Genomic DNA, 72089 nt, shown 5'->3' with positions numbered 1-72089 from the left:
CTTAGTATTATTATTATTATTATCAACATTAATTTTGTTGTTGTGGTGGTGGTGGTGGTGGTGTCCTGGCAGTAATCTGGCGCAGTTTAACATTAAATGTTATTTCACTTGCGTCTAATTAGTGTCTGGACTATATTCTCAGTATATTAAACTAACAATTGGGTCGATTAAGGGTGGGGCTGAACACGTGTCGTGCAATTTCTTGGTACCTTGTGTGTGTGTGTGTGTTTGTGTGTGTGTGCGTGTGTATTGTGTATGTCTGCGCATACGCTTGTATGCATGTGTGGTGGATGCTTGTGTGTGTGTGTGCTTGGGTGTATGAGTGTGTGTGAGTAAATTTTTTACAGTCGTCATCATCATCATCATCTTCATCATCATTTAACATCTGCTTTCCAAGCTGGCATGGGTTGGACGGTTTGACTGGGGTCTGGTGAACCAGATAGCTGCACCGGGTTCCAGTCTGATTCGACATAGTTTCCACGACTGGATGCTCTTCCTAACACCAACCATTTCAAGAGTGTAATGGGGGCTTTTTTACATGACACCAGCCACGGCCACGACGACGATTTCATGGGTGCCACTTTCATGACACTGGTATGATGCCATTCCCATGCCACTAGCAACAGCCATGACAACCATTTCAGTTCGCTTGACAATTCTTCTTAGCACAGCACCACAAAAAGTCTTGGTCACTTGTTATCGTATCCATGAAGTTCAACATTCGAAAGATCATGCTTCCAGCAACGGCCACCACTACGATTTCCCTTGGCTTGACAGGGTTTTCTCAAGCCCTGCATATCGCCAAAGCTCTCAGTCACTTGCCATCGTCTCCGTGAAACCCAACAATCAAAGATCATGTTTCACCACCTTTTACAACACTTCTCTTCATTAACCGTTTCATTTTGGTTTAACAATCCATGACACATGATACCCTTCATATCCTTTCAAACGCAAAGCATAACTTTTTTCCCGTGTAATTCTGGTTAAGGAATGTCTTCTCTTCTTCCATTGGATGCTAACCATTTTTGTTTCCTTCTATATGATTATAAGGAACCCACTTTTCATCAGTTGTGATGATTCTTACTCAAGAAAGATTCAGTAACAAGTCCACAAAAGGTAACCCTTTGTTTAAGATGAGAAGCCATCAGATGATGAGGAACTCACTGAATGAGTTCTTTTTTTTAATCCTGGCTTCTTAAGCACCTAGGCCACTCTGTTAACTTTGTTAGTTCTATTTGAAAACCAGGACAGTGGTACATGAGAAATCACATTTTTTCTTCCAAATAGAACTAACCACGTGCCCTGAGCCAGAAGATTGTTTGAAGACACAAGGTACATCATATAACTCTGCCTAATTCCAGTGTCTCAATGGCCTGAATTTATTAGTAGCCCTTATTTTAAATACTGTGAACATTAAATAATATTTATCTCTCACCAGATGAAGTAATTTTGTTCTTGTTCCTACATAAACGAAACAATAAACTTACTGTATGTGTGTGCGCGCGTGTATGTATGCACGCATCGTCAGTTGTTCATGTATCTGAAAAGAACCACACTCTAAAGGATTAGAGCAGTAATATATTTTTTAGGGAGTTTGAAGTTATGGTCTATCATAGAATGACCATTGACTTTGCAATATAAAGCGCTTAGCAGTATAGGCGACATTTCACACTCAAATGGCCGGAGCCACATAACCTCTCTACCACTGAAGGAAGAAATACTTAACAGTCAGTTGGCTGACTAAACAAAACCCTGCACCCCCCCCCCCATTTAAGTAACATCTGAACAACCACGTCCTCTTTTAGAATACTAGAAAGGTGCAATATTGCATCTCTGGTCAGCCACATATGGCACATAAAAGAGGTGGGAACCCCATGCATAATTAAATAGAAGTTCCTTGAACAACCGGTGTGGGGCTTATATAAACTGGAGCAAACGAAGTAAACTTTGATTGGTAGAGAAGGCAAGAATCCTAAAAAAATCTCGATTGACTCGAGGACTTTTTTAAGCTCCAGGAAAGAAGTATTCAGTCAATGCTTGCATCTAAAATGTTTCCTACATCATACTTGGAATTCTTCATTCGTTGAATTGTCTAGTCCTGTTGCAGCTCCTTCTGATATCATCAGAGCTGGATCGGTTCTAAGGAGAGTAACCCCATCCTGCCTGCAGCAAAGACAATTATTTTTGTTGACAAAATCGTCCTCCAGTTGTAGAGAGGTTACTTGAGTCTGATGAGTCGACTATACTTTTTTTTTTCTTTTACTTGTTTCAGTCATTTGACTGCGGCCATGCTGGAGCACCGCCTTTAGTCAAGCGAATCGACCCCGGGACTTATTCTTTGTAAGCCCAGTACTTATTCTATCGGTCTCTTTTTGCCGAACTGCTAAGTGACGGGGACGTAAACACACCAGCATCGGTTGTCAGGCAATGCTAGGGGGACAAACACAGACACACAAACACACACACACATATATATACATACATATACATATATACGACAGGCTTCTTTCAGTTTCCGTCTACCAAATCCACTCACAAGGCATTGGTCAGCCCGGGGCTATAGCAGAAGACACTTGCCCAAGATGCCACGCAGTGGGACTGAACCCGGAACCATGTGGTTGGTAAGCAAGCTACTTACCACACAGCCACTCCTGCTAAGCACTTTATTGGTGCTAAACCAACGGTCACTCTATGACTGGTCATAAGCTGGAGAGCTGCACCAGGCTCCAGTCTGATTTGGGTTTGGTTTCTACCCCTGGATGTCCTTCCTAATGCCAACCACTTCAACCTTCTAATATTGTTGCACCTCTTATGTGTTCGTAACTTGCACCAGGTACACCCTACGGAGTTCCTATCTTCACCCTTTCTACATATTAAGCAGCGCCACCTACCTGAGGTTTCTTTCAATTCACATTAACCACGTCCACTCACAAGGCTTTGATCGGCCTGAAGCTATAGTAGAAGGCACTTGAAAAGGTACCACGCAGCAGGATTGAACCCGGAGCTATGTGGTCAGGAAAGAAAATTTCTTACCACACAGCTACGCCTATGAAAGCTAGACATGTGCACACATACAAATGTGTGTGTGTGTGTGTGTGTGTTTGCATGTGTGTGTATGTGCGTGTGTGTATGTGTGTGTATGGCTGTGTATGTATGTGTGTGTGTGAATGAATATATGTGAGTGTGTGAATGTGTGTGTGCATATATGTTTGTATGTATGTGTATGTGCGTGTACATGTGTGTATGCACGTGTGTGTATGTGTGTGTGTGAATATATGTGTGAGAATGTGTCTGTGTGAATGTGCATGTGTGTGTGTGCATGTGTGTGTGTCTGTGTATGTATGTATGTAGTAATGTATGTATGTGTTTGTGTGTGACTGTGTCTGTGTATGTATGTGTGTGTGTGTGTGTGAATATATGTGAGAGAATGTGTCTGTGTGTGAATGTGTGTGTGTGTGTGTCTGAGTATGTATGTATGTGTGTGTGAGAATGTGTGTGTGTGAGTGTGTTGTTTTTACAAGGAAAGAAGGGTCAGCAGTACTTTGCAAATGTTGGCTTTGTAATTGTGTTTATGGATGTGGAACAACGACGCTTATTATGATGATGATGATGATGATGATGCTACTGATGATGATGATAACGTTGGTGACAGTAACGGGGGCGGCGGCGGTGTTGGTGTGTGTGTGGTGGTGTTGGTGGTGGGAGGCTGGGGATGAGAGGAAGGCAACACAATGCCGTTGACATTCAAAACTTCGACAGCAACAACCTTTGGGAACTAATTGGTGCAACAACAGCAGCAGAAGTAGTAGTAGCAGCAGCAGCAGCAGCAATTGTAGTAGTAGTAGTAGCAGCAGTAGTAATACTCTGACTACTGTCACCACTGTTTTCCAGTGTCATGTTATTTAGACTGGGTGTGTTCATGTGTGTGTGTGTGTGCTTATAAATTTGTGTGTGTCTATATATATATATATAGATACATATGCATATATATATATATATATATATATATATATATATATATATATATATGCATACACACACACATATAGATATACACATTATATATATATATATCCATATCTATGTATATATAAATATACTATGTGTGTGTGTGTGTATATATATATATATATGTATATGTATGTATGTATGTATATGTATGTATATATTTATATATGTATATATAATATATGTGTGTGTTCAGAGGGGGTGAGAGTAATTGATGTATATACAGGCATACATACATACATATATGCTTATGTACAACACACACAAACACACATAAATGTAAGCGCATGGCAGTGTGTGTGTGTGCATGCATACGTGTGTGTGTGTGTGTGTCAGAGAGAGAGAATGCGTTGAGTAGGATAATGAAGATTCTACAGTTGCTTTTAAATACCAATCTACTAACGAGCTGAAACAGAAGCCAGTTTGGCGACGCATAGACACCAAAATACACGCACACACACACACAAACACACATATACACACAGACAGACAGACAAACAGGCAGCAACACATAACCGGTGACTGTCCAATCAGACAAAAGATTGTCTCGGCCTGTTTTCATTTCCACCCCCACCCCCCATAAAGCTCCCCCCCCTCACTTATATAATACCCCCATTTTGAACGAGTGTTCCACAACCCGAGCGTGAGCATCCACTCTCTCTCTCTCATAGCAACAGTGTCCACTCACTCTGTCCGCATCAGACTGAAGGCCCTCTCTGTGTGGCGCAACCGTCAACCGCGTATAAGGCCCTACACCTGGAAAGTCGGCTGTTTTAAACATTTGCCTCTGTCCCCTGGCTCAAAGTCCACTGTTCCATCCTTGCTGTGACTCTGCTTGACCAATTCTGGCTATCGTCCAATTCTGACTGACCACTGTGACACAGAGAGACGATGGCTACCTGTAGAGTTGGGGTCCTGCTCCTGTTTCTCGTAATACTTGGTGAGTTAAACGTACAATTTCTTGGTGTAAGTGTGTGTCTGTATGTACATGCATCTGTGTGTGTGTGTGTGTGAGTGTGTGTGTGTGTGTGTGTGTGTGTGTGTGTGTGTGTGTGTGTGTGTGTGTGCGTGAGTGTGTGTGTCCATCATCGCTTGACAACCGATGCTGGTGTGTTTACATCCCTGTAACTTAGCGGTTCTACAAAAGAGACTGATAGAATAAGTACTAGGCTCACAAAGAATAAGTCCTGGGAGTCGATTTGCTCGACTAAAGGCAGTGCTCCAGCATGGCCACAGTCAAATGACTGAAACAGATAAAAGACTAAAAGAAAAAAATGTTAGCAAAATTTCAGGAAGTATGGAAGACCTGAAGGATGTTCGTTTCCTGACAGCGAACAACTGATGCAGGCAGTTGAGTCCATGCTTCATCGATTCTGAAACTGTAAAAATATGTTTCTGAAAGTCATGGGTATATTTATAGCCATGTGGATGTGGATGTGCATATGTGTGCCTCTCTCTCTCTCTCACTCTGTATTTATATAAATATGTGTGTATTATAGATATAATATATATATATATATAATATATATATATATATATATTATATATATATATATATATATATATATATATATATATGTAAATTAGAAAAAAAAACACCTTTTATCAATTCAATAATGAAAAATTACATCTTATAGAAAGATTAAATATAAGATAAAACATATAACGATGATAAAGTAAAGTGCAAAATTCCCTGTAAGTTTGGAATTAGATTCCCTCATATTATTATTATTATTATTATATATATATATATATAAATGGCGGTGCCCCAGCATGGCCACAGCTCATGAGCTGAAACTAGAATCAATCAATCAATCAATCATATGTATGTATATTCATCAAGTTGCCAGCTTGCAAAACCAATTAAGGGGGAAATTAATACAAAAGCTTATAATTTTTTCCTTATGTATAACATACATTCAAATATATATTATCATATATATATGTATATATATATGTGTATATATATGTATATATATGTATATATATATATATATATGATAAATATGTATAATGATATATTTAAAAATGTTAATTAGACAATTTTCATATTTATATATTAGATAATAATATAATAGATATTTAGAAATATTTCTTTTTAAATTTAAATAGCTGTCTCACATATATACAGACAAAAGGAGATAGAGAGAAAATTAGACAGGCAGACAGACGAGCAGTCAGGCAAGAGAGAGAGAGAGAGAGAGAGAGAGAGAGGAGAGAGAGAGAGACAGACAGACAGACAGACAGATAGATAGATAGATAGATAGACAGATAGACAGACAGACAGACAGACAGATAGATAGATAGATAGATAGATAGATAGATAGACAGATAGACAGACAGACAGACAGATAGATAGATAGACAGACAGACAGACAGACAGACAGACAGATAGACAGACAGACAGACAGACAGATAGATAGATAGACAGACAGACAGATAGATAGATAGATAGAGAGATAGATAGACAGATAGATAGATAGTAGATAGATAGATAGATAGATAGATAGATAGATAGATAGATAGATAGATAGATAGACAGACAGACAGATATATATAGATAGATAGAGTGATGGACAGAGATGGATGGACAGACAGACAGAGAGACAGACAGACAGACATATAGATAGATAGATAGATAGATAGACAGACAGACAGACAGACAGACAGATAGATAGATAGATAGATAGATAGACAGACAGACAGACAGATAGAAGATAGATAGATAGATAGAGAGAGAGAGAGAGAGAGAGATAGATAGACAGACAGACAGAGAGATAGATAGACAGATAGACAGATAGAAAGATAGATAGATAGACAGACAGACAGATAGATATAGATAGATAGAGTGATGGACAGAGATGGATGGACAGACAGACAGAGGTGGAGAGAGAGAGAGAGAGAGAGAGATAAATAAATAGATGGATGGATGAATAAAAACAGACAGACAGACAGACGGGTAGACAGACAGAGAATGAAAAGTGAAAGAAAAAGTAAAGTGGATTGTTTTATGTGACACATGTATATTCTGATCTGATAGAATTTAACAAAGCAAAACATTGAGAGAGAAAGAGAGAGAGAGAGAGAGTGTGTGTGTGTGTCAGTCTCCGGTCTAATACTTGAAAGGTTATTTAGTTGAGTTTCTCCATAATAAACCCAGCTCCTATTAGAATTCGTTATTAGTAATTATTCCAAGGCTGTCGTTAGCTGGCAGATTCATTACTGTGCCCCTGTAAAAATGCTAAGTGGTATTTCAGCTCTCTTTACATTCTGAGTTCAAAATCCCCCAAAGTCGACTTTTCCTTTCATCCCCTTCGGGGTCAATAAAATCAAACCTGGGTGCCAAACCCCTAATTAATGAAGTTAACATTTTTGTTAACAATTTCAATTTTAAGTTAACATTGGAAATCATTATTGGACTAATTAAATTCCATTAACACAAATCTACTTGAGTTAACTTCATTTGAATTGAAGTTAAAGGATTTTATAGTTTTGGCCCTTTTTAAAGGTGTTTTTAGGTGATTCTAGAGCAAAAACTGGTTTGGGGGGGAGGGTTTCTATAATTAAAATAAACATTAACGGTTTATCGATAACTTCTCTTACATTTTTAAAGAATTAACAAATTGATGTTTATCAAAGTTTACTTTTTGGTTAACAGATTAACGGTTAACAAAGTTAACATTTTGATTAACAGTACCCACCTTTAAACAAAATATGAACCAGCTGTTCTGGGGTTGATGTAATTGATTTATCTCCCGCCACAGAAATTGCTGGTCTTGTGCCAAAATTTGAAACCCACAATTATTGCATTTCTGCCTCTTCTGTCTTATTGAACAAAGCATTTTTCTTAATGAGGAAAAGTTGCACACCTCACATCTTTAGATATTGATCTTCTACTGGTGATTATAAAAACCCTTATAGCTTTCAATATCCAAAGACCCGTGACCTAATGGTGGAGGTGTTGCTCTCACAGTCTAGTGATTTGGGGTCAGAGAAATTGAAGGGGAAAATAAGACCAACACCTGGACGTGGCTAAATGGTCTGAAAGGATGCCCTGATGCCCTGATTTGTAGCATCCAGGAACAAGCTCTGAGAACTAATTGTACCAAGTTCTGCATAGATAAGAGCAGTGAATCACCCCTTTGCAGCGAAAATGGAACAATCTCATATGGTGAGAGTGAATCTAGCAAACTGGCCCAAAACCACAATAGAAGGGGGCATGATAATGTGGCTAAGTTTGTTGACTGTAGACTGTGTAAGGAATACGGTTTTGGAAGAATATTGAAATGGAATGAATGAACACCAGATTTCAAGTGATGTTGGGGGAGACAAACACATAAATATATACATATATATACACAACAGGCTTCTTTCAGTTTCCATCTAACAAATCCCCTCATAAGGCTTTGGTTGGCCCGAGGCTATAGTAAAAGACACTTGACAAAGGCGCCATGCAGTGGGATTGAACCCAGAACCATGTGGTTAGGAAGCAAGCTATGATAGACCAGTCCAAGCTGTATACCACCCCTGGGGTGCTGTACTCATGCTGTCCTTCAGTTTAGACCTGACCCCACAGGATCTTACCAGAATGATGATCCTGGATCCTGATGTCAACTATGTCCATCATTTACTACAAATGCTCCTTTGTCCCCTATACTCCAGGTAAGAGAGGTGGGGGGAAGTCATATTTTTCTGGGGTACATCACATTTCTGCTTAAATGTTAAGGGATTGCTGGAACAATTCTTTGGCATTATTAAAGCAAAGTTCCCTCCACAGCATAAATATCACCAGATGTTTAACTTGTTTACGACAAAACTCTTTTATTCTACCACACCTAATAAAGGTCCTGCCATTGTCACTTCAAACGAATATAAATTCGGTCATAACAACACACGTAATTCTTATCAAAGCAGTCGTGGCTATAATAACTCTGTAACAACTGTTTTAATAGTAGGGAGAATTAGTTCAGTTAATAGTAGTTTAATTAACGAGGATAATGAAGATGATAATAATAATAATAATAATAATAATAATAATAATATAATAAATAAATACGCCCTTTTAAAGCCTAGCCAGGCTCATGGGCCTGGTTTCCCAGTTTCAATGGTCTATGTGTTCTCCATCTGGACGGGACGACAGTCCATCGCAGTGTTACTCATTTTTGCCAGCTGAGTGGACTGGAGCAATGTGAAATGAAGTGTTTTGCTCAAGAACACAGCACGTCGCCCGGTCCAGGAATCGAAACCACAATCTTACAATCATGGTGCTGGCACCCTAACCACTAAACCACATGCCTCCACAATGATAATAATAATAATATAATAATAATAATATAATAATAATAATAAGGACGAAAGGCAAAGTCACCCTCAGTGGAATTTGAACTCAGAACCTAGTGACAGGCAAAATACTGCAAAGCTTTATGCCTGATGTGCTAACGATTCTGCCAGCTCACTGCCATAACATTAATAATAATAATAATAATAATAATGATGATAATAAGAGCAACAAGTTATAATAATGATAATAACTGGATAATGTCTTTTCCCATATCAAAAGATAACTAAAGCCCTTCACCTCTCCTCACACCCACCCCTTTTCTCTCTCTTCAGCATTTTATCACATAAATTCTAATTAATAATTATGATGATTGTGGTAATAAGAGAATTAGCACATACCTTAGTAATAGTAATAATATTAGTATTGATATTATTATTATTGTTGTTATTATTATTAGGAGTGGCTGTGTGGTAAGTGGCTTGCTTACCAACCACTTGGTTCTGGGTTCAGTCCAACTGTGTGACACCTTGGGCAAGTGTCTTCTACTATAGCCTTGTGAGTGGATTTGGTAGATGGAAACTAAAAGAAGCCTGCCATATATATGTATGTATGTATATATATATATATGTGTGTGTGTGTGTGAATATGTTTGTGTATCTGTGTTTGTCTCCCCATTATCACTTGACAGCTGACGCTGGTGTGTTTACGTTCCCGTAACTTAGCAGTTTGGCAAAAGAGACCGATAGAATAAGTAATAGGCTTACAAAGAATAAGTCCTGGGGTCGATTTCTTCGACTAAAGGCAGTGCTCCAGCATGGCCACAGTCACATGACTGAAACAAGTAAAAGAGAGTTACGTCCATCAAAACCTCAAAGCCACAAGATAATGCATGATTAATAAAAGACTTGTGAATAAAAAAACCATTCCTTTCGACAGAAAACTGCTGCTGCCGAAGGGTTAAAGATCTTTTTCTCATAATATTCTCTTCAAATATTATTATTATTTTTTTCTTCTTTAAGGCGATGAGCTGACAGAATCATTAGTGCAATGGACAAAATACTTAACAGTATTTCGCCCATCAAAGACAGCAAGCTGGCAGAAACGCTATTGCACCGGGCGAAATTCTGATCGATATTTCGTCTGCCGTTACGTTCTGAGTTCAAATTCCGCCGAGGTCGACTTTGCCTTTCATCCTTTCGTGGTCGATAAATTAAGTACCAGTTACGCACTGGGGAGGTCGATGTAATCGACTTAATACCTATGTCTGTCCATGTTTGTCCTCTCTGTATTTAGCCCCTTGTGGGTAGTAAAGAAATAGGTATTTCGTCTGCCGCTACATTCTGAGTTCAAATTCCGCCGAGGTTGACTTTGCCTTTCATCCTTTCAGAGTCGATAAATTAAGTACCAGTTACACACTGGGGTCGATGTAATCGACTTAATGCATTTGTCTGTCCTCGTGTTTGTCCCCTTGTGGGTAGTAAAGAAATAGGTATTTTGTCTGCCGTTATGTTCTGAGTTCAAATTCCGCCAAGGTTGACTTTACCTTTCATCCTTTCGGGGTCGATAAATTAAGTACCAGTTACGCACTGAGGTCGATGTAATCGACTTAATCCCTTTGTCTGTCCTTGTTTGTCCTCTCTGTGTTTAGCCCCTTGTGGGTAGTAAAGAAATAGGTATTTTGTCTGCTGTTATGTTCTGAGTTCAAATTCCGCCATGGTCGACTTTACCTTTTATGCTTTCGGGGTCGATAGAATAAGTATCAGTTAAAGACTGGGGTCTATGTAACTGACTCGCCCCCTCCCCTAAAGTTGCTGCCCTTGTGGCAAAATTTGAAACCATTATTATCTTCCTCTTTCTCTCTCTCTCTCTAGCGTTCCTGGGGAGCCATTGTGTGACGTCAGCGAAATGGCGACAGGCTCGGGACGTGTTCCTGTCCAACGTGGAGACGCTGAGTGAGATGGTGAAGCGACAGCCGAGTCACATGATCACCACACGTGACCTGTTTGGTCTAACCAAAGACGAGGATGTCGAATTAACAGATTCAGCACCAAGCGTACAAGGAACAGACATCAAAAAGTACCACGAGACCTACAGAGGGCTTCCCGTGTTTGATGCCACCCTCACCGTGGAGACAGATGCCAAAACCCATGTGTACACTGGCCAGGTGACAGGTAAACTAGTTCAAAACCTTGATGATGACATCAACTCTACAATACCAAATGTCACTGAACAGGAAGCTGTGCAATTAGCTCTGATGTATGGCAAATTCCCTATGGAAGGGGCCCGCATAGACAGCGACAAACCTCAGTTGATGATCTATGTGAAGGACAGTATCGGAATTCTGGTTTACCGAGTTCAATACTTTGCTGTGTCTGATGGGGAAAATTATCGATTTTGCATGATGATCAATGCGAAGACTGGAAGGCTTGTAGACAAATGGAACACACTAGAAACTGCGAGAGAGAAATATCAGATGAAAGGCATAGGAGGGAACAAATTGATAGGGAAGAAAACATACGGGGAACTGCTCCCTTATTTGCAGGTGAGGCGGACGGGAGAAGATTGCTATTTCCGCAACAGCTTCGTGATTGTTGTGAACCTGAATGGGAAGGAGTTTCTCTCCGATGAGGATGAAAAAACTTATCATACCAACTGCAAGAATGGTGCAAAGGATGAAATAAATGGAGCTTATTCCCCGGTAAATGATGCTCTTTTCTACGGTACCATTATCCACAATATGTACATGGAATGGGTGAAAGTGCCCCCGAAGAAACAATTGCCTATGATCTTTCGGGTGCACTACGGACACAACACGGCCGTGGCTAACTACAACGGCCGAAACTTCACGTTTGGTGATGGTGATGACACCTTCCTGCCTCTTGTCGGTCTCGACATAGTTGCTCATGAAGTGACACACTGCTTCACAGAAGAACATTCAAACCTGGTGTACAAGGGTCAGTCGGGGGGCATCGACGAATCCTTCAGTGACCTGGCCGGAGAGGCAGCCGAATATTTTGAAAAAGGAAGCAACGACTGGGAAGCTGGAGGCGGCGTCACCAAAAATTCGATACGCAAACTTTGTAAACAATCGGAGGATGGTAAATCAATCACAGATGCTGGAAACATCTCCGATGATATGGATGTGCACTACCTCAGCGGAGTGTTCAACCGGTTCTACTGTCTGTTAGCCAATTACAAAGACTGGAGTGTTAAGAAAGTATTCCAGATAACGGCACACAGCAACCGTTTCTACTGGCATCCAAAAACCAACTTCACAGAGGCTGCTTGTGACATCATGAAGTCCACTTATGATCTTGGCTATGATACAGCTTCTGTACAAGAATCTTTTGCAAAAGTAGGCATCAAAGTCTGCGATATATCTATGTACATCCGTAACATTCATGAGAACTCAGTAGTTGAGGGTCTGAGTTCAGTTCCTGGAGAGAAAATCTTGTTTAAACTCAATGTGAAGACGGTATCATTAAAGAAAGTGAAAGTTATTACTTTTGCTGGAACCGGAGAAGTAGATGTTTATGCTTGCTACAAAAGAAGTCGGTGCTCTGAACGTTTGACAAAATGGCGATCAAGTCAGCCCGGAACGGACCAATTCCTTTCGATTAGACATCCAAAAGTGGGAAAATACTTCGTAACGCTAAAACCAAAAACAAGGTCATATTTTGCAAATGTAACAATCAAAGTGAATTATGAAAAAGATTAAAATATTTCTTTTAAATAAAAAAAGTCTTCTTTTATTTTCTTTTGTGTTCTAAAAACCATGCAAGAAAAGAGATTTTGTAAGATCAAATTTAGTTCATTTTATATTAAATTTAGTAATTGTCTTAACAAAATCTAATTAAATTGATAAATACAAAACCAAAACCTGTGACCCAATCAGAACTAATCGAAGCTGTTATTAATTACATCAGTTTAAACACACACACACACACATATATACATCTACATACACCAGCATCATCAGTTTTAACCTCCACTTTCCATGCTTGCATGGACTAGATAAAATTTACATATCTATCTATCTATCTATCTATCTATCTATATATATATATATATACACACACACACATATACTTCATTAAAAAACAGCAAAAATATCACAAAAACTGTATATGGATACACAATATGTGTTTCTATCAAGGTAATTGTATTTCTGCATATAACTTTATCTTGCTCCATTCTTAACAAAACTGTGCATTCTTGGAGTGGTTGGCATTAGGAAGGGCATCTAGCTGTAGAAACCATATCAAATCAGACAAGAGTCTGGTGCAGGCCCTCAGTTTATCAGCCCTGGTCACACCATCCAACCCATGCCAGCATGGACAACGGATGTTAAATGATGATGATGATGTTTTATATTTCAGTATTGATGCAATTACATTTCTGCATGAAGAGATACATGCGTAGTTAAGTGACTTTTTTGAGAGAATGATTTACCACAGACATCACAGTGATATGGCTTCTCCCCTGTATGGACACGTTTGTGTGTTGTCAGTTCACCACTCTGAGAAAAGGATGAACCACAGATATCACAGTGGTATGGTTTCTCTCCCGTATGAACACGTATGTGTCTGGTTAATTCACCACTCTGCGAGAACGGCTTACCACAGATATCGCAATGGTATGGGTTCTCTCCCGTATGAATACGTCTGTGTTTAGTCAAGACACTGTTTTCAGAGAATGATTTACCACAGATATCGCAGTTGTAAGGCCTCTCTCCTGTGTGAATTCGTATGTGTCTTGTTAAATCGCTCCCCCTTGAGAATGATTTACCACAGATATCACACTGGTATATTTTCTCTTCTGCATGAAAATACTTATGTATGGTTAATTCGCTGCTTCCATAGAATGATTTACCACAGATATCACAATGAAATGGCTTCTCTCCTGTATGAACACGTTTGTGTTTTGTTAACTCACCACTCTGAGAGAACGACTTGTCACAGACATCACATTGATATGGCTTCTCCCCTGTGTGAATGCGCTTGTGAGTAATCAGGTTGCTACTGCCCGAGCAGGACTTACCACAGATATCACAGTGATATGGTTTCTCTCCTGTATGAATACGCTTATGAGTGGTTAGGTTACCTTTACGAGAGAACGATTTACCACAGATGTCGCAACGATAGGGTTTTTCTCCTGTGTGAATACGGTTGTGAATAGTCAGTTCACCACTCTGAGAGAATGATTTACCACAGATGTCACAGCAATAGGGTCTCTCCCCTGTATGAATCCGTTTATGAGTGGTGAGGTTACCTTTTTGAGAGAAAGACACACCACACACATCGCAGTGAAACGGCTTCTCTCCTGTATGAATACGTTTGTGTTTAGTTAAATCACCATTTTCAGTGAATGATTTGCCACAGATATCACACTGATGGGACTTCTCTCCGGCAGGAATGCGCTTGAGTTTTGTTAAGTCACTACTTCCAGAGAACGGCTTACCATGGACATCACCATAGGATGACTTTCCAATCACTTTTGGCATATCTTCAGGATAAAACCCAATTAAGTTTCTCATATAATCCAAAGGGGATATTTTCCCTATTTTCGTTTTATTGTATATTCCTGACAAATATTTCTACTGCTGTATTTCCAGTAACCATAATCTTTGTCGATATTTGAAGATGCTGTAAAATTCTTTGCGAAATCATCCAAGTTTAATTAAAAAGGAAAACAAATTTGAAGAAGAGAATTGACGTCATTCCACTTATTTCAACATAATTCTTCGGAATTATCAAATCCGTTCTGCATCACATTTTCTTTTAGTCTTTCGAAGATGATAAATATTGACGACGCATCTGATGAAGAATGAATCAATGCCAAGGTCATCCAATATTCTGAAACAAGATAAAGAAACAATAATGTAAGATATGAAGGAGACAGATTTGAAATGCAAAGATATAAAAACAAAGAATATTTTTTTTCAGGGAATTTCTTCGGAGAATCTGTTGATATAAAAAACACCATCCGAGCGTGGCCGTTTGCCAGCCTCATCTGGCACCTGTGTCGGTGGCACATAAAAAACACCATCCGAGCGTGGCCGTTCGCCAGCCTCGCCTGGCACCTGTGCGGGTGGCACGTAAAAAGCACCCACTACACTCACAGAGTGGTTGGCGTTAGGAAGGGCATCCAGCTGTAGAAACTCTGCCAGATCTGACTGGAGCCTGGTGCAGCCTTCGGGCTTCCCATACTTCAGTTGAACCGTCCAACCCATGCTAGCATGGAAAGCGGACGTTAAACGATGAGGATGATTAACCAAGAACAGCTGAACATTTTATAACCTAAATGTATTTAAGTTCATATTGTGTTGAATCAAAAGTTTTGTAATATTTTGGTAACGTATTTTAGTTACAACAAAAACAGCCAAACATTCAAAGTAGAAGCCACCGTGTTGTACCATCTGAAGCCAGCTTTCAGCCATACAAGTTCTCGTCCTTCAAGATGAAGGGTTCCTCTTGGTTGATGAAGCACTGCAAGCACAGGAAGGGAGTCAGGGACCAGAACAAGGAATAATCTTACGGAGATATTTTCCCAAAATTCCAACATGCATAATAAACTCCAAGGTAAGATCCAGTAGGCTCAAAAGAAGCCACACACACAGTGAATAATAAAAGTAAGAATCGAAATGGGGAAAGGAAAAATCAAATTGATAATTTACAATTGCATTGTGTGAGATATCGTCTGAGTAACGAAACAAGTGTAATGTCAATCTGATTTCTCCTTTGTACATTTAAATTTAGTAAAACAGGAGACTGGAAAAATTTTCAGGTATTATATAGTCACCATTACATGTGTTTCATTTCCTAATAGGAGTTACCAAATTGGACATGCAGGAGAAAACATAAAGGTATTTCCTATAAGAAATTCATCAGGTAGAGAATCAAGTAATACAGTGTCTTCAGCATGGCAGTGTTCCAGAGGGAGTCTTTTATGTTTGAGACAAGCACTTCAGGCATGAAAGTGCCAACAGCCAAACTTTCCCGAGATGCTTGCATGGAAACGAAACTGTCCAGCATACAATCATTTAGTGCCCATGCCATTAGAGAGTTGTGAGATTGTGTGGGGCAGCTGTTGTTGCATGCAAAACGAATTAAAAAAATTATGAGAAGGTACTTAAAGCAAAATTCCTCTAAAAATCCCACACATGAAGGCGATCTGTTACAGACCTTCCCCTGGATTTCTTTTGTTTTTTGGTAAATTTAGCGAAGGACCACTGCGAAATTTCCAAGATGCATGAGGCCGGGAAATACCGAAACGAAATGAAAAAAGAAAAAGCAAATTTATTAGAAAAGTAAAAAAGAAATATTTTGGTGACTCTAAAGTATTTAATTAAAACAGCATTAATTATTAGATGTAATGATATCTAAAAGTCCACAGAAATTAAACCACAGCAATACCTGTAGTAAACGCAGGTATTTTATTTCGTTTCAGTAATTCAAGTCAAGATTTTATAAATTCCCCAATTTCTTAAAAAATTACGTCTTAATTATTTTCTCCAAAACAGAAATGTTTTTAAAAGCATTTCATGGACATAAACGTCATCAAAACCTTCGGAAATGTTTCCCACAAAATTTCATCAAGGAACATGAGCAGTCTGCGTTGCAAGACGCTTACTTCCCAACCACATGATTCCGGGTTCAATTCCATTGCGTGACACCTTCGGATGTCTCCCACTGTAACCCTTAGCTGACCAAAACCTTGTGAGTGGATCTTGTAATTGGAAACTGAAAGAACCCCATCGTATATATATATATAAGAGTGAGTGCGCGCGCGCTTCTATTTATCCCACTACTTGATAAACGGTATTGGTTTATTTACGTCTGTGAGGTAGCAGTTTGGCGAAAAGACCGACAAAACGAGTACCAGATTCAAAACCCTTCAAGGCGGTGATCCCAGTATGGCCGTAGTCCAATGATTAAAACAAATAAACAATAAACAACTAAGAAAAGTACGAAGACGCAAAGTCACTGGGGCCCTAAAGTGTAGTTATACTCAAAGAACGTTAATGTTAATGGTTACCTTGTAATTATTGTTTAAGCACCGCTGTAGCTTTCTTGGACGGAGTCACGGGTGGAAGGACGGGAGATACGGAATTGGTATTTTGGTCGAGAGGGGAGGAGGGGGATCAGTGCAGCAAAAGTCTGTGAAGGACGAAAGATGAGAGGAAGATGGATGGAATCCGCTGGAAACGGTGGAAAGGACATCAGGACATCGCAGAAGAGATATCCAGAAATACGGATAGGCATTCGGCAGAGAATGGATTGCTGCGTTCTCATTGGTTAATTTTGGTCAGGTGATGATGAAGACCGTTCTTCTGTTCTGCAAGGGGGAATGGGAAGGGGGGAAAGTCCGAGGGTTACCACTGCTACTACTACTACTACTACTACTACTACAAATACCATTGCTGCTACTACTACTACTACAAATACCACTGCTGCTACTACTACTACTACTACAAATACCACTGCTGCTACTACTACTACTACTACAAATACCACTGCTGCTGCTACTACTACTACTACTACTACTACACAATTTCGTCTGGTATTCTGAAAACAATATTTTTCCTCGAGGTCATCAATGTAGTAGCAGCAGCAATAGTAATAGTAGTAGTAGCAGCAGTAGCAGTAGTAGTAGTAGTAGTAGTAGTAGTAGTAGTAGTAGTAGTAGTAGTAGTAGTAGTAGTGGTAGTAGTAGTAAGTCCCCTGGAGATTATTGTCTCAAGTCCTGGGCCACGCAGGGTCAGTTATTAACCCTACATGGTTTATCCGTGACTGAGATCCTAATATTTTCTCTGAAAGAGACGTCAGTCGGTCAGTCGGTCAGTCGGTCTCAGGGTTGTGACCCATTTACAGCTAAGCAGACTGGAACAATGAGAAATGAAGTGTCTTGCTCAAGAACACCACAAGTCGCCCAGTCCAGGAATCGAAACCACAATCTTGAGACCACAAGTGAAACACCCTCTGCACGTATCTTCACTCATGCCAGTGTCTCTACGCATTAAAGCTTCTATTTGCCATGGGGGTGGCTGTGTGGTAAGAAGCTTGCTTCCCAACCACATGATTCCGGGTTCAGTCCCACTGCAGGGCACCTTGAGCAAGTGTCTTTTACTATAGCCCCGGGCTGACCAAAGCCTTGTGAAAGGTAGGCGGAAACTGAAAGAAGCTCATTGTATATATGTGGGTGGGGGTCAGTCTTTATTTATTTAATCGACCCCGGAAGAATGAAAGGTAAAGTCGACCTCGGCGGAATTTGAACTCAGAACGTAACGACAGACGAAATACGGCTACGCATTTCGCCCGGCGTGCTACCGTTTCTGCCAGCTCGCCCATTTACTAGTATTTATTTTATCGACCTCGAAAGGATGAAAAGCAGCGTCGGAATTTGAACTCAGAACTTAAAGACGGACGGAACGGCGCCAAGCGTTGGATCTTTTCGGTTTGAACGGCAGTTTTTTCTCGCAGTGTCATATGAAATTGTCACCCATAATTATGACCCTAGTATCGATCTATTGCATTTCAATCTGTTTTAGGGTTAGGGTTAGTTAGGGTTACGGGTGGGGGGAAGGGTATCTGTTTTTCTTCACAAATGTAAATAAACCCAACCTGTTTCTTAAACGAGGGATATATTCATACGGCACAGAATGTTTTTTTACCTCAATAGACGTCATTGATTGGTTGAAATTGTAGAAATTGAAGAAAAAAAAACAACAAACATCTTACAAACTATAGAATTTTCTCAATAAAACCAAGAGAAAAAGATGTTTTATAAACACATTCTTCCAGTATACGAAGTTTAAAGTTTTTTAGTTACCTAGAAATTATGTTAAAAACTGCCGTTCAAATCTAAGAGATCTCTCAGGACGTAAAGACGGACGGAACGGCGCAAAGCGTTTTATCCGGCGTCCTAACCGGATTCTGTCCCTCTCGCTTTCATTTACGCAATGGAAACTTTTACAAGCGGGGACATGAACTTCCGAACACCGCCCACAAGCCATTATCTATTGGTTTCCTATACCACTTCCTGTTGTTAGACCACCACTACTACTGCTAATAGTACATCAGCCTGTGCTAGTGTAGCAGACTAGTTTCTGTAACCACATGTGAAGGTATAAACAGAATGAACACCCATTATTTATATCTAGAGAAAGACTGCACCATTTAATATAAGGTGATGTCAAAAGGAAGGCGGCTTTGTTTTCTCTTCCCCTAGAGTGACCTCCCTTGCCTGCCACGGGCACTGACTCCTTGACTGCAGCGGAACAAAGGAGTGTGGGCTTTGTCTTTCAACTAAATCACATCCTACAGAAATATTTCCCCCTAATACTCCGATAAATCGATTAATTCTATAAGATCATAAATTATTTATTATCTGTTTAATGTAACGAATCGTTTAAGCGTTCTAAATTCCTTTTATATTATATGCAAAATTAAATTAACCATTGACAGCTCCGTTCTTCCTTCCAAAGTGCTCGACCTTTCAGTTTTTTCCGCAATCGTCTTCATTGTTCTTGCTTAAATAACATCAGTGATGCGTATAATTAATTTAAATTAATTATAGCCGCTTCCGAAGTTCTTCATTTACATCTATGAATTAACACCATTCGGACCGGGTATTATCTGGTAAGTAATTTTAATACATTTAAAACAAGGGTTTTAAATGGTGGTGGTGATGGCAGAGAGGTTGGCATTTTTTTTTTTATTATTCTCCATTTTCCGGTCAATTTTTTGCATGGTATTTCCTTTCTTTTTTCTTTCTTTCTTTTTTTTTTTTTTGTTATTGAATTATCATAGGCGTCCCAGTCATGACCGCCCCGCTCTTGTGTGTATTTATAACCTGGACTTCGACAAAAATGTGTCGTTCGGGATGTGATTTGATGGGTATTTAATAGTTCTTTCGGTTTATTCTCTTCGGATAGAATCGGTAATTATCTAGTGTAACCCCAAACCACAATTTCTTCTAACTGTGTGTTTTAAACATCGTAGCTTACGCATCTAAAAAAGAGGGAGGGGAATCATTCCCACCCACCCCCGGGCTCCTTTTCGGCTTACCTTCAGCTTTGAGGGGTTTTTCGTAATTTTTTTCTTCTTATGTTAAACGTAACTTTGAAGAATATTTATTGAGCGCAGATGTTTAATATATAAATGCGACAAAAAGGTTATGTTTTCAAAAGAGAAATCAAATCTGGAAAATTACGTTAAAGGAGAGGTTGAGGGCAAAAAATTCTCCCCCTGTATGTATACGCGTGTGCATATATATATATATTATATATATATATATATATATATATATATATATATGTATGTATATTATATATATATAAGGCCAACGAGGGTACGGACGCCGCTATATATAAATATGTAGAAAAATACAAACTGGGACAATAATATATATATTATATATAAATCGCATTCTCAGATACTTAGAATGCAAATCCGAAGAAATTAGTTTTTGCCATTCTGGGTTATTTCCGATGTGATTCTGTTAGAATGCCCCCGTTAGTGTTTATGAAAGTGTATTAAATTATATTTTAGGGATTTTAATTTCTATCATCTGCATGAGACGTGAGGAATATTATCGATGGCACCACCCATTTAGTACGTTTCTAATTAGTCAAGCTAATTTTATTAATATCTTGTGCAGTAATTATCTCGTTTTAAGGTGAACTAAGGGAGGGTGACCTCCGTGTGTTCAGGGTCGAAGTTCCGTTGTTTTATCACAAGATTAACATCGTCAATTAATTTACAGGACAGGACGAGAAATGACTTTTGACCCCCAGCAAATAAACCAGTGAAGTTTTCTGACACTTTTTCATTTGATCAGCAAATCTTGACTGGGTACCTTTCATCGTTATTTGTTCAAGTTAAACATAACAGCTAATCTCTCTTAAATCATAGTCGACCTTTTCATAAAAGGAAGGACTCTGTCAACAATACAGTCCTTGATAGCAAAACAAAAGGTCAAGATAATCAGAGCTACAATGATTTTTATTTTACGTGTGTTTGACGAAGGCCATCATAGGGTTAACACGTGCAGTCTCTCTCTCTCTCTCTCTCTCTCTCTCTCTCTCTCTCTCTCTCTCTCTCTCTCTCTCTCTCTCTCTCTCTCTCTCTCTCCACACACATGTACAAGGGGTTGCTGAAAAGGTCCTGGCTTTAGGTAAAAGAAAATACAAGAGGTTAATTGTGATTTTGTTCAACATATTCCCCTCCCAAATTCACACATTTATTGCAACAGTCCTTCAATTTTCCTAAGCCCTGTAAAAGAACTGGGAAGATTGGGCCTGCCTGTATACATGGCTAACTTTCACCAAGTCATTCATCTCTCCCTAGTTTCCTCAGTGGCCATTATATGAAAGGGTGAAGGGCTCTGTCAAAGTTGACCTCGGCAGAATTTGAACTCAAAACACAAAAGACAGATGAAATGCTGCCAAGCATTTTGCCCAGAATTCTAATGATTCTGCCAGTTCACAGCCTTATATTGATCCCCAAAAACATGTTACTGATGAAATAAAGGGATCCTAACTTCCTGATTCATGTGTTCCTCTCATTTTTAACCCTTTCGTTACCAATTTCTGTTGAAATACACTCTCTTTGACTTAATTAATTTTAGAAAAATCAAGATCAAATTCGATGACTGATGTCCATGCTAGCAAGGTGCAAAGAGCACCATACGAGTGTGATCGTTGCCAGAGCGACTAACCGGCTTCCGTGCCAGTGGCACATAAAAGGGCATCATTCGAGTGTGATCGTTACCAGCATTGCCTTACTGGCACCTGTGCCCCATGCTAGTAGGGTGCTAAGAGCACCATCCGAGCGTGACCATTGACAGAGCGGCTAACCAGCTTCTGTGCCAGTGGCACTTAAAAGGCACCATTCGAGTGTGATCGTTACCAGCTTCGCCTTACTGGCACTTGTGCCCTGTGCTAGTAGGGTGCTAAGAGCACCATCCGAGTGTGATCGTTGCCAGAGTGGCTGGCTTCAGTGCCGGTGGCATGTAAGAGGCACCATTCGAGCATGATCGTTACCAACGTCGCTTCACTGGCACCCGTGCCGGTGGTATGTGTTAAAAGATTCGAGTGAGGTCATTGCCAGTACTGCCTGACTGGCCCCCGTGCTGGTGGCATGTAAAAGCACCCACTACACTCTCGGAGTTGTTGGCGTTAGGAAGGGCATCCAGCTGTAGAAACCTTGCCAGATCAGATTGGAGCCTGATGCAGCCATGTGGTTTACCAGTCCTCAGTCAAATCGTCCAACCCATGCTAGCATGGAAAGCAGAAGCTAAACGATGATGAAGAATTTAATAAAATGCCTGTCATTTTCAAAACTAACATGAATTTTGATGGAAGTTTTTAATTTGGATCACTTTAAAATTGAGAAATCGTATAATAAAACTAGGGGCCTTGTTTCAAAAGGGTTGTGCTTTTCATAATAACCTTACTACAATTATTTAGATTCCACCAAATCATGTAACAGAGAGTTTAAATGTTTTGGTCCACAGCTCGTGCACACACACACACACATATGTACATTTTCGTTCTGGCACCAGCGTTAAACCGTCATATTTTTGCTTTCTTTGCAGGTATGCCAGCCGATTGCTCCATTACAAGTCAGTGCAAACTTTTCTCCTGGTGAACAGAAAATAACATCTCCACTTCATATTTCTCACGCTTGTGAACAGACGTCTGTCATATCAAAGACAAGGAACTGAACTTTTATAGATTATATTCGCAAGACATTTCTTAGCTCTTAAGAAAGAATTCTTCAAGAATATTGATATGGAGGACCTTAGTCACTTCAACAATCCTGAGACACTTGTCTTTAATGATATAGAGACAGTTACACTGACAGACAGAGATGAGAAACCTTTATATAGCGAAACATTTACCAATCAAAGAACTTTGTACGACGATATTCCTCAATATTCTTGTGAGATTTGTAGGAAAACTTTCACTTCGCAATTAGATATCTTCGTGCACAAAGAAATGCACAGTAAGGAAAAAACATTCCGCTGTGAAATTTGTGGGAAATATTTTGTGTCCACCAGTGTGTTGACAAAGCATAAGTTGATCCACACAGGTGAAAAACCATTCCACTGCGACATCTGTGGAAAATCTTTCACTCAGAATTCTAACTTAGTCGTTCATCAAAGAATCCACACGGGGGAAAAACCGTATGAGTGCGACTTGTGTGGAAAATCTTTTGTGAACAAATCTCATCTCGTGACCCACATACGTAGCCATACTGGAGAGAAACCTTTCCACTGTGAAATCTGCGGCAAAGCCTTCAGCACTAATTTCCTCTTAAAGACGCACAGACAGATCCACACGGGACAGAAACTTTTCCACTGCGAAATCTGCGGAAACTCTTTCACTCAAAATTCCCACCTTGTTATCCACATCCGGAGTCACACGGGAGAAAAGCCGTATCATTGTGAAATCTGTGAGAAATCCTTTTTAACAAACAGTCATTTGAAGAGACACAAACGAATCCACAGCCGAGGGAAACCATTCAACAGCGAAACATGAGGGGTCCTTCTGCTGCGAATCTCAACTCGAAACCCCAACCTGTGTCGGTAGGGTGGTGGTTGTTTGTCGGAAATAATTGACTTTGAAGTTCCATCTCGTATATCTAGAAGTGTGTTCTCATTGAATGAAAATCTTTTCTCCAATACAATGATTCTTAACCATTTTTTTTTTTGTTTTTTTTTAGCACCAACCTTGCCCACCTCTTTTAAGTAGTTGTTATTCCCAGCCCTGCTCTCAGTGGCGAGTGAGATATTATGACTAAACTAACGTAAACCTTTAGGATTTAATCCAGTTATATCCAGCCCAAATATTTTCCTTATTTTACATTCGAATCAACCTAATCTGGCTTCTCACACCTACCCTACATTGTCATTCTAAAAATAAAGTATTATATCATCAAAATCTCGAAGCTACTAGATAAAGCATAATTAATTTAAAACAATTAATTGAAACAATGTGAATGAATAAGTCCTGCATCTGACAGAAAAACCTGAATAGTGATGGATGGTCACTTGTGGATTTTACTCAAAAAATGAATTACATAAGCTTTAAACAGTGAAATGACAAAAAAATTAATGAAGACAAAAGCTGTAAATTTACATTGCATGTTATATAACATTAAAAAATTAATTATTGCAAAAAACATAACATTAAAAATAAATTTTTCTTGTTCAAACGTGTCTTTATCCATGATATATATATATTTCTTTGTTGTTTTATTTTAATATTGTTTTTGCATTTGGTTTGCAAGATTCTTTGTGTGAATTAATGTATTGAAGCATATTTTGTTGTGTCTGGAGAGATTCATTCTGTGTTGATGCCTTATTAATGCCAAGCGTGGTCGTTGCCAGAGCGACTAACCGGCTTCCGTGCTAGTGGCACATAAAAGGCAGCATTCAAGTGTGACTGTTACCAGCTTTGCCTTACTGGCTCCTGTGCCCCGTGCTAGTAGGGTGCCAAGAGCACCATCCGAGTGTGATCATTGCCAGAGCGGCTGGCTTCAGTGCCGGTGGCACGTAAAAGGGCACCATTCGAGTGCGATCATTACCAGCGTCGCCTTACTGGCACCTGTGCCAGTGGCATGTGTAAAAAGATTCAAGTGAGGTCATTGCCAGTACTGCCTGACTAGCCCCGTGCCGGTGGCATGTAAAAAGCACCCACTACAATCTCGGAGTGGTTGGCATTAGGAAGGGCATCCAACTGTAGAAACACTGCTAGATCAAGACTGGAGCCTGGTGCAGCCATCTGGTTCGCCAGCCCTCAGTCAAATCGTTCAACCCATGCAAGCATGGAAAGCGGACGTTAAACAATGATGATGACTCTCACTGGTTTGATTTCCATTCGTTTACTAATTTTATTTAATTTTTTTTTTTTACAAATTATCATTGCTTCTTGTGACCTCTTCAATAGTTGTTGTATATATAAGTTCAGTAAAATTTAGATTCAGATGAATATGGTGCTTAAGTTAAAGGCACCATAATTTGGTATGGTATTATCTATATAATATAGGCGCAGGAGTGGCTGTGTGGTAAGTAGCTTGTTTACCAGCCACATGGTTCCGGGTTCAGTCCCACCGTGTGGCACCTTGGGCAAGTGTCTTCTACTATAGTCTTGGGCCGACCAAAGCCTTGTGAGTGGATTTGGTAGACGGAAACTGAAAGAAGCCCGTTGTATATATGTATATATATATATGCGTGTGTTTGTGTTTGTGTGTCTGTGTTTGTCCCCTAGCATTGCTTGACAACCGATGCTGGTGTGTTTATGTCCCCGTCACTTAGTGGTTCGGCAAAAGAGACCGATAGAATAAGTACTGGGCTTACAAAAAGAATAAGTCCCGGGGTCGAGTTGCTCGATTAAAGGCGGTGCTCCAGTATGGCCGCAGTCAAATGACTGAAACAAGTAAAAGAGTATAATTCAAAATGGGGTGATTACAATCAAAATAAGCAACAAGGATATCCAGAGGTCATGCAGTACGATCGTTTCATGCGACTCCATTTAATTGAACAATGCAAGTATTACATTAAAACTGATGTAATGTCCAAAATGAAGCAGAACCATTTGATTTGAGCATGAAGATGATTTAGATCTCATATAGAAGCAGTTGTTGAAGCCGAAGGTGGCTTTATTGAATAAACTAAATAAATCAACTTTAAAAAAAATTTAATTTAGTCCGAATTTCTTGCTTAAATCCTAGCAAGGGACCAGCCTTGCGTGCATCACCATTCCATTAAATGTGTTTACGGGAAGATCAATACACATCAGTGACAAAGAAACATGGAAGATATCATGTGGTCGTGAAATGTGCTAAACATAACAGCTAAATCATCTTTAAATTACACATACGCTTTTCTTTCTTTCTTTTTTTTGCATAATCTTGTGAAATCCCGAGTGTAGAAGACAAATTAGAAAGGCAGAATTATTAGGACACTGGGCGAAATGCATAGCCGTATTTTGTCTACTGCTACGTTCTGAGTTCAAATTCCGCCGAGGTCGACTTTGCCTTTCATCCTTTCGGGGTCGATAAATTAAGTACCAGTTACGGACTGGGGTCGATGTAATTGACTTAATCCATTTGTCTGTCCTTGTTTGTCCTCCCTGTGTTTAGCCCCTTGTGGGTAGTAAAGAAATAGGTATTTTGTCTGCTGTTACGTTCTGAGTTCAAATTCCGCCGAAGTCGACTTTGCCTTTCATCCTTTCGGGGTCGATAAATTAAGTACCAGTTACGGACTGGGGTCGATGTAATTGACTTAATCCATTTGTCTGTCCTTATTTGTCCTCCCTGTGTTTAGCCCCTTGTGGGTAGTAAAGAAATAGGTATTTTGTCTGCTGTTATGTTCTGAGTTCAAATTCCGCCGAGGTCGACTTTGCCTTTCATCCTTTCGGGGTCAATAAATTAAGTACTAGCTGCGTACTGAGGTCGCTCTAATCGACTGGTCCCCTCCCCCCAAATTTCGGGCCTTGTGCCTAGAATGGAAAAGAAGACAAATTAGTAAAACGTTTCTAAAAAGAAAAAAATTATGAGGCGTTGTACGGAATGCTGAAACCAGAATTCCGCCCAAAAGTGTTGCTATTAAAGTAAAATTTTTCAATCAATAAACAACTTATTTAATGACTTTTATGCCTTTATATGAATAATCGTTCCAAGAAATGGGGATGTTTTGTTGTTTTTTGTTTTGTTTTTTTCAGTATTAGACCCGCAGATACATGCACCTAAAGCCAAAGATTGACGTTTAATTCTTTAAAACACTAAATCATTTTAACCCATAAAGTACTGGGATTTGCTCTTACATAGAATATATATGTATATATATATATGTGCATGTGTGTGTTTGTCCCCCTAGCATTGCTTGACAACCGATGCTGGTGTGTTTATGTCCCCGTCACTTAGCGGTTTGGCAAAAGGGACCGATAGAATAAGTACTGGGCTTACAAAAGAATAAGTCCCGGACTTCTGAGCACATTTTATGAAAATGAGACAACCATACACACATAAAAAGCAAAAAATAGTTCCGGGTTCAGTCCCACTGCGTGGAATCTTGGGCAAGTGTCTCCTGCTATAGCCTCAGGCTGACCAAAGCCTTGTGAGTGGATTTGGTAGACGGAAACTGAAAGAAGCCTGTCATATATATATATATGTGTGTGTTTGTGTGTCTGTGTTTGTCTCCCTAGCATTGCTTGACAACCGATGCTGGTGTGTTTACGTCCCCGTCACTTAGCGGTTCGACAAAAGAGACCGATAGAATAAGTCCCGGGGTCGATTTGCTCGACTAAAGGCAGTGCTCCAGCATGGCCACAGTCAAATGACTGAAACAAGTAAAAGAGTAAAGAGTATATAATGGTGACAATTTTTACATTATCTGAAAAGTCATTCGTTGGACTATTAGTCTTCTTGCATTCTGGAGGGTATCGGAGCATTTGAGTGGCATTAGACTCAAACAAACACCCATAAATTAAGTACATTGACCTGTGCCTCACGGCCACGATTGGGACCTGTCGCGCTTTATGTGTTAATTAATCTTAAATTATTTTTGCTTACTCTTTACTCTTTTACTCTTTTATTTGTTTCAGTCATTTGACTGCGGCCATGCTGGAGCACCGCCTTTTAATCGAGCAACTCGACCCTGGGACTTATTCTTTTGTAAGCCCAGTATTTATTCTATTGGTCTCTTTTGCCGAACCACTAAGTAACGGGGACATAAACACACCAGCATCGGTTGTCAAGAAATGCTAGGGGGACAAACACAGACACACAAACACACACATATATATATATATATGACTGGCTTCTTTCAGTTTCCGTCTACCAAATCCACTCACAAGGCTTTGGTCGGCCCGAGGCTATAGCAGAAGACACTTGCCCAAGGTGCCATGCAGTGGGACTGAACCCGGAACCATGCGGTTGGTAAGCAAGCTACTTACCACACAGCCACTCCTAATAATACATATAAAAATATTTTTGCTTATAATACATACACACATCCACACACACCTACTGTAAATACATATTCCTTCCTGAGGCCAGTTTGATGATTTGAGGCTGATTTCTCTGCTAACAGGATGAGTATCTACGCAGACTCCTTTATATGTTCCTAATAAATATTTTGTCGTGTGGTGGCTTTGTTTTCTTTACTACGGACTGGATATATTAAAACAGGGGTTCTGAGCCAGAGTCCGTATGACCCTTGGGGGTCGACGTAAGATTTTGTTAAATTTTTATTGGTTAAACTTTTACAATACACAAAATATTTGAGCGATTTTTGAATACAATTCCTAAAATTATTAAATCGTAAAAATATAACAGGATTTTTAAAACACTGAATGGTTATGAGGGTCCAGTAGAGTAAAATAGGGGTCAAAGGGATACACAAGTAAAATAAATGAGAACCAAGAAGCAAATTAATATGATGGCGTAGGAGTGGCTGTGTGGTAAGTAGTTTGCTTACGAACCACATGGTTCCGGGTTCAGTCCCACTGCGTGGCACCTTGGGCAAGTGTCTGCTACTATAGCCTCGGGCCGACCAAAGCCTTGTGAGTGGATTTGGTAGACAGAAACTGAAAGAAGCCTGTCGTATTTATATATATATATATATATATGTGTGTGTGTGTGTGTATGCTTGTATGTCTGTTTGTCCCCCCAACATCGCTTGACAACCGATGGTGGTGTGTTTACGTCCCCGTAACTTAGCGGTTCGGCAAAAGAGACCGATAGAATAAGTAATAGGCTTACAAAGAATAAGTTCTGGGATCGATTTGCTCGATTGAATGCGGTGCCCCAGCATGGCCGCAGTCAAATGACTGAAACAAATAAAAGAATAAAAGGCTATAATCAAAGTGGTTTCCGAATGTATTAAACTACATCAGGGACTTTTAACGAACGACACCGGTGTCACTATAACGAGGGAAATAATCCTCAACGACACCGCCTACCGGTTTCCTTGTTAATTAGTCCGAGTTAATTAAATGTTTTGTGTAGTAATTAGCTCGTGTTTAGATGAACGATGATGTTTGTGGCTGAGAAAGGATGAGAACCTCCATCCGTGGCTTCTTCTGTCAGATTCGTGATTCATATTTCGTTTCATCACAGAATTAACGTCGTTAATTACTCTTTGCCTAATTAACCACAAAAGGACGGGAAATGACTTTTAATCACCAACAAATCAATCAATGAACACTTCTTACCTTTCATCTGTTTTTCACTTCTAAAGTACGTATTTATTGCATTAATTTCCTCTTTTCCTCTTCCCCACAGAAACATGTGTCTCTCTGTCTCTCTGCAAACATACTTGTATGTTTGTAGACTAATATTCCACAACTCGGGAAAAAAGATGCACATGTAACCAGTCTATAACTGTATATTTCGTATCTATCTATATGTCAGTCTATCAATTTCTATCTCTCCATCTGTCTATCTATCTATCCACCTATCTATATATCTATCTGTCTGTTTGTCTCTCTGTCTATCTATCTGCCTATCTATCCATCTTTCTATCAATCTATCTATCCATCTATCTATCTATCTGTCTATCTATCCATCTATCTATCTATCTATCTATCTGTCTATCTATCTGCCTATCTATCCGTCTGTCTATCTGTCTATCTATCTATCTATCTATCTATCTATCTATCTATCTATCTATCTATCCGTCTGTCTATCGATCTATCCATATATTTATCCATCTGTCTATCTACCCACTCTCTTTCTCTTTACACACCACACACAAAGATGTAACAGATGAATGCCAATTCCACCAGACTGTCCACTACTCTCAGTTAAAGACACCATCCACTTGTTTTTCATTGTCTACATAGGATCCAATAATCATTTCTCCGTTTCTTCTCGTGGAAGCCGAAGTTTTTCTTTTTCTTGCCTCAATCTGTCGCCTTGAGACTTTCCATTCTGTACAAAATGCTTTCTTGTGACGACCAGAGAATATATTCTGCATCATATATTTTCCAAATTAAAGCTTCGCTGAGTTAACCCTGACTTTAAACTGAATGATTATTGCTTGTTGATTAAAGAATTCCTCAATGAATATGGAGGAGATTATACACTTGGACTCTTCAAACACAACTGCTTTTAGCGATGTAGATGCAGTTACACTGACCGACGGAGACGAGGAGCCTGTGGATGGGGAAATATTTACTAATGACCGATCACTAAAGGGATATATTATTGAATATAGATGCGGGATTTGTAGGAAAATTTTCCCTTCAGAACAGGAAGTCTTCGAACACAAAGAGACACACTCTGGCGAAAAACCCTGTCGCTGTGAAATGTGTGGGAAATGTTTTCCTGATAAGAATTGCTTAAGAAAACATGTAAAAAGACACACAACGGAAAAACCGTTCGCCTGTGAGGTGTGTGGCAAAACCTTTGCTTTTGACAGTTATTTAACAACGCACAAAAGGACCCACGCCAGAGAAAGGGCCTTTCGTTGTGATATATGCGGGAAATGTTTCCGCACTAAGAAATATTTAAGAATACACACAAGGAGGATACACATTGGGGAAAAACCGATTGCGTGTGAAATCTGTGGGAAATGTTTTGCTTCGAACGGTGAATTAGCAAGACACGTGAGGGTCCATACGGGGGAGAAACCGTTTACTTGTGAAATCTGTGGGAAATCTTTTACACAGAAAACTCATCTAGCAATTCATAAGACAATCCACAATGGAGGGAAACAGTTCAATTGTAAAACTTGTGGGAAAACTTTTACCAGGAAAAGTAACTTGGTCAGACACAAAATCATACACACTGCGGAAAATCCCTTTTGCTGTGAAATTTGTGGGAAAGCTTTCTGCGCCAACTCTATTCTTGTTATCCACAAACGTTCACACACAGGAGAGAAACCGTTTAACTGTGAAATTTGTGGGAAATCTTTTGTGTGTAACAGAAATTTAACCAATCACCAGAGAACGCACGCTGAGCAAAAAACATTCCACTGTGAAACGTGCGGAAAATCTTTTGCCAGTAACAATCAGTTGAGAAATCACAAAATAGTACACACTGCGGAAAAAAGCTTTTACTGCGAAACCTGTGGTAAGTCGTACTTTCGAAATTCTGACCTCGAAGTTCATAAACGTAGTCACACGGGCGAGAAACCGTATCGTTGTGAACTGTGCGGAAAATCGTTCCCTGGTTCTTCTAATCTCTCGCGTCACAAGAGAACCCACACCAAGGACCGACGCTACCACTGTATAACGTGTGGAAAGTCTTGTAATTCTAATAGCGATTTAACCAAACACAACCGAATACACACAGGCGAAAGGCCGTACCATTGCGAAGAATGTGGCAAATCATTCTCTAACAGTTCTAATTTTTTAGTCCACAAACGGGGCCACAGCAGAACCAGACGACATTGCTGTGTGACGTGTGGGAAATGCTTTATTTCTAGCAACAGTTTGAAGCAGCACCGAAGGACCCACACGGGGGAACGTCCGTATCATTGTGAAGTGTGTGGGAAATCCTATTCGGATAGTTCTTACATTGCACGACACAGGCGCAAACACTACGAGCAAACGGTCTCCATGTGAAAGATGGGCAGCAGAGGGTTTTGTCACTTGGTAAGAAGCTTGCTTCCCAACCACATGGTTCTGGGTTCAGTCTCACTGCATGCCACCTTGGGCAAGTGTCTTCTGCTATAGCCTTGAGCCAACCAAAGCCTTGTGAGTGGATTTGGTAGAAGACGGAAACTGAAAGAAGCCTGTCGTACTAGGTCTCTGTTATTTATTTTATCACACCAACACCAGTTGTTAAATGGTGGTGGAAGACAAACAGACACACATATACACACAGATATATATATATATATATATATATATATATATATATATATATATATATTATATATGTGTTTGTGTGTTTTCTTTTATTTGTTTCTGTCATTTGACTGTGGCCATTCTGAAGCACCGCCTTTAGTTGAACAAATTGACCCCATGACATATTCTTTGTAAGCCTAGTACTTATTCTATCTGTTTCTTTTACCAAACTGCTAAGTTAAGGGGTTGTAAGCACACCAACATCGGTTGTCAAGCGATGGTGGGGGAACAAATCCAGACACACTCACACACACACATATATATATATATATATATGACGGGCTTCTTTCAGTTTCTATCTGCCAAATCCACTCACAAGGCTTTAGTCAGCCAGAGGCTATAGTAGAAAACACTTGTCCCAGGTGCCATGTAGTGGGACTGAACCCAGAACCATGTGGTTGTTAAGCAACCTACTTACCACACAGCCACTCCTGCACCTATATGACAGGATTCTCTCAGTTTCCATCTACCGAATCCACCCACAAGGCTTTGGTCAGTCTGAGATTATAGAAGACACTTGCCCAAATTGCTGCACAGTGGAACTGAACCCAGAACCGTGTGATTGGGAAGCAAGCTTCATGCCACACAGATATGCCTGTGCCTACGTGTGTGTGTGTGTGTGTATTAATGTTTGGTTTTTATGTTTAGTAATAATAAAAGCAATTTTTACTTGATTCTCATTGGTTACTCTATAGTTTTGCCGAGGACAAATTTATCATTTTTAAACAAGAATATTATCGACAGTGACTTCGAAGTCTCAGCCAGGTAAGACATTGTTGCACCATAATGCATTGAAGTTAATCTTGGTTTTGTATTAGTCTCTGTTCAGTTAAAATTATGTATTGGGCTGGTACTTAATTATTGCGGCTTTTTAACAACAAAATTTATTCAACAAAAACAATAACAACATGTGACAAAAAACATCTTTAAATGATTGTTCTGGAGCATATTCACCATCTCCTTCAATTTCTGCTTCCCATTTGCTTGGCAGACGGTCAGAATAATCATTTAAAGATAACCCTTTCGTTACCAACCCGGCTCTGTAGTACAAATGTCTTGTTTTCATAAGTTCTGAATTAAAATCTTCCACCAAACCTTAGTCACAATTTATATTCCTAACACTAGCTTAATGATAACTAAGTTATTTTACTAAACTCTTTGTTTTATTTAAAATAATTGAAAGAGACACAGAGCATCTCAATAGAAATACAGTAACAAAAGGGTTAAATATTGTTACTGTTTTTGTTGAAAAACAGCCGCAATAATTATGCACCAACCCCTTAGTAAAGGTAAGTATGATCCAGGGATCAAAGTGTAGGACGTTAGTAAGCTTCAAGTATTTATGTATGTAGTATTTGCTGTGTGTTTGTGTATATATATCATCATCATCATCATTTAACGTCCACTTTCCATGCTGGTAGGGGTTGGACGATTTGACTGAGGTCTGGCGAACCAGACTCCAATCTGATCTGGCAGAGTTTTCTACAGCTGAATGCCCTTCCTAACGCCAACCACTCCGAGAGTGTAGTGGGTGCTTTTACGTGCCACCGGCACGAGGACCACTTTGGTGGTACTGGCAATGGCCACGCCCAAATGGTGCTTTTTATGTGCCACCTGCACAGGAGCCAGTCCAGCGGCACTGGCAACGACCTCGCTCGAATGTTTCACGTGTTGCCAGCACAAGTGCTTGTAAGGCGACGCAGGTAACAATCACACTCGAATGGTGTGTTTCGCTATATATATATATATTATATATATACAATCATCATTTAATGTTTGTTTTTCATGCTGGCATGGGTTGGACGGTTTGGCAGAAGCTGACCAGCTGAAGATTGGCCCAGGCTCCATGTCTGTTTTAGCATGGTGTCTATGGCTGGATGCCCTTCCTAACGCCAACCCCTTTACAAAGTGTACTGGGTGTTTTTATGCAACATGGGTAACCGTAAATCCTTGAGTATAGTCCACCGTTTAATAATTGAACACTACTCTTTTACTTGTTTCAGTCATTTGACTGTGGCCATGCTGGAGCACTGCCTTTAGTCAAGGAAATCGAACCCAGGACTTATTCTTTGTAAGCCTATTGGTCCCTTTTGCTGAACCACTAAGTTACGGTTAATTAAACACACCAGAATTGGTTTTCAAGCAATGTTGGGGGTGGGGGGAAACACAAACATACACATACGATGTACATATATATATACTTGGGGCTTCTTTCAGTTTCCGTCTACCAAATCCACTCACAAGGCTTTGGTCAACCCGAGGCTATAGTAGAAGACACTTGCCCAAGGTGCCACGAAGTGGGATTGAACCTGGAGCCATGTGATTGGTAAGCAAGCTACTTACCACACAGCCACTCCTATATATACGACGGGCTTCTCTCAGTTTCCGTCTACCAAATCCACTCACAAGGTTTTGGTCAACCCGAGGCTATAGTAGAAGACACTTGCCCAAGGTGCCACGCAGTGGGATTGAACCTGGAACCATGTGATTGGTAAGCAAGCTACTTACCACACAGCCACTCCTATATATACGACGGGCTTCTCTCAGTTTCCGTCTACCAAATCCACTCACAAGGTTTTGGTCAACCCGAGGCTATAGTAGAAGACACTTGCCCAAGGTGCCACGAAGTGGGATTGAACCTGGAGCCATGTGGTTGGTAAGCAAGCTTCTTACCACACAGCCACTCCTACTCTGTGAGTTAAAATCAGTTTTTTCTTTAACGTTATTATTAATTCATAAATTAATTTTTTGTTTTAATCCCGGAATTAACCCTTTCGTTACCAACCCAGCTGAAACCGACCCTGGCTCTGTAGTACAAATGTCTTGTTTTCATAAGTTCTGAATTAAAATCTTCCACCAAACCTTAGTCACAATTTATGTTCCTAACACTAGCTGAATGATAATGAAGTTATTTTACTAAATTCTTTGTTATATTTAAAATAATTAAGAGAAACACAGAGCATCTCAAAATAATTGCAGTAACAAAAGGGTTAATATTCAATTTTATTTATTCACTCCAATTATGTTCGATAATTGAATGCTGTGAGTTCCCATCACCATTTTTCTTTTCAGCATTTGTTTATTTATTAGCAAAGTCTCATGAAATAGTTTTTTGTTTTAATCTCGGAATTAAATGGTTTTGATTTACTGTCAAGTGACCTTTGACCTACCTTGTACATACAAAGTGGCATCAAAAGTTCCCGGACTTGTTCTGTGGTACGCCAACAGATGGCAGCACATGGCTGCGTGCCCAGTGAGAGCCAGCAGTGACCTTCGTGAAGCAGTGTGCCGAGTGACATTGCTGCGTTGACTTTGCAACTTGTGAAATTTGTGCTTTTGTGATCATGGAATGAAGAACCAATATGAAATTCTGTGTTGAACTTGGGAAGTCTGCTACAAAAGACATTGAACATACTTTGACGAGTTTGCAAAGATGAAGCAATGTCTTGAAGTGGCATGGGTGCTTGAAAAGTGGAAGAACATCTCTGGAGGACCTACCCCAAGCGTCACCCCTGGAAATGTGGTATCGTGCATTGAGAATTCACTGCCCAAGGCCAGGCCATCATTTGGGGGTTGTTTTGTGATATTTTGAACCATTTGCGGGAGGACATTCAACGAAAGCGTCTGGATCTGCAGAAGACGAAGAATTAGATTCTTCCTGACAACAATACACAATGACACCAAGCTCTCTTCACTCTTCAGGTTCTCATCAGAAACAACATGGTGTCGCTTCTGCATCTGCCCTAATTGCCCGATTCAGCACCTGTGGACTTTCATCTCTTCCGCCAAGCTGAAAATACAGTTCAAAGGTCGCCGTTTTAACACCGTTTTTGACATCCAGAACAAACAACTGAAGGTATTTGACTTGTTAATGGAAAATGGATTCCAAAAGCCACCAAGACATGCTGGAACCAGTACACTGCTGTGCAGGGTGACTATTTGAAAGGAGATGATGTTAAAACTTATTTTCCATTAAACATAACGAGCCTGGGAACTTTTTGATACCACCACATCATCACTTAACGTCCATTTTGCATGTTGACATGGGTTGGACGGTTTGAGTGGGGTCTGGCAAGCCAGGAGGCCACACCGGGCTCCAATCTGATCTGGCAAGGTTTCTACAGTTGGATGCCCTTCTTAATGCTATCCACTCCGAGAGTGTAATGGGTGCTTTTTATGTGCCACCAGCAAGGGAGCCAGTCAGGTGGACCTTCTGTTGAGGGCTTCTATGCCCCTTTATTAGACTATTTTCTTTAGTCATTGCATGGTGATCACTTTAAGCTTATATCAAAATACCATTATTATTATTTACAGGATTGTAAAAATGGTGCCGTATAAAAAACCATTTGCACCGAAAGCATATAGAAAGTTCTATTATAGTTCTTAAATTTGACAAGAAAAGGGAGGCTGATTTGCAGGTGTATGGTAACACAATCGCGTTAACAAAGGGATGTAGGTTCGACTCCCATGTGGATAGGAAAGCCTTTTTTCCTGTCGAGGGCTTATATGCCCCTTTATTAGACTATTTTCCTTAGTCATTGCATGGTGATTGGTATAAGCTTTAGGCTTATATCAAAATACCATTCTTATTATTTACAGGATGGTAAAATACAGCACCATACAACAAAACCATTTGCACCAAAATATATATATAATCAGAGGTGTAACAAGGTTTTAAAGTGAGGGCCTTGTGGCTAGAGTAGAAAGGATTATTATTATTAAGGTGGTGAGCTGGTGGAACCCTTAGTATGCCAGGCAAAATGCTTAGCAGCATTTCATCTATCTTTACATTCTGGGTTCAAATTCTGCCGAGGTCGACTTTACATTTCATCTTTTAGGGTCGATAAAATTAGTACCAGTTATGCACTGGGCTCTTTCTAATCAACTTAATCCCTTCCCTCAAATTTGAGGCCTTGTACTTCCAGCAGAAACGATTATTATTATTATTATTTTCTATTCTAGGCATAAGGTCCGAAATTTTTGAGGAAGGGGCCAGTCAATTAGATCGACTCCAGTACACAACTGGTACTTAATTTATCGATTCCGAAAGAATGAAAGGCAGTCAACCTCAGCGGAATTTGAACTCAGAACGTCAAGACAGATGAAATACCGCTAAGCCTCTTGCCCAGCGTGCTAACATTTCTGCCAGCTCACCTTATTATTGTTATTATTATTAAGGTGGTGAGCTCATAGAATCATTAGCATTCCAGACAAAATGCTCTGTGGCATTTCTTGTTTTACATTCTGAGTTCAAGTCCTGCCAAGGTCGACTTTGCCTTTCATCCTCCTGGGGTCGATGAAATATGTACCAGTTGAGTACTGGGGTCGATGTGATCAACTAGCCACCCTCTCCTCCCAAATTTCAGACCTTGTGCCAATAATCGAAAGGATGGCAGAATCATTAGCAGACCAGGCGAAATGCTTAGCAGTGTTTCTTTCATCGGTCATTATGTTCTGAGTTCAAATTCCGCCGAGGTCAACTTTGCCTTTCATCCTTTCAGGGGTTGATAAAATAAGTACCAGTGAGATACTAGGGGTCAATGTAATTGACTCGTCCCCTCCTCCAAAGTTTCAGGCCTTATGCTTTTAGTAGAAAGGATTATTAAGTCAGGACTCTGGCAGAACCATTATGATGCCAGGCAAAATGTTTAGCAGCATTTCGTGTCTTTACATTCTGGGTTCAATTTTTGTCACGGTTCACTGTGCCTTTCATCCTTACAGGATCGATAAAACACTAGGGGCGATGTAATTGACAGGCCCCTTCTCACAAAATTTCAGGTCATGTGCCTTTAGTAGAAATGACTGGCCAAAACAAGATGACCAATAATCATGTGAAACCACAGGTTTTGTATCAGAGTGTCCGTGCTAGTAGGGTGCCAAGAGCACCATCCAAGCGTGATCGTTGCCAGAGCGGCCAACTGGCTTCCATGTCGGTGACACGTAAAAGGGCACCATTCAAGCGTGATCATTACCAGCGTCGCCTTACTGGCACCCGTGCCGGTGGCATGTGTAAAAAGATTCAAGCAAGGTCGTTGCCAGTACCACCTGACTGGCCCCCGTACCAGTGGCACGTAAAAAGCACCGACTACACTCTTGGAGTGGTTGGCGTTAAGAAGGGCATCCAGCTGTAGAAACTCTGCCAGATGAAGATTGGAGCCTGGTGCAGCCATCTGGTTCAAAATCGTCCAACCCATGCTAGCCTGGAAAGTGGTCGTTAAACGATGATGATGATGATACACACACACACACACACACACACGCAGGAAAGCAGGATACATGAATCATATGAAAATTGTAATGCCCAGATAGATAATGATCTTGGACACCAACCACCTCTTATGACTTGTGTCACAAAACTTGTGAGACAATATCTGGACTTAAAAGACATAAGCTGGTTCACAAAAACATTCCTTCAGAATCAGATTCCAAAGGACAAAGATATAGAAGAAACTTGAATAATATCTGTCACTGGTGTTTTAAACCCTATCAGTCAGTAGCTGGTCTTAAGAGTCATCTAAGGGCTCATCAACGGAATGATTGTGCTGTGTGATGGAGTGTGCTGTGTGCATTGATGGGATGGCTATCATCTGTCAGCAATCATCATATATATATATATATATATATAGCAAAAACTTAGATTCAGATGAATATGGTACTTAAGTTAAAGGCACCAGAATTTTGTATGGTATTATCCATATATTTCAAAATGGGGTGATTATAATCAAAATAAGCAACGAGGATATCCAAGGTAGTGTAGTACAATCGTTTCATGCTACATCAGTGTTTAATAAAATGAAGTAGTATGAAACGGTTGTACTACTCTACCTTGGATATCCTTGTTGCTTATTTTGATTATATATATACTCTTTTACTTGTTTCAGTCTTTTGACTGCGGCCATGCTGGAGCACCGCCTTTAATCGAGCAACTCAACCCCAGTACTTATTCTATCGGTCTCTTTTGCCGAACCGCTAAGTGACGGGGACATAAACACACCAGCATCGGTTGTCAAGGGGGACAAACACAGACACACAAACACGCATATATATATATATACAAACACACATATATACGACAGGCTTCTTTCAGTTTCCGTCTACCAAATCCACTCACAAGACTTTGGTCGGCCCGAGGCTATAGTAGAAGACACTTGCCCATGCACTGGGACTGAACCCGGAACCATGTGGTTGGTAAACAAGCTACTTACCACACAGCCACTCCTATATATATATATATATACAGGGTGTCCCAAAAGTCACTGAGGGGTTTTCAATTTTTAATAACTTCTTTGACTTTACAAATAAATGAACGAAATTTTGATAAAATCTGAAAAGAGAGTGAAAAAGGTTTGAAACCCATCAATGATTTAGGGGACACCCTGTATATTTATGTGTCCCTTTGCCTCTGTGTTTGTTCCCCACACCATTGTGGTTTTGGCAAAAGAGACTGACCAAATAAGTACTAGGCTTACAGAGGATAAGTCCTGGGGTCAACTGAAATAAATACAAGAATGTTTTCTGAAAAAATATTGAGCAATTCTTCTGTTTCGTGTTAAATTGTTTTTATTCTAACTTGACATAAAAACAAGCCACCCATATATTCACACAAGCATGTGTGTTAGTGTATGCATATATATACACACAGACGTTTGTGAATATACGTGTGTATAAGGGTGTGGCCCATTCCTGGACATTTACAACTGCGATCCCTGCTGTACATAATGAGGCGTCCATCGGTGCTGGAACATGGGTGGAGACAGAGCAGGAAGGAGGGAAGGCAGGCTGTAGAAGGGACAGCCTGGGCTGTTACCATTGGTTACCAGAGGCCTTTTGTGAAGGGAGTTTGTAATGGATGGTTCAATCCACAGCTGAGGACGTCTTTGTGCGTGTGTGCACACATTTGTGACTGTGTGTGTGCATGCATGTGTTTGTGCGTGCACATGCAACAAAGAACATGGGAGAGGGGAGGGGGAAGTGTGTGAGAAGAGACAGGGTGGATGATCAGGAATGGTCTGGATGAGATGATGAACGGAGAATTCCGAATAATATATGTCTGTCTGTCTGTCCAATGGATTATTATTCTCTGTGGATGAGTACAAAGAGTCCAAGACATACCAATATGGCATACTGCAAAGAAACGAAAAGAAAGAAAGAAAACAAATGAGAGATTGGGTCACAACAGTCAAAAATGTACACTAGGTGGCGCTGAAAAGTTCCTGGCTTTAAGGGAAGTTAAATAGATCTACTGCAGTACTCAACTGGTACTTAATTTATCAACCCTTAAAGGATGACAGGCAAAGTCGACCTCAGCAGAATTTGAACTCAGAACATGAAGACACCGCTCTATGTCACGCTGGTGAGATCCATATTGGAGTACGGGATTCAAGCCTCTTCTCCTTATCTCCTCAAAGACATACATCATCTTGAAAGAGTCCAGAAGCTGGCTACCCGCATGGTTCATGGCCTCAAGAATTTGTCTTATGAAGAAAGGCTGAAGACGCTCGACCTTTATTCTCTAGAAAAACGACGACGCCATGCTGATCTCATTCTTGCTCACAACATCATAAGCGGAAAGTGTAACCTCTCGAAAGAGCTGTTCTTCACTCCTGCTCCAGAATGTCGGCTGCGGGGTCACTCTGAAAAGCTCTATCTACGACGATTTCATCTCAATCGAAGGAGAGGGGCTTTCTCCGTCCGGGTTGTGGATACGTGGAATAAGCTGCCGGACGAGATGGTGAAGATGCCGACGACCGCTCGGTTCAAAGTCTCCCTTGACCACAAGTGGCCTGAACTCTTTACATGAACACCACCCTGTACATAACTCCATGTCCCCCTACATGGCCTTGCTTTTTGCTTTTTGAGCCAAAAAATTAACTAACAGATGAAATGTCGTTAAGCATTTTGACTGTTGCACTAACGATTCCACCAGCTCACCACCCAAGACAATGGAGGTAATATTAATGGTAGGGGGAAATGAACTGTAACAGTGCATTCCTACTCCTCCTGGCAGGTGGCACCTTTGGCCCCGATTAGGTGACAACCCTCCAACCCATGGGATCTGTTTTTCAGTAGTTGTTGCTGTTGAGGGTTTTATGAAGTCAGAGTTCAAAAGCCTGGTTTAAGGCCCACCTTTCCAAGTTCTTTTACAGGGCCTAGAAAAAAATGAAGGACCCCTGCAATAAGTGTTGTGCTTCGTTCACAGGTGTAAACAGGTGCAGTCCACCTAGTCGTAAATGGGTGTCACGAGGTAAGTACAGTCCACCCCTCTGCAGATGGGTACCACTTAGTAGGTACAGAAAATGCTTCCTCCACCCCACCTTCTTTGTTAAATAAATTAACCAAACTCGTTATACTTACTTTTAATTTAGGATAATCATTCATTAATATTGTTACGATTCCAACATAGGGCACAAACCTGTCAACAGAGAGAATATGGGGTCAGGCAGAGAAAGGGTACATTACACATAAAGAACCATATCAAACTATTTTAAATATTATTATTATTATTATTGAGTGAGAGAGCAGTGCATGAGATCAAAGTGACACTGGGGTAAAATATACAAAGCCCAGTATACCCATCATGACTACCCGTCTGATAAGGGTACACTAGGTGCATGCATCACAACCATATGTGCGCAACATAGTGATCTCATATGAAGATAAACAGTGCATGACCTTGCAGGTGGGGCTCAGAATTTTCTTCTGGTCGAGTAGCCCATCCTGCTCAAAAGGTCCCTGAATAGGGTTGTTTAAGGATGTTGAACGAAACACCCATATTTCCAAAGGTGAATTATTCAAACTCCAAAGAATCCCTCTCAACACGGCTTTTTATGCTCCCCCACTCAGCCACCGAGGGACATGGTCAACTGGTTAAGATCAAACAACTGACAAGCAAATCTGTTGTATTGAGCAGAATATTTGCTGTAGGCCATCTTTTATACCAAGACAAAACAATGTACATGATAACACTTCCAATCAGTTAAGATCAGGAGCCATGAGATCCACTAACTGGTACTGCATCAGGGCAAAAACCACAAGTCTTGTGAAATATAGCTATTCAGGGTTTCCTGGACAAAATATCAATTTATTTCTCCATTTTTCAAGCTGATAAAACAAGATTGTTAACTGTGTTCAAAGTAGTTGACATTTGGATGAAAAATGGCGAAATAAATTATTTCTACCAGGAAACCCTGGGTAGCTCTGGTTTTTATTACAACAACATTTTTACTCTCTGATCTGATCAAGTATTATACTACTTGTTGAAAGCTCACCACACACAGCATATATATATATGTGTGTGAATGTGCATGGCTTAGTGGTTAGGGTGTTGCACTCATGATTGTGAGATCGTGGGTTCGATCCCCAGACCGGGTGTTGTGTTCCTGAGCAAAGCACTTCATTTCACGTTGCTCTGCAATCATTTAGTCATCTGACATGTGGCACCCAGTTGCACCTGTACAGGTAATGTCGATCTGATGGAAGGAGTGAGCTTATGTCTACACAAACGTTTGATCACTAAAAACAAATCATTTGTGTGATTGTTCGGTAAGAAATTCTTGAACTCTTATACGTCGTCTAACGAGAGTCCTTCATATATATATATATATATATATATATATATATATATATACACACATACATACACAGAGAAGAAGTGTGCAAGTGTAAAGAGTGAGACTAGAGGAGTGCTGAGTGAAGCTAAAAGAGTGCTGAGCGAGGGTGGAGGATAGTTGAGTGAGGCTAGAGGACATGTGTGCAGGACTACAGAATGGCTGAGTGAGGCAAGAAAAGTTTTTGAGTAAAGCTAGAGAATAGGTGTGCAGAGTGGGGCCAGAGATGACCAGAAAGTTGAGAAGAGGTGTGCAAGGGTAAAGAGTGATGCTGAAGAGGCATATGAAACTAAGAAAACATGAGTGAAACTAGGAGTGTTGAGTGAAGCTAGAGGAGTGCTGAGTGACAGGAAAACTCACCCTCGTGCTCGTCCCACAACGTCTTTCTTTTTTAACCAGAGCTGTCCAGGGGCGTATAACCCTCTGTCATCAACAGAATTGTTATCTCCCTTGGTTAGGAATTTTACGCTGCCGTCTACCCTAAAAAGAAAGAAAAGAAAAAAATAGACAAAGGAAATGATTTTGTTTTAAATTTATCTTTCAGTCCTTGGACTGAGACCATGCTGGGGCACCACCTTGAAGGCTTTAGTCCAATATAAGACTAGTTTTGAAATAGCATCGAGGACGAATGCAATGCAAACACACACCTACGTGCATATTTTATACCTGTGTGGTAAGAAGCTTGCTTCCCAACCACATGGTTCCGGGTTCAGTTCCACTGCGTGTCACCTTAGGTAGGTGACTTCTACTAAAGCCTCGGGCGACCAAAGCCTTGTGAGTGGATTTGGTAGACGGAAACTGAAAGAAGCCCATCATATATATATATATATCAGGCTTACAAAGAGTAAGGCGGTGCTCCAGCATGGCCACAGTCAAATGACTGAAACAAGTAAAAGAAAAACAATATATATATATGCATACATGTAGGGTGGCCCAGAAGTAGGTTTACAGTTATTCAACCATCTCTTTCGCATTCATATATTAACAATTTAGATCTGTATTATAAAAATATGAAACCATTATTCTATGCTAATTTAGTTAATTTTGTCAAGCTCCCTTTTCAGTTTGTAAGATAGAAATTTAAATGTAATAAAATGCTTTAAAAGAAATTTAAAGTGCCAATATAACTGTAAACCTACTTTTGGCCCACCCCTGTACATACAGAGAAGCAATTTTGGGGATAACTAAATTAGACACATTAAATATAAAATATGTATATATGCAAAAGTTGGAAACTTTCAGATGATGGACAATGAATTTATATGTGTAGATATATATAACATCATCATCATCATCGTTTAACGTCCGCTTTCCATGCTGGCATGGGTTGGACGATTTGACTGAGGTGTGGCAAGCCAGGAGGCCACACTAGGCTCCAGTATGATTTGGCAGAGTTTCTACAACTGGATGCCCTTCCTAACGTCAACCACTCCGAGAGTGTAGTGGGTGCTTTTAAAGTGCCAGTGACACAGGCATCAGCCACGTTCAGATGGTGCTTTTTACATGCCACCAGGATGGGGAACCAGTCAGGTGGCACTGGCATCAGCCACAACTACAATTTCCATCTGATTTGATTTTGAGTAGAGAAATGTTGAGTGAAGCCTTTCTTTACCTTGTGAAGACATTTTCTTTAGATATGATATACAGATGACCATTTTGATCTAATACTGCTCCTGTTGCATATACCAAAAGACAAATATATATTGGTGTACTCAACAGCTCAGTCTAACAGGCTGTAAGCAGGATCCACCAGTGTCTGTAATACACCTTGTGACAAGGAGTGGGAGGGGGGATTCACCTCACCAATACCTGTAATATGGCATGTCCCAAGCAGAAGTTTGTAAACTTACTTTTCATGTACTTTTAAGACTCTGTGTACAATCGGAATGTCTCGGCCCTCGACTTTGAACACGACAATGTCTCCAACACGAATCGGTTCCTCTTGGTAATTGGTGAGAAAGAGCAGGTCTCCTCTGTAGAAGGCTGGCTCCATACTGCCACTGGAAGGGAGTAGAAGGTGGAGGGTTAATGAGAGGAGTGTGGTGGGGAGGGAGAGAGAGTGGAGATAAGAGGGGGAAGGAGAGAGAGTGGAGATAAGAGGGGGAAGGAGAGAGAGTGGAGATAAGAGGGGGAAGACGAGTGTGAGAGGGGAAGGAGAGAGATGAGTGCGAGAGGGAGAATGATGAGTGTCAGGGAAGGAGGTGAGTGCAAGGGAGGAACGAATACAAGAGGGGTGGGGGAGACGAGTGCAAGAAGGAGGGGGTGCAGTTTGAGAAGAAAGAAAACAAATAATGGAAGATGACAATGTGTTACATTCAGTCCTGGAAGATTTACTACTACTACTACTACTACTACCACCACCACCAAATATGAGGTTGATTCAGAGAGACTGGAGGAACAAGTGCCCCTGTGTTCTATTTTGGACTGTGTGGGTGTGAGATAATATGTTTGTATGTCTGCATAAATGTGTGTGTGTCTGTATGTGTGTCTGTATATGGGTGTATACATACAATATTCATATACTGGGGGCAGGAGAAACAATTCTATTTGCCTATCTAAGTTGACTAGACTTCCTTCTCTAAAGCCATTCCAAACAGGGAAAGTTACCTAAAGCAGACTATCTTTCTATCCAGGAAGATCAGTTCACCACATCAGCAACTCACCTGAGAACGACAACAATAGGGCTTTCGCTGCTAGTGACCACCATCAAACCTTTCCAAATCATCAGGGCCGACGACACAATCATAGCAAAGTTTAACACTTGGTAATAAAGCTGAAAGGAGAAAATAATTAGTTGTTAGAAATAATTGTTACTGTTAGTGTTAATTAATTAATTAATGACAACAACGGAAGACACCGGACGAACCGACATCAAGACAGGCCCCTGCGTGTACCCCGGCTAATGTTTATTTCTTTATTGCCCACAAGCGTAGGAGTGGCGCTGTGGTAAGTAGATTGCTTACGAACCACATGGTTCCGGGTTCAGTCCCACTGCATGACACCCTGGGCAGTGCTCCAGCATGGCCGCAGTCAAATGACTGAAACAAGTAAAAGAGTAAAAGAGTAAAGGGGCTAAACATAGAGGAACAAGCAAGGACAAAGGGATTGAGTCAATTACATTGACCCCCAGTATGCAACTGGTACTTATTTAATCGACCCCAAAAGGGGCCTCGGCAGTAGATCAAATTTCTGCTTTTGCAGTTCGTGTTGGGTGGCACGATTTGAAATTTAGGTACAGGTGTCTATCTGTGCTTTTGTGATAAATATCACAAGTAGGTTTTACAGTTATTCAACCATCTCTCTTTCACATTCATATATTAACAATTTAGATCTTAATTATAAAATAATATGAAACCATTATTCTCTGCTAATTTAGTTAATTTTGTCAAGCTCCCTTTTCAGTTTGTAAGATAGAAATTTAAATGTAATAAAATGCTTTAAAAGAAATTTAAAGTGCCAATATAACTGTAAACCTACTTTTGGCCCACCCCTGTACATACAGAGAAGCAATTTTGGGGATAACTAAATTAGACACATTAAATATATTAAACACATCAAATCAGTTGTGATTATGGTGGTGTTTTTAATTAGCATTATGTCAAGAAATGGGAATTGTGTGGGGCTCATTTCACTTGTGAATTTAAGACTATGGTGTAGATTGTTGAGGAGGGTGTTGAATTCTTCCAAATTTTCTAGGGATTTGGTTCAAATTAGAAAACAATCATCGAGATATCTATTCCATGTGTCCTCTATATGTCTTCCAAAGGTCATTCCGTAGTTCTCTTCAATTTTTTCATATAGGTTTTGTTCCAAGTATCCCAATACTGAATTCACGGGTAGTTTTTTCTGTTGGAAAGGCATGTATTGTTTGCAAAGAAGAGGCTGACCCCGTCTTGTACGAAGGTTACAGTAAATCTATTGGGGATCCCTTCTCTATGTTTCTTGACCCAATATTTTAGGGCAGAAATTCCAAAATGTTTGTATACTCTTTACTCTTTTACTTGTTTCAGTCATTTGACTGCGGCCATGCTGGGGCACTGCCTTTAGTCGAGCAAATCGACCCCGGGACTTATTCTTTGTAAGCCCAGTACTTATTCCATCGATCCCTTTTGCCGAACCACTTAGTGACGGGGACGTAAACACACCAGCATCCGTTATCAAGCAATGCTAGGGGGACAAACACAGACACACATATATACATACATACATACGACAGGCTTCTTTCAGTTTCCGTCTACCAAATCCACTCACAAGGCTTTGGTCGGCCCGAGGCTAGAGCAGAAGACACTTGCCCAAGATGCCACGCAGTGGGACTGAACCCGGAACCATGTGGTTGGTTAGCAAGCTACTTACCACACAGCCACTCCTGCGCCTATATAAGTTTATTACATCAAAAACTAACAGCAAAGTGGATTCTGCTGTTTTGAGCAGATGTGACAGGAAACTGTTGTCATCCCAAATGAAACTGGTCATGTGACTACAAAGTGGTTTTAGGATGAAGTCAAGGAGGTTGCTCAGACGATGTGTAGGACAGACTGGACCAGCTATAATGGCTCCGAGTATGAAAGTGCTAATTTTACTTTATGAGCATTACAAATTATATTTTTTTTAATGTTAAAATAGCATAATAAAAAATGTGAAAACCAGACCAATTTTTAATTTTATTTAACTGATATATATATATATATATATATATATATATAGCACCCAGCAGTCGCCAGGACCCCTGGACTATTGGTATGTAAAAAGCGCTATCCGAATTGTGGCCGATGCCAGCGTCACCTCGACTGGCTTCCGTGCCAGTGGCACATAAAAAGCACCATCCGAATCGTGGCCGTTGCCAGCCTCGCCTGGCACCTGTGCAGGTGACACGTAAAAAGCACCCACTACACTCGCGGAGTGGTTGGCATTAGGAAGGGCATCCAGCTGTAGAAACACTGCCAGATAAGACCGGAGCCTGGTGCAGCCTTCTGGCTTCCCAGATCCCCGGTCGAACCGTCCAAGCAGTGCTAGCATGGAGAACGGATGTTAAACGGCAATGATAATGATGATGATGTATATATATATATGTACATATGTATGTGTATATATATATATATACAAGCTAAACTTGTTGTACTGTTTATTAGTCGTAAGACACCTGCTGTTTTTGTCCTGTTATTACTATTATTGTTTTTTGTATTTATATTCGTGTGGCATCGTCCGTTTTTCTGTCCCTGTTTCGTATACATTCAATCCTTCTTCCAAGAAATCTAATGCTCGTAGCTTAGTTTTTCCTTGGGGCTGGCCGGATCGGAGCAATCTCAAGATTAATCAGCCAAAATTGCTAGGATGATCCGGTTCTTGACTGAAGATTGAAGGCTTCGAATGTCCCGTCCGTGTTTTTTGTATCGTCTTCTAAATGTTTTATGTTCTTGTCCCAGCTTGTATTTTTCTACATATAATATATATATATATACATATAAGAAGAGAATGTAAAACTTACATTACAAAGGATATCTCATAAACAATTAAAAATTGTTATTGAATAAATCAATGACCAGGTAGGCTATCAAATAAATATATAAAGAGAGTGTTTATAACTATGATTAAATCATAATTTCAACAAAGAGGGTTACAAAAACCATCACATGCTTAGAAATAGCAGTCAAAACTGCTCTAAGACCACCATAATCACTCAGATTTTTCTCTCCACAATAACGCTATGGAGAGAAAAATGAGTGATTATCTCTCTTACTTGTTTCAGTCATTTGACTGTGGCAATGCTGGATCACTGCCTTTAGTCGAGTAAATCGACCCCAGGACTTATTCTTTGGAAGCCTAGTACTTATTCTATCGGTCTCTTTTGCTGAACTGCTAAGTTACGGGGACGTAAACACACCAGCATCGGTTGTCACAAGATGTTGGGGGGGGGGGGGAAAACGCAGACACACAAATATACACACATATATATATACGACAAGCTTCTTTCAGTTTCCGTCTACCAAATCCACTCTGAAAGCTTTAGTCAGCCCGAGGCTATAGTAGAAGACACTTGCCCAAGGTGCCATGCAATGGGACTGAACCCTGAACCATGTGGTTGGTAAGCAAGCTACTTACCACACAGCCACTAATTTTATAGCAGCTTTGACTGCTATTTCTAAGCATGTAAGGGCTTTTGTAACCCTCTCCGTTATATATATACATAGTGGTGGGCTGGGTCTAAAAATACTGGTTGCCAGGAGACTAAGGGGGGGGGCACACACAACTACAAGGCTATCATTTAATTTCTTTTTGTTTTGTTAAAAGTATTCTTTTCAAATGTCTACAAACACAGCCTGGCGGAAATAATTAATGAATTTTCCCAGGAGTGAATAAAAAATTCTCAAACTAGGCACAGGAGTGGCTGTGTGGTAAGTAGCTTGCTAACCAACCACATGGTTCCGGGTTCAGTCCCACTGCGTGGCATCTTGGGCAAGTGTCTTCTGCTATAGCTCCGGGCCGACCAATGCCTTGTGAGTGGATTTGGTAGACGGAAACTGAAAGAAGCCTGTCGTATATGTAAGTATATATATATATAATATATATGCGTGTGTGTGTGTTTGTCCCCCTAGCATTGCTTGACAACCGATGTGGGTGTGTTTACGTCTCCGTCACTTAGCGGTTCGGCAAAAAGAGACCGATAGAATAAGTACTGGGCTTACAAAGAATAAGTCCCGGAGCCGATTTGCTCGACTAAAGGCGGTGCTCCAGCATGGCCGCAGTCAAATGACTGAAACAAGTAAAAGAGTAAAGAGAGTAAACTAGAGGAAATGGGTCCGTTAGATACTAACATGTGCCCCCATATATAGATTCTAATTGCGCAGGGACCCACTTGCCATCGAGCAAGCTGGCCAGTCCGTCACTATATATATATATATATATATATATATACACACACATATGTATGCGGCATGCGTGTATATATATATATATATACATATATATATATGTATGTCTACAATAACATATGGTTCAGTGGAATCTCAACGTGGCCGGTTCACAGGTGAGAGACAGGTGCTAAACATCCTTCAAACAACGCAGTTATTTAAAATAAGAAAAAAGCTGCACCGTATGAATAATTTGGTCTGAACGGACACCTGTAAATGTCGGGATAGTCACGGCCGGAATACAATACCTCTGAACAGAAGTCTCTCTGCAGGACTGGATCATTTACCGAGCTGCCAAGGGCTAATTAAACATTAAACACCAACAATAAATACACCTGCGTGGTCAAAGGGTTGACATGGTGGAAAGAGCAGGCAACAACTCCCTCATAATCGATGGAACTCAGTCCCTGGGAGAAACAAATCCCTTATGTGGCAATTTCACATGCTAAAAATAACAGTCAAATCTTTACAGAACTGAAATGGACAAGCACAGGTTTCTTAAGTGTTTATTTCACTACCTATATGTGTATATATATATATATATATATATACATACATACATATATATACATACATACACACACATTACATTTATATGTGAGGCATACCTACAGATTAGTGCCCCAGAAATTTTGCATTTTCATATTTCTCTTTATAGTGGATGTTTTTAAATGACATTTTGTAAAGATACATTTTCGAGGGCGTAGATTACGATTATGATGGTAAAATTTAGAAGGAAAATTCTGGTTTGTGTGTTTGGGGGGCAGTTCCGGTTGTTCTTCCTCTGTCCTAAGTTCCTCACCGACTTACAACTACTTCCGTAATTCTAGCATTTATCACTTTTTTTCCTAATATGTTTATTGCTTGGTAAACCAATATTTCGTAACCTAAACCCTCAAAACCATATTTTTTGCAAAATAACGTTTAAATATATGCACAAGAAGAATCATGAAGGAACAAAAATTCGGAAGAGATGAGAATTGTCGCAAAAAAACATTTAAAAAAAAGATTATTTCCACAATCGTAATCAAGATCCTCAAAAATGTATTTCTGTGTAAAATTTCTTTACAAAACGTGGATTATTCAGCAAAGTCCAACGATTATAATAAAAATTATGAAAAAAAAATCGGTGGGGCACTAAAGTACAGTTATGCCCCTACATATGAGAACAACCAACAACCATAATGAAAATTGTAAGAAAAATCGGTGGGGCACTAAAGTACAGTTATGCCCTTACATATGAGAACAAACAGAGAATACAGAGGCGATGGTCACAGCTGGAACACGTTTGATCACAGAGAAGGTCCGTTAGATGGAGGTTATCGTTTGTAGAAAGGAGGGGCTTGGGGCCGCACGTTTAGACCCGTAAAAAGCCGTGTGGTTTACCTGTCGCTTGTTCATCCGTCTGACATCGTCGAGGAAATCCATGTCTAAGAAACCCATCATCGTCCCGTCGCAACAACAACAACAACTCCAGTGAGTGGAGGTGAGTAGCGGTGGGAGTAGAGGCTGTAGTGACGGTCGCTGCTTCCGCGACTCGAGAGGCGTGAGAGTGAGGACGTTAGCAGCAGTGAGTGAGGGGCGGCTGGAAGTGGTAGTGAGAGTAAGTGGTGAGAGTGAAAGGTGCAGTGGAGGGAAAGCGAGTTCCGGTTTTCACGTTCGTTAGGCGAGATCTCGTCGCTGAAACGCTACGTCAGCTTTCGAGTGTATCTATATATGTATATATATATATGTATATATATATATATATATATATATATATCTATATCTATATCTATATATATATATATATACAGAGTTATAGATGGGGAGGAGGAGGAGGAAAGAGAGAGAGAGAGAAAACGAAAGGACGAAGAGAGCGGGATAAGGGAAAGAAAAAACAAAAGTATATGAGAGGGAGGGGAAAGTGAGAGGAAGGATGAGTATATTTCTGACAGACAGAAAAAGAGAAAGGCAGAGAGAGGGGGGAGAAGGAGGGAGGAAAGTATTTGAGAAATATGGGGGTGGGTGGGTGGATGAAAGTATTTAAGAGAGAGGAGGGAGGAAAGTACTTGAGAGAGAGAGAGAGTGGGGAGGAAGGGTGACTATATTTGAGAGGAAAGTCAGAAGGAGGAAGTATTTGAGAGAGGGAGGGAGGGAGAAGTAATTAGGAGAAACGAAGGGTTAAGTATTTGAGAGAGAGGGAGGGGGACGAAAATATTTGAGAGAGAGAGAGAGAGAGGAAAACGGTTATTTGAAAGTATTTGTTTTAGAAAGAGAGAGAGAGAGGGGGGTATTTATTTTCGTTTAATTGCTGGGTTCAAGAGGCAGGAACGGATCCCACGATTCTTGCAGACCCAGGAGGCTGTAATATCATTTCATAAAGGAACACAGCACAATGAATTCATAGAACAAGGCTCTAACTTTAAATACCTCATCTCTCGGTATACTCTCTCTCTTTTACTCTGTTACTTGTTTCAGTCATTTTGACTGCGGCCATGCTGGAGCACCGCCTTTAGTCGAGCAAATCGACCCCGGGACTTATTCTTTGTAAGCCCAGTACTTATTATATCGGTCTCTTTTGCTGAACCGCCAAGTTACGGGGAGGTAAACACACCAGCATCGGTTGTCAAGCAATGCTAGGGGGACAAACAGAGACACACAAACATATACACACACACATACATATATACGACAGGCTTCTTTCAGTTTCCGTCTACCAAATCCACTCACAAGGCATTGGTCGGCCCGGAGCTATAGTAGAAGATACTTGCCCAAGATGCCACGCAGTGGGACTGAACCCGGAACCATGTGGCTGGTTAGCAAGCTACTTACCACACAGCCACTCCTGCGCCTATGAGTAGTTCTTGAGAGATTTTCCTTCTCTTTGTTGTTAAAAGAGGCAAAGTTGCCATGGTCTCATTTGAGGATGTTCTCAAGATCTCCGTATGACCAAAAAATATCAGGATTGGGGCTATAAAAACAAAACTCCAACCCACATCAATTCATTATTTAATCTCCCTCAATGATGTCCTCTTCTGAAGCCACACTCTTTTCCCAAAACCATTTCCATTGATGGAAGAATTCCTGGAACCCCTTTTTGGGGGGTAGGGAGCATCTGCCTTGTCACATCCTCTTTGACATTTTGAAATCTTGTTCCTTTCAAGTGGGATTTCATTTTAAGAAAGATCCTTGGCTGCAATGGTCTTCAAGCCATGCCTCTTTCATGCATACTCACACACACACACACACATATTTTCTCTCACATATGCGCACCCGTAACCAGCATCGCCTAACTGGCACCCGCGCCGGTGGCATATGTAAAAGATTCGAGCGAGGTCGTTGCCAGTGCTGCCTGACTAGCCCTGTGCCGGTGGCATATAAAAGCACCCACTACACTCTCGGAGTGGTTGGCGTTAGGAAGGGCATCCAGCTGTAGAAACTCTGCCAGATCAAGACTGAAGCTTGGTGCAGCCATCTGGTTTGCAGACCTCAGTCAAATCGTCCAACCCATGCTAGCATGGAAAGCGGACGTTAAACGATGATGATGATTGTTGCTATAAGAATAATTACAACCCTTGTGAAGTTTTTTTCTTTTTTTTCACATGAAAATGAACAACGTGGGGTGTTTAATCTAATGGTTTTACACTGTATACAATGAGTGTATTTGTCCTTATGTGTCAGGCAGACAGAAAGAAATAGAAACAAAACAAAATAGAAGAAAAACTCAGATAAGACGTGGTATGAGTGGCGGAGTTGGGAACTTGCAAAACCGTCTGGGATTTCGCCATCCAAACAGATCAGGTGGTGGAGCACAACAGACCGGACCTTGGGGTGGTGGACAAGGTGCACCACATGTGCGATATAGTTGATGTTGCATTCTTCTTTGACCCACGAACAGTCAAGGAGGAAGGCGAAAAGAAAAATAGATACAACCCTCTTAAGTACGAAATAGCGTGGTTATGGAAAATGGAGCAGGTGAAGATAGTGCCAATTATTGTTGGGTCTTTGGGGACAGTATCAGAAGGGATCACGGGGAATATAAAGGAAATTGGAATAGAATGCCCAGTAGAACTGTTACAAAAGGTTTGTCTCATTGGCACATGGCCAGAATAATAAAGGAGAGTATTAGAAAGCTGAAAAGAACGGATAGCATGGTACCGTAGGCTGCAGGTAGTAAACCCACCATGCATGCAAGACTCCAGGAGTTCCAACAAAACATGTGATAAAAAGAAATAGGAGTGGCTGTGTGGTAAGTAGCTTGCTAACCAACCACACGGTTCCGGGTTCAGTCCCACTGCGTGGCATCTTGGGCAAGTGTCCTCTACTGTAGCCCCGGGCCGACCAATGCCTTGTGAGTGGATTTGGTAGACGGAAACTGAAAGAAGCCTGTCGTATATATGTATGTGTGTGTTTGTCCCTCTAGCATTGCTTGACAACCGATGCTGGTGTGTTTACGTCCCCGTCACTTAGCGGTTCGGCAAAAGAGACCGATAGAATAAGTACTGGGCTTACAAAAAGAATAAGTCCCGGGGTTGATTTGCTCGATTAAAGGCGGTGCTCCAGCATGGCCGCAGTCAAATGACTGAAACAAGTAAAAGAGTAATAATAATAATGGTGAGAATGTGTCAGAAAAATGTAGAGCTTGTGGAACTTGGAATGCAACAGTGGCACACATTGTGGAGGAGTGCCTCAAGTTGGCACAGGAAGAACTTAGCGGTTCGGCAAGAGAAGTCCGATAGAACAAGTACAGGGCTTTAAAAAAAATAACAGGTCGATTCGTCTCGACTGAAACTCTTCACGGCGGTGCTCCAGCATGGCCGCAGTCTAATGCCTGTAACGAGTAAAAAGAAAAAGACACATATATATATATTTATATTTATATATGTGTATATATATCACAATATATACAACCGTTAACGGGTGTATATTATATATAGCAACTAGTTATGTATTTTCCCATGATGCCATTCGGGATATGTTGATGCGACAGAAAGCGGTACAGCAGCAGCAGTAGTAGTAGTAGTAGTTGTAGTAGTAACAGTAACAGTAGCAGAAGTAGTAGTAATAGTAACAGTAGCAGCAGCAGTTGTAGTAACAGTAGCAGTAGTAGTAGTAGTAGTTGTTGTAGTAATAGTAGTAGTAGTAGTAGTAGTAGTACGTCTTGTAGAGCTGATGGTGGTGGTGATGGTAATAACGATGGTAGTGGTAATAGGAGACAAATCGTGGTAGTAGGAGGCGTGTGATATTAGTGTCAGGATGATGGTGATGATGGTGGTTGTGGTGGTGGTAGTAGTAGTAGATAACTTAGAAGTAGTAGCACCGGTGTGACAAAAGCTGTCGTGGTAGGAGGCAACGTCACAAGCTCGTCCTAGTAGTAGCAGGAGTACTTGACATCATAGTGGTAGCAGTGACAACGACGATATATTCATTGTGATAATGATAATGATGATGATGATGGTAGGAGTGGTAGAAGTAGTAAAAGATGTGTTAGGTAGCAACGTCTATCTTTCTCACTCCTCCCTCTCTCTTTCTATGTGTCTTTCTCTCTCTGTCTCTCTCACTCCCAACTACTGCCGGTTAGTGGTAGGAGTAGTAGATGACAATGTGGTAGTAGGAGCAGTAGTATTGTTGGGGGTGGTCGGAGTGATAAAAGACTCCGTGGTAGGAGGTAACGTCACATGCTGTTTATTCTTTATGATGATGATGATGATGACGCTGATGGTCGGAGTGATAAAAGCCGCCGTGGTAGGAGGGACCGTGAGAGTAGTAGTAGGAGTAGTCGTAAGCATCTTGGCCGTCGTAGTGATGAGGGCGGGGACGGCGGCATCCGTACGGGACGAACCGGACGTTCCAAACATGACCATACAGTCTTATTTTTGCTATTTTTAAGGCTGTAGGATGTGATTTGGGAGAGATTTGGCTGCCATTTCTAGCAATGTCACTCATCAACAAACAACCCGTTCTGTTGTCATCTTTTATCCTTTTTTTCCTATTATTTGTTTCATAGTGACTTGACTGTGGCCATGCTGGAGCACCGCCTCGAAGCTTTTTTTTTTTGTCGAATGAATCGACCCCCCCCTCGGCCCAGTACTTTTAAGCCTGTTATTTTATCGAACGCTTTTGCCGAACCGCTAAGAATTGCGGGGGACATAGACACACCAACACAGGTTGTTAAACGAGTGGGTGGGTGGGGAAAACACCCACCCACACACACACACGTCCTTTTATTTTATTCTTTTACTTGTTCCAGTCATTTGACTGCGGCCATGCTGGAGCACCGCCTTTAGCCGGTGCCCCAGCATGGCCGCAGTCAAATCGACCCCCGGGACTTACTCTTTGTAATACAGTTCTATATTTAAGAGATGAAGAATTATTTACGTTATTTACATTCGACGGATATTTGTCCTCATCTTGTTTGTTGTTAACACAACATTTCGGCTGGTATACCCTCCAGCCTTCATCAGGTGTCTTGGGGAAATTTCGAACCTGGGTTCTCATTCCTAAGGTAGTTTTCGATGTTATTATTATTATTATTATTATTATTATTATTATATTATTATTATTATTCAGGCCACTGGCATCCGTCCTGGTGGAGCGCTAAGAATACCATCCAAGCACGATCGTTGCCAGGGCAACAAGCCGGCCTCCCTGCCGGTGGCACATAAAAAGACACCATTCGATCGTGATCGTTACCTGCGTCACCTTACTGGCACTTCTGCTGGTGGAACGTGAACAAAACATTCGAGCGAGGCCATTGCCAGTGACGCTGGACTGGCTCCTCTGCAGGTGGCACATAAAAAGCACCATTTTGAGCAAGGTCGTTGCCAGTGCCACCTGATTGGCCCCCGTGCCGGTGACACGTAAAAGCACCCACTACACTCTCGGAGTGGTTGGCATTAGGAAGGGCATCCAGCTGTAGAAAACCATGTCAAATCAGACTGGAGCCTGATGCAACCATCTGGTTCACCAGTCCTCAATCAAATCGTCCAACCCATGCTAGCATGGAAAGCAGACGTTAAACGATGATGATGATGATGAAGATGTAAATAAAACTAGATAGATAGATAGATGGATGGATGGATAGAAAGATAGATAGATAGATAGATAGATAGATAGATAGATAGATAGATAGATAGATAGATAGATAGATAGATAGATAGATAGATAAGATAGATGGATGGATAGAAAGATAGATAGATAGATAGATAGATAGATAGATAGATAGATAGATAGATAGATAGATAGATAGACAGATGGACAGAGAAAAAGAATGACAACAGATCGATAGGGTTGATAAGTGCTAACGCACGGAACTCTCAATCCTTCAGTCACTCCGCTGCTCCTGTTAAACATTAATGCAAAATATGGAGATCGACAGAGTGACAGACAGATAGACATAGATAGATCCATAAATGTGCTCTCTCTCTCTCTCTCTCTCTCTCCTCTCTCTCTCTATCTATGTATCTATCTATTTATCTATCTCTCTCTCGCCCTTTCTTGCTCTCTTTCTCCGTTAGACGAAGTTAGGGGCTGACGTGTAACAGTTTTTCTATTCTCTCCATTAATAAAGCGACAAAAATGGGGCATATTTTGGATAAGGCGACCCCAGACAAACAAACATGCCCTGCCTTACAGACTAAACACTAATAATAATAATAATAAAATAAATAATAAGAAACTCTCCACACGATTGAGTGAGGAATCTTTGATCCTTCGATCACAGGTGTGCAATCGATCTAGGTTGAACTTGTGTTGTAAATACCAACCACAAACAACACACCTGTACACCAGCCTCTCTCTTTCTTTCTCTCGTTCGTTCTAAAAACCATTCATCTTCTTTTGTCATTCATTCATACAAAACATTCAAACCACACACACACACACACCAGCATCTGAATCAAACGCGTCAGTTTCAATTCCAAGTACCAGCTGTTGGCATTTCTGTTTTGTTTGTCAGTTTTATTTCTTCTCGTCGGAAGCGGCGTGGCAGGAGGGACGTTCTCACATTCATTTGTCTATATCTTATCATATCTCCTGCGAGTGTGTTTCTTCGAATTTTCAGGGCAATTTAAGATAAATATCTGACAAAAAAAGAAAGAAAGAAAGAAAGAAAAGAAGTGGAGATGAAAAGATAGAAGCAAAAGAAGGAGAAAAAGGACGAAGAAAGCGGTGACCAAGGAAGGAAGAATTGTCAGTCACAGAGGTTCTTCTACCCGAAAGCGAAATACGGGTGACTTTGAGGAGAGAGAGAAGAAAAGAGAGACCAGAACACAAGTACACAGTCACTATATATATACATATATACATATATAGATATATCTGTATCTATATATGCGTGTGTGTGTGTGTGTACAGGTTAGTCCCACGAGGAAGAATATATATATGTATGTATATATCTCCAGTCTGTTGGTGTGTGCGGCAACTTGCTGTGTTGCGGATCGGATCGGCGATTGAAAGACTCAAAGAGTCACAGAGAGAGAGAGAGAGAGAGAAAACACGTTGTGTGATATCTGGAATGTGAGTCACGGGCGGAATACAACATAGAAGAAGAAGAGAAAAAAAAAACCCCCATAAAATACGACACAAAACCAGAAGGAAAAAAAGAAACGTGGATAAAAAAGGAAGGAAAAGGAAAAAATACAAAAGAACCTGAAAAGAAGAAAAAATTCTAAAACCAAACACAAGACATTTATTAAAAGAGAGAAAACAACATAATTAAACCAGGAACCGAGAAACGCGCACTTGTTCTTTGGACCTAATTACATATATATATATGTATATATATATACATATATATATATATATATACATATATATATGTATGTATAGTGTGTGTGTGTGCATGTCTGGTTAAATAGCTCCACGTTTACTGGCACGATGGAAAGGAGTTGAAGAGAAAAGAAAGCGGATATTTAATACGATTTGTACAGGGATCTCTAACTTACCAGGAGAATATTATTTGTATACATACGTATATATATATTATATATATATTATATAATATATATATATATAAGACACGCGCACACAAACACATAAGGCGTTTGTACAAACAAACAAGTGTTCATATAAATATAAAAAGAGAAATCAGTTTAGATACACACATACAAGTGCGTGTGTGTGTATATTGTACATAATTACACGCAAAAAAATATCTCCCCACACGGCAACTTCAACACCTCTCCACTCGAAAACAGAGCAATATATGGTAGATATATATATATATACTTTTATATTTATAAGCGTGTATAATTAAAGTCAAACACATACGTGTCAGTACACAGATACACACACACATATATATATATTTACATCTCGAAACCAAAACCGTTGAGGGCTTTTGTCACAGACGTGAGAATTCACCTGCATACGGCCACCTCATATATACACCCACGCTTCAACAACAAGCTATATATATATATATAATATATATATATATATATATATATATTTATATTGGCAAGACAGAAACGGAATCACTCGGAGGAGAGGCATCACCATGGTGAAATTTCGGGATGGACCCATCAAAGAAGGAATTGACAATTCGGTTTTCATTATTCCTGGCATTATCGTGGTTTCCCTGATCGGTGAGTTTTGTATCCGTCGTACTCGCACTATTGTCTGCGTGTATAAGTGGTAGCTTATCTGCCTATCTAATCTATCTATCTATCTATCTATCTATCTATCTATCTATCTATCTATCTATCTATCTATCTATCTATCTATCTATCTGTCTATCCGTCTGTCTGTCTGTCTATCTATCTATCTATCTATCTATCTATCTATCTATCTATCTATCTTCTATCTATCTATATCTTATTTATTTATTTAATTTTCGAGTCTGGTTTCTTGCTATTTAGTCCGAGTTTCACCTGTAGGTGCTCAAGACCTTTGGGTTTTGTAATTTCTACTCCAGCACCGACAGATCTCTCTTTCTCTCTCTCTATGCATATATATATATATATATATATATATTATATATATATATATATATATATATATGAGAGAGAAAGAGAAGACGACTGTGTCTGTGTGTGGTAGTCGGATACAGAGAGATCTGGAGAAAGTGAGAGTTTGTGTGTATGTTTGTTGAAAAGCGGAAATAGAGGTAAGACAGACGGTTTGTGTTCGTATGTGATGGATGTAGAGAGAGAATTCTGGTATACAGAGACCAATTATTAGCGTAGAGACACGTGTACGTGATTCCGTGCGTATACACACACACATACATGTAATTATACATGCACAAGCATACGTGTATAAAGATATATAAATATCTATGTATGTGTATATGTGGAAATATGCGTATGTATATACGTATAAATATATGTATAAAAACATACATATCTATGTGCATATGTGTGTGTATGTATATATATATACATACACGTGAAAGACGAACGTTTCGAGATGGTGACATTCGTACGCCTGTTTCTATGTCTCTACTTATGTACATATGGTATACGTGTAGGTGTTGTAGAGAGAAAAAAAGCAATCCTTCGGTATTGGTAGACGACATCAGTCACCCATACAACCTTGCCTCATGACGTCGTCTCCTCATATCGACACGATGTAGACCAATACCGAAGGATCGCCGAACAAATGTATAAACGGGTAGACACCAGGTATCAAATCAATTCATAACTTATCTATGTAAGAGATAGAATTTTATACACACACGTTCTACACGCTCAAGTTTAAATCTATTGAGCACTAATTAAATGTATTCTATACAGAAAAGATCTGATTCTCATATCTGAACTGTATATATCCAGGTGAGTTGATATGGAGATAATGATGCAGGTAAACGTGATTAGCCTCCTCCTCATCATCATCGTCGTTTAACGTCCGCTTTCCATGCTAGCATGGGTTGGACGATTTTGACGTAGGACTGGCGAACCAGATGGCTGCACCAGGCTCCAATCTGATCTGGCAGAGTTTCTACAGCTGGATGCCCTTCCTAACGCCAACCACTCCGTGAGTGTAGTGGGTGCTTTTTACATGCCACCGGCACGGGGGCCAGTCAGGTAGTACTTGCAATGACCTCACTCGAATCTTTTTACACATGGCACAGGTGCCAGTAAGGCGATGCTGGTAACGATCATGCTCGAATGGTGTCTTTTATGTGCCACCGGCACGGAGGCCAGATAGCCGCTCTGGCAATGGTCCAATATCATCATCATCATCATCATCGTTTAACGTCCGTATTCCGCGCTAGCACGGGTTGGACAGTTCGACCGTGGTCTGTGAAGCCAGAAGGCTGCACCAGGCTCCAGTCTGATCTGGCAGTGTTTCTACAGCTGGATGCCCTTCCTAACGCCAACCACTCCGAGAGTGTAGTGGGTGCTTTTTACGAGCCACCCGCACAGGTGCCAGGGGGGGTCCGGCATCGGCTGCGATCGGTTGGAGCTTTTAATGTGCCACCGGCACGGAAGCTAGCCAAGGCGGCGCTGGCAACGACCACGTTCGGATGGTGCTTTTTATGTACCACCAGCACAGAAGCCAGTCGGGGTGGCGCTGGAGTCAGAGTGGCTGAGCTCGTTTCGAGTGTTGGGCCTCACAGAGTCATTGTCTGAGCCCTTTGGCATTATGTTGTGCTTGAGAAGAGGACCCATCAATCCGGTCAAAATTCCAGTTGTGGCAATAGCAGTTCACACACATCCATCTACTTTTCACCCTGAGCAAGAGGCCCTTAGTTACCAGCAGAGATAGGAGCTCCCTGAACTTTGCCACATTATTTTTATTCTAGCTGCTACACTCTCAGAGCAACCACCCCTACTACAGACTTGGTAACCTAGGTAGCGGAAGCTATCAACTACTTTTTGTTTCTTCCCCTGGCATATGATGAAATCTGTTTTTTGTACACCTTCAGTGTTTATTGCCCCTGTGCATCTGCCACACACAAAACCTATCTTCCTGGTTAACCTTCCTTTGATATCGCTGCACCTTTTATGTGTCCATCATTTACACCAGGTACATCATATGGAGTTTCTATCCACACCTTTTCTACAGATCAAGCAGGGCCATCTACCTGGGTTTGTGATTTGACAGCCTTCCTACTTACTAAGACTGTGGTTTTTGCCAGGTTAACCCTAAGGCCTTTTGATTCTAGGCCTTGCTTCCACAACCTAAACTTTGTCTCTAGTTCTGGCTGTGACTTGGCTATTAGAGCAAGGACATCAGATTAGAGGATTTCCCAGAGGCAGCCTGTCTTGAATTCCCCTGTTATTGCCTGGAGGACTGTAATGAATGAGAGGGAGATGAGGACCGATCCTTGGTGAACCCCTACTTCTACTCGGAATTCTTCACTATACTCATTGCCAACCTTCACCTTGTACAGCTCTTACGAGGCACTCGTCTATCCCCAGTTTCTGCATTGACCACCAGATAAGGGATCAGGGGACCCTGTCAAAGGCTTTCTCCAAGTCAACAAAAGCCAAGTTCAAAGGTTTTCCTTTGGCTAGGTATTTCTCCTGCAGTTGAAATACAGCATCACTGGTGCTTCTGCCTGGCACAGAACTGAACTGCGTCTTATGTAGGCTAACTCTCTCCCTAATAAGTTGGGTTATGACCCTCTTTGTAACTTTCATCACTGATCCAATAATTTGACACCCCTGTGGTTATTCTATCTAAAGCATCACCTTTCCCCTTGTAGCAGTTGACTATGGTGCTGCTGCTACACCAGTCATTGGGTACGACTCCTTCATGAACTCCCTGATTTACGATGCGGGTGAGAAGAAAGTAACCCACACCACCTGATATTTTAAGCATCCCTGTGGTGATTCCTGATGGGCCAGGTGCTTTCCCTGTCATAGTATCCTTAATTGCTTTATCTACCTGGGTACTGTCAATTCAGGTAGTTTGTCCCTCTACTGGGTCAACCTTTGTCAGACTCTCCTCTTCCTCCCATTCATTCTCCACGTTCAGCAGTCTTTCATAATGGCTTCTCCAAGCCTCAGAATCATTAAACACAAGTGCACCATCATCCATGTGGACACATTTCTCTCCTATGGCATCATGGTTTTCTCTCACACATTGTCTTAAAATCTGAAATCTTTTTTATTCGTTTATTTGTTTCGATTGTTTGACTGCGGCCATACTGGAGCACCGCCTTTAGTTGAACAAATCAACCCCAGGACTTATTCTTTGTAAGCCTAGTACTTGTTCTATCGGTCTCTTTTGCTGGACAGCTAGGTTACAGGGATGTATACACACCAACATCGGTTATCAAGCGATGATTGGGGAACATATACATATATATGGATGTATATATATATATGTGTGTGTGTGTGTGCGTGTATAAATATATATAAATATGTATGTATATATATGTGTGTACACACACACACACACACATATATATGTATATATATACGACGGGCTTCCTTCAGTTTCCGTCTACCAAATCCACTCTGAAGGCTTTGATTGACCTGAAGCTATGGTAGAAGACACTTGCCCAGGGTGTCATGCAGTGGGACTGAACCCAGAACCATGTGGTTGGTAAGCAAGCTACTTACCACACAGCCACTCCTGCGCCTATGTTAATATTTGTGCAATATCTATGTGAGTCATTACTAAGACATGTCATAAATCTTCTCTCTCTCTCTCTTTCTCTCTTTCCAGCGCTCGTTAGTTACAAATTGGTGTCGAGTCTTTACCAGAAACAACAAATCAAAGATGAACGACGGAAAGCAAAACAGATGCGAAAAGACAAAGAACAGAACAAAAAACATAAAAAGCAGTAAAACTATGAACCACAAAGAACTGTATGGGCCGCTGTGGGCCACTATATGCTACGCTGGACCACTATTGTGCACTTTGGACCACTTTGGGTAAATGTAGATCTTCATGGGTTTTGAATGCCTAAAATAATGACCTTAGTATGATGAAATGTGTGTGTGTGATATGGGGTGGTTTTGGTGTAGTGTGCCCCGCCCTGGGCTGCTATAAACCACTCTGGACCATTAAGGGCCATCTTGGGTGGCTGTAGATCATTATGGACTGCTACAAGTTTTATGAACACTTGAAACAATTCACCTGGGTATGATGTGTGTGTGTGAGTGTGTGTCTGATGTGAGGTTTTGGCGTATTGTGACACTCCGGTCCGCTGTGGACCACCTTGCACAACTGTGGGCCATTATGGACCACCAGAAGGTTTACAAATGTCTAAAATAGTTGACTTGCATATGATGAAGTATAGTATGAAGTTTGTGTGTGGTGTGGTGATATGTATATGTGGTTTTGTTGTAGTGTGCCAATCTGGTCCAGTGGACCACCTTGGATGAGTGTGGGCCCTTATGGACAACCACAAGGTTTATGAATGCCTAAAGTGATTAACCTGAGTACGATAAAATGTGAAGTGTGTGTGTGTTGGTATAAGGTTTTGGTGTATTGTGACACTGGTCCATTGTGGACCACCTTGCACAAATGTGGGTCGTTAAGGACCACCACAAGGTTTATGACAACCTAAAATATATGACCTAATTATGAAGAAATAAAGTAAGTGTGTGTGTGTGTGTGTAAAATGTGGTTTACGTGTAGTGACACTCTGGGCCATCAGGGACCATCATGGAGGGCAGCCACTGGCCCTTATGGATACCACAAGATTTTTGAACTCTTAAGATAATGAACTGACTACAATGAAATGTAAAGTGTGTGTGTGTGTGTGTTGTGATGTCCATTTTGTAATAAGCGCCCAGTGGACATTCGATGTTGTGTGTGTGTGTGTGTGGGTGGTGAGGAAACTTATTGTTGGATGCAGCGAATGTGTGATGATGTGCAACAATGGTTTTTATTTTAAAGAAGATTGAGGGGGAACGGATAGTGGTGGCGACACTGGTAGTGTTGGAGTGATATGTGGTGGTTGGCAGGGATGGATGGTCAGGTTGTTACATCTTGTCCAGGTTTTAATTTCAATCTCAATCCCACATAGGTAAGAGCAGACCTGCAATACAAGACGTTCCAGCTGTGACCATCCTGTCCTATTTGGGGTGGTGGTGGTGGTGGTAGCAATACACCTTCGACTACATTGACCTGTGTTCTAGCTTTGGTGTAATTTGACTGCTATTTCTTTTAGGTCAAACATCTGCTAGAAATAGCAGCCAGTGGATAGCGGATGGTAGTGATGTTGATAAGGGGGAGAAGGTGATTCCCAAACCCCCACTTGTCTACCCCCGACCCCCCCACTTCATCTTTCTCTGTGAATTAACAAATGTTGTTATTGTTTTTTTTGTTATTTATTTTTTTTGTTTTACTTATCTTTCTTTCTGTTGTAAGTCTACTACTGCTGCTACTGCTGCTGCTGCTACTACTACTACCATTACCACTACTACTTCATCCCCACTCCCCCTCTCCCTCCTCCTCCTATTTTCCCTACTACTGCTGCTGCTGATACTTGTACTACAAAAAACCCCACCTCCATCTCTACCCCCCAACATCTTTATTGCTGCTGCTGTGGCTACTACTACTACAACCACCACCACCACCACCATTACCATGGTTGTTACCAAGGTAACTACGGTCCATCATCATGGCTACTATTAATCTTTTTCACCAAATTTTTTTCCTTTATAATTCCTAGTTCAAATATCGCTGGGAGAAAACCCTGCTTTATCTCCCCTCCTGGGCCAAGTACCAGGCATAAGTACCAGTAATAAATGTGTTGTGAAAGGAATCGCTGGTACCTGCGCCCCCTAAAAAAAATTAATGTAAGTCTCTATGTGATTGCTGCTGTGACCTTCCTAGAAATAGCAGCCAAATTTCTCTCAAAGCACACAATGACCAGAATGTCAAAAGAAGGATATAATGCATATTGTACTCTGAAATGAACCATATCTGAAAAGATAGGATGGGCATGGCTGGAATGTATTTGGTCACAGGCCTGCCCAATCAGGGCTCATATTATTATTATTATTATTATCATTATTATTATTATTATTATTATTATTATTATTAAGGCAGTGACCTGGCAGAATTGTTAGCACACTGGATGAAATGCGAGCTGGCCGAATCGTTAGCACGTCGGGCGAAATGCTTAGCGGTATTCCGGCTGCCGTTACGTTGTGAGTTCAAATTCCGCCGAGGTCGACTTTGCCTTTCATCCTTTCGGGGTCGATAAATTAAGTATCAGATACGCACTGGGGTCGATATAATCGACTTAATACCTATGTCTGTCCATGTTTGTCCCCTCTATGTTTTGCCCCTTGTGGGTAATAAAGAAATAGGTATTTCATCTGTCTTTACATTCTGAGTTCAAATTCTACTGAGGTCGACTTTGCCTTTCATCCTTTCAGGGTCGATAAATTAAGTACCAGTTGCATTCTAGGGTTGATGTAATAGACTATTCCCCTCCCCCACCCGAATTTCAGGCCTTGTGCCTATAGTAGAAAGGATTATTATTATTATTATTATTAAGTGGTTGAGCTGGGAGAGTTCTTAGCATGTTGGGCAAAATGGTAAGCAACATTTGTCCATCACTGCTACGTTCTGAGTTCAAATTCCACCGAGGTCAACTCTGCCTTCATCCTCTCAGAGTTGATACACTGGGGGTCACTGTACTCGACTAGCCCCCCAACCCCATCCTCCCCCCAATTTTAGGCCTTGCGCCTTTAGTAGAAAGGATTATTAAGGCAGCAGGCTGGCAGAATCGTTAGCAACGGGCCAAAATGCTTAGCAACATCTCATCCATCGCTACATTCTGAGTTCACATTCAAATGAGTACCAGTCATGCACTGGGGGTCTGTTATAGATTTGCACCCTCCTACGAAATTTCAGGCCTTGTGCCTAAAGTAGAAAGGATTGTTATTATTAATATTATTATTATTATTATTATCACCATTATTATTATTATTATTATTATTATTACCATACCACTTTGATGTGGTTACATGATGACAGGGAGAAAAACCCAACAATATATATAAGAAAAATATATTTTAAGAAAGAAAAGAAATATATAAAAAGTTGATTGTAATTGGTGAGTGCTGAATATCAAAAACTGCGTTTATACGCATAATTACACACTTATATACACACAACACCCACACACACACATATACATACTTACATATGCAAACTTACATATGCATGAATGCAAACATTATATATATATATAATATATATATATATGTATACACATATACATACACATACATTCATATGTATACGTGTGTATAATATATATATATATATAATATATATATACATATACATTTATTTATATATATATATATATATATATACATTATTTATATATATATATATATACATATACATTTATTTATATATATATATACATTATTTATATATATATATATACATTTATTTATATATATATATACATTTATTTATATATATACATATATACATTTATATATATATTACATATATACATTTATATATATATACATATATACATTTATATATATATATATGTGTATATATATATGTGTATATATATATGTATATATATATATATGTATATATATATATATATATATATGTATATATATATATATATATGTATATATATACATATATATATATATATATATATATACACACACACATGGTGACAATTTCCAGAGCACCAAACAGCTAAATGATTTTGATGAAGGTTTAAGAAATACCAAATATATTTGATAAAAATTCCACAGAAAATTTAAAACGTTTAAAGGTTTAAAGAATATCTCTTACAAAAAGGAGGGGGTTACAAGATATGAATCAAAGACAGTTGATGTTTAAGGGGTATGGAGCACATTTGGGTTGGGGGTAGGGGAGATTTACGATATATAATATATATATATATATATATATATACATATATATACATACACACACATATATGGAAGTTATATGGTGGTGCTGAGTCCTGTTGGGTATTTATATACTAAATATTGGTATGTGTGTATGTATATATATATATATTATATAATATATATATATATACATATATACACATACATGTGTATATACATACACACAAATATGCATATCTATACATACATATATATATATGCACATAAACATACATACATGTGTATGTGAACGTACACACACACACATATATATGCATACACATATATACTTACACACACACACACACATATATATATATGGCTTATGTCAGACAGATGAGAGAGGAGTATTCAATACATGTTTAAAAAAAATTTTTTTCTGTTTTGTTTGTTTTTGAGGCTGAAACTGAAAGTTCTCGCCTGTAGATGGCTACACCATGAAACTTGAACCATGAGGCAAACTCCTACCTTCAGTTTCAATAAAAAGAAACAAACTAACATACACACACACATACATATGCATATACACACATATGCACACACATATGTATATATATATATATATCTACACTTATACATATCGATGCATATACACACTTATAAATATCTATGCATATGCAGACACACGTATATATATAAACACATGCACACATTACCTAACAGCTAAAATAAATTATATATACAAACTTCGCTTTTGTTTGTGTTTTTTTTAATTAGATATTTGTTTTTTTTTTTTATATCCACCATTATTATGGGAAAACTGTATCTGACTCATCCACTGTTCACTTTCCAGACATTTCTACATTACTGCATATTCTTTATACGCACTTTTGACAAGTTGTGGTGCACCTGAGCACTGTATACAATAATTTCATTATTATATTATTTAAAGTGGATTGCAATGTAATTCGAGTTGGCCAGGCCTGGTACAGAGGGACAGCGACAGGTGACGTGCCGTGGAATAGACACATTTATACCCAAATCAGCAAAGACAGCCGACGGTGTACTTTCATATGTTTTCAACAAGTTTACAAGAACTTTCTTACTAAACATAAACCTTCTATTCCAACACCAACATCGCCCTTTTCAAGCCTAGCCAGGCACATGGGCCCGGTTTCCCGGTTTCAATGGCGTATGTGTTCCCCCCAGCTGGACGGGACGCCAGTCCATCGCAACATTACTCAAGAAACAGGAAAAGAGAGAGTGAGAGAAGGTTGTGGTGAAAGGGTACAACAGGGGTCGCCACCAGCCCCTGCCGGAGCCTCGTGGAGCTTTTAGGTGTTTTCGCTCAATAAATATACACAACGCCCGGTCTGGGAATCGAACCCGCGAATCCTCTGCTCTAAACACTGGGCCACTGCGCCTCCACTCCAACACCAACACCAGCATGTAATGCGAGTTGACCAGGTCTGACGTAAACGAATCGCGTCGCGGCAAGAGTTGTCTCCCCTGTTTCTTCAGGGGAGACAACTCGTGTGGTGACACGATTTCCTTGCAATGTGCGAAACGTTAATCTTCCGTCCTCGAGTTTGAACCTTGTACACTTGCTAGAAAGACACACATCGGTTATTCTTTTCTGCTCTAGGCACAAGGCCAGAAATTTTGGGGAGGGGGCCAGTCGATTAAACCGACCCTTGTACGCAACTGGTACTTAGTTTACCAACCCCGAAAGGATGAAAGGCAAAGTCGACCTCGGCGGAATTTGAACTGAGAACGTAGGGTCTGCCGCACTCATCGGACTGGAAATCACACCCCAGAGAGGTGTGCGAACGGCAGACTCTGCATTTATCCGTTGAGGGCTTATATGCCCCAAGATACAGACTATTTGCTTTAGTCAATGCGCAGTGATCGCTTGCAAGCTTTCAGCTTATAAAATATTATAATATACAGAAATGTAAATTCGGCGCAGATTACCAAATAATTGTAGACTCATATATTTATATACATAACTATATCTGTATACACACATATATATATACATATATACACATTTAAGTATATAATTATAAATATATAGTTATAATTAAGGACGCTTCAGGGACAATGCCAATACGTTACAAGTTGATGTCAAATGTAGACATTTGACATCTATTTCTAGCATATTTGCGTCCGTAATTATAATAATATATTCATAATTATTCGCTTGAATATTAATGTTACCGATATGGTGGGGTTTGTTCTTTACGCTGGCCTGTGGCATAATCCTTTTAACGATTATGTCCTCAATATCACGTGATCACGTGACCGACAAGTCCATCAGATGTAGTTACACATCGCTGGTCACAATGCGTTCGCATTGTTTTAGCCTTCAATTGACGCCACCCCACTGGCTAAGCGAGCAGGCCAACAGAAGAAAGAGTGGTGAAAGAGTACAGCAGGGATCGCCACCACCCCCTGCCGGAGCCTTTGGAGCGTCTTAGGTGTTTTCGCTCAATAAACACTCAAAACGCCCGATCTGGGAATCGAAACCACGATCCTACGACCGGGAGTCCACTGCCCTAACCCCTGGGCCATTGCGCCTCTATATCGTCAATATGTAAGCATCTATATTGCTATGATTGGACGTGTTCCAATAAGGGACATAACTCGGATAAACTTACGTGAACGATCTAATTTCAAGGGACATAATTCGGGTGAGTCATGGTCCAGTGACCCGGATTGCGAGAGGATTAGGAGGAGGAGGAGGAGAGGAAGGGGGAACTACGATATTCCTGCGACAACGGTAGGGAGTTGGTTTGTGGTCGTTTGATTTCCTAGAAAGAGCAGTCAATTCTACTCTTAGATTTCACTCTGCAGTTTTAAAACGTTGAAGGGAGAACACCGGATGGTCATGGTTGGAATGACAGCGGCAAAAATAAACGCAAACTATATCACAAGAGTGATGTATGTATGTATGTATGTATGTGTGAATGTATGAATGTATGTATATATGTATGTATGCATTTATGTTCGTGTATGTATGTATGTATGTATGAATGTATGCATGTGTGTACGTATGTATGCTTGTATGTATGTATGTATGTAGGAATGTATGTATGTATGTAAATATGTACGAATGTATGTATGAATGTATGTATGAATGTATGTATGAATGTATGTATGAATGAATGTATATATGTACGCATGAATGTATATATGTATGTATGTATGTATGTATGCAGGTACGTATGTATGTATGTATGTATGGATGTATATAGGTATGTATGTATGCATGCATGTATGTATGTATATATGTATGTGTGTATGAATGATGTGTGTATGTATCTATGAATGAATCTATGCATGTATGAATATATTTGTGTGTGTGTGTGTAAGTAAGAATGTATGATGTATGTTTGTATAAATGTATGTATGTATGTACGTTTCTATGTATGCATGCATGTATGTATCAATGTATTTGTGTATATATGGATATATGTACGTATGTATGTATGTGTGAATGTATGTATGTATGTATGAATGTATGTATGTATGTATGTATGAGTGTGTGTATGTATGTATGAAGGTATATATGTATGTGTGAATGTATGTATGTATGTGTGAATGTATGTATGTATGCATGAATGTATGCATGCATGTATGTATGTATGTATGCATGTATGTATGTTTATATGTATATATGTATGTATGAATGTATGTATCTATGTATACATGTATGAATGTATATATAAATGTATGTATGTTTAAATGTATGTATGTATATATGTATGTATGTATATATGTATGTATGTATGTATCTATAAATATATGTATGTATCTATGAATGTATGTATGTATGTATGTATGTATGAATGTATGTATGTATGTATGTATGTATGTATATATGTAGGTATGTATGAATGTATGTATCTATAAATATATGTATGCATGTATGAATATATGTATGTATGTATGTATGAATAATGTATGTATGAATGTATGTATGTATGTATGTATGAATGTTAATTATGTATGTATGTATGTATGTAATGTATGTATGTATGAATATGTATGATGTATGTATGTTATGTATGTATGTATATATGTATGTATGTATGTAGGTATGGATGTAATGTATGTATTTATGATGTATGTATGAATGTATGTATGTATATATTATGTAATGATGTATGTATGAATGTATGTATGTATGTATATATTTATGTATGTATGTATGAATGTATGTATGTATGAATGTATGTATGTATGTATGTATGTATGTATGTATGAATGAATGTATGTATGTATGTATGTATGAATGTATGTATGTATGAATGTATGTATGAATGTATGTATGTATGTATATATGTATGTATGTATGTATGTATGTATGTATGTATGTATGTATGTATGTATGTATGTATGTATCTATGTATGAATGTATATATGTATGTATGTATGTATGAATGTATGTATGAATGTATGTATGTATATATGTATGTATGTATGAATGTATGTTTGTATGTATGTATGTATGTATGTATGTATGTATTTATGTATGTATGTATGAATGTATGTATATGTGTATGTATGTATAAATGTAGATATATGCATGAATGTATGTATGTATGCTTGTAAGAATGTATGTATGTATATAAGTATGTATCAATGTAAGTATGTATGAATGTATGAAGGCATGTATGTATGTATGTATGTATGTATGCA

At 40.0% G+C, this 72089-nt stretch overlaps 4 protein-coding genes across 4 annotated transcripts; 2 read left to right on the top strand and 2 right to left on the bottom strand.

Annotated features, from left to right (window-relative positions):
* Positions 1 to 4582: 4582 nt before the first annotated feature.
* Positions 4583 to 13030, top strand: LOC115226755 (elastase). The gene is made up of 2 exons (XM_029797776.2): positions 4583 to 4948; positions 11161 to 13030. Exons 1-2 carry the CDS (start codon positions 4900 to 4902, stop codon positions 13005 to 13007), a joined length of 1896 nt encoding a protein of 631 aa, XP_029653636.1. The 5' UTR covers positions 4583 to 4899; the 3' UTR covers positions 13008 to 13030.
* An 11-nt stretch (positions 13031 to 13041) lies between these two features.
* LOC115226556 (zinc finger protein 239-like) lies at positions 13042 to 17586 on the bottom strand. Its single transcript, XM_029797559.2, has 2 exons — positions 17327 to 17586; positions 13042 to 15144 (listed from the first exon to the last, which is right to left on the bottom strand). The coding sequence occupies exon 2, from the start codon at positions 14823 to 14825 to the stop codon at positions 13680 to 13682; it is 1146 nt and encodes a 381-aa protein (XP_029653419.1). The 5' UTR covers positions 14826 to 15144; positions 17327 to 17586; the 3' UTR covers positions 13042 to 13679.
* Positions 17587 to 19293: 1707 nt separating this feature from the next.
* Positions 19294 to 24401, top strand: LOC115226572 (zinc finger protein 239-like). Its single transcript, XM_029797579.2, has 2 exons — positions 19294 to 19929; positions 22889 to 24401. Exon 2 carries the CDS (start codon positions 23085 to 23087, stop codon positions 23832 to 23834), a length of 750 nt encoding a protein of 249 aa, XP_029653439.1. The 5' UTR covers positions 19294 to 19929; positions 22889 to 23084; the 3' UTR covers positions 23835 to 24401.
* A 15294-nt stretch (positions 24402 to 39695) lies between these two features.
* On the bottom strand, positions 39696 to 51246 carry LOC115226567 (signal peptidase complex catalytic subunit SEC11A). The gene is made up of 6 exons (XM_029797574.2): positions 51055 to 51246; positions 45424 to 45533; positions 44611 to 44760; positions 43121 to 43240; positions 41508 to 41565; positions 39696 to 40277 (listed from the first exon to the last, which is right to left on the bottom strand). The coding sequence occupies exons 1-6, from the start codon at positions 51112 to 51114 to the stop codon at positions 40227 to 40229; spliced, it is 549 nt and encodes a 182-aa protein (XP_029653434.1). The 5' UTR covers positions 51115 to 51246; the 3' UTR covers positions 39696 to 40226.
* Between the last annotated feature and the right edge of the window lie 20843 nt (positions 51247 to 72089).

The sequence above is a fragment of the Octopus sinensis genome, linkage group LG30, assembly GCF_006345805.1.
Source record: "Octopus sinensis linkage group LG30, ASM634580v1, whole genome shotgun sequence".
Lineage (NCBI taxonomy): Eukaryota > Metazoa > Mollusca > Cephalopoda > Octopoda > Octopodidae > Octopus > Octopus sinensis.
This window is presented reverse-complemented; position numbering and strand designations above follow the sequence as displayed.

Bases quoted from the DNA above. Each gene is read 5' to 3' on its own strand.
- LOC115226755 (XM_029797776.2), top strand. From the start codon at position 4,900: ATGGCTACCTGTAGAGTTGGGGTCCTGCTCCTGTTTCTCGTAATACTT. The intron at 4,949-11,160 runs GTGAGTTAAACG...CTCTCTCTCTAG, and splicing joins CCTGTTTCTCGTAATACTTG to CGTTCCTGGGGAGCCATTGT.
- LOC115226556 (XM_029797559.2), bottom strand. From the start codon at position 14,825: ATGAGAAACTTAATTGGGTTTTATCCTGAAGATATGCCAAAAGTGATT.
- LOC115226572 (XM_029797579.2), top strand. From the start codon at position 23,085: ATGGAGGACCTTAGTCACTTCAACAATCCTGAGACACTTGTCTTTAAT.
- LOC115226567 (XM_029797574.2), bottom strand. From the start codon at position 51,114: ATGATGGGTTTCTTAGACATGGATTTCCTCGACGATGTCAGACGGATG. The intron at 45,534-51,054 runs GTAAACCACACG...TTCTCCTTTCAG, and splicing joins GACGGATGAACAAGCGACAG to CTTTATTACCAAGTGTTAAA. The intron at 40,278-41,507 runs GTAAGTATAACG...GTTTCTTTGCAG, and splicing joins ATGATTATCCTAAATTAAAA to TATGCCATATTGGTATGTCT.